Consider the following 72,089-nt stretch of genomic DNA (forward strand, 5'->3'; position numbering starts at 1 on the left):
ATGTGATACCTATTTGAAAGTAACCCGAGTAGCCATCACACATAGTGTACTTCTCATGACCAGATACCTCATTTAGTATCTCATCCTGAAATGGGAGGGGAAAGTGATCTCTTTCTGTTGCCTCATTCAGTGGTGGACGGTAATCCACACACACCCTCCACTTACCATTTTTCTTGGGAGTGACAGCAACGGGACATACCCACTTTGAATTCTCCACTTTGAAGCTTTCTTACCTCCTTGAGTAAAGCCTTCTCCTTGATGACTCCTAGCCTTCTAGCTTTTGAGCCTTAGGTGTGGCCTCTGGCTATAGCTTGATCTTATGTTGAATATCATCTACTCCACGCATGTCAGTGTAGTCTTTAGAAAAACGCCTAGGAAATTTCTTTAACACACCTTTGAACTCCTCTCTTTCATCCTTTGTAAGTGTTGTAGACAACATACCTTCTAGCATTCTTTCATTTTCCACATTTTGGTTCTCTTGGGAACCTACCTCCTCCAAACCTTGACAAGAAGTCTCTTGGTTGGTTGTCTTAAACCTACCCCCATGACTTTGATGGAAGACTCCTCTTCAGTAATGATGCCGCTACTTTCTTCTTCTGAAGTGTTATCGGTCCAATCTTCTTCCGTCTCACTTTGAGATGATTCTTCATGGAGCTCCTCTTGGCATTTCTCCTTCATGTCAAAGACAACCTTCTTATGGTTTTCATTCCTGCAAATTAATTTTCCACTCTCCCAATCCTGCAAATTTTCATTAGCTATGGTCTTCCTAGGATAAATGGATAGCCACTTTCCTTGGTCAACATAACATAAAAATCCACCGCCTTCTTAATGCCGAATTCCTCCACAAAGACATTTATACAAATACCTATGCACCTAGCCTTGCTATTTTTTTCCATTTTCACTTTGATTTCAGGTGTCTCATGGATGTGCATGCCTAGTCTTTCCATGAGTCCCTCTGTTATGATGCAAATTTGTGCACCCCCATCCACTAGACCTTTCCTAACCAATCTTCCTTTGATGTAACAATCTAGCACAGGTGTAATATCATTCATTTCAGCTTGTACAATTTTTACAACAGGCACACTCTCTTTTACCTTTCTCCTAGTGCTAGCTACCCTTGTTAAATCCCTCCTAACTTGTGGACATAATGCAAGAAATTGAGGCCATGAGATATTAGGACCCTTACCTCTCATGTCTTCCAACAAGTTGTATGGAGCCATACCATGTTGAAGAGGAAAGTCTTGGAGGTTGATATGACGTCGGGTCCTCTTGGTTTCCTTGGTCTCCTTTGCCTTCTTTTCTCGTCCATGATCACTTTGTGATGTGACTCCTTCTTTCTCCTTACCTTTTCCACGGCTACGCTTAATGCCATTTGCTTCCATGTCCACCTCATTGGAATTTTTCACCTCGGGCCACATGCACATTTGGATATGGCAAAGGTGAAACTCCTTCCACTCCTCGTGGAGGTGGTTTTGCTCTATTTTGTCTTTGCAAAAGCCGTGGTTGTTGACTAGTTCCTTCACCTGCATTCATCACGGGGTAATTCAAGTTAGGTCTACATCCCATGTCTAGACTCCCCGCAATTCCAACATTGCAAGACTCTCCTAGGTCGTGGTGGCTATGGCTCTTCTGACTTCTTTTCTTGTCCCTTTGGACCTATAGCAAGGTAAATTGACAGGTTTCTTAAAGATTCATTTAACTTCTCAATCACTTCAGATGTTACCTCAAGAATCTCTCTAGATGTTGATGCTTGCAATTTTTCCTTAGGTCTAGGACCCTCTATTGGAACCTCTCCTCTTAGACACTTGAGTTTCCTATACTTCTCAACAGCCCTAGTTTCAGGTGCATCAAAGGTAGCAGGTGCACCCACCTCAACTTTTATCTTGAGTGTGGGAAAGAGACCAACTATGAACCTTTCCTTCTTTAAAAACTCTGCACCATCACCAGGGTTAGCAACATTTCTCACCCATACAACCCAAATATGTAAAAACTCTTGTTTATACATGTAGTAGTCATCTAAGTCTTTTGGCTTGTGAGAAATGATGTCTTGCCATAGCTTTCGAAGGAAGTATCTCTTGAAATGATTCACAACTTCCATGTAATCCCCTTAACTTCCTCAGGCAAAGAGTCAAACCAAGTGCTAGCATCTTTCCTAAGGACCACCCCAAACATTTCTACATGTTCTTGATCAGTTATTATCCTCTTGATACGGCAAGACATCTTGAAATTTGCTAAAAATAATTATGCATCCTCTCCAGGCTCTCCAAAGAAGAGAGGATATCCGGACATTTGGCGTTGGGCCTCCATTGAATCAATTTTAAAGTGACAACACGTTTTTGTTTTTCTTTCTTAAAAAGATTTACAAATAATGTTTTCTAAATTGCAATCTATTCTACAACAAAAGAAAAATATGCACATCAAATGACCTATGATAGTCAACAAGAGGCAGGATGACAGGGTTTGGTGATGCAAGAATTTCTCCTACTCTTTGGACACCAAACATGAACACCATACGTTGTTGAAAATGGATCCTTCTACTAATTGTAACGTTTATTCTAATGTGTGGAGTGAAATGGAAGGGAAAAAACTCTACTCCTGGGCCATTATCCATGGTCTATGCATGACCTACTTCTTAAAACAAAACAAGAATATAGACATCCAAACTAAGGTCGTACCTAATGAGGCAAAATAAAATGATTTATTGAAGCGTTTATCTCGGCCAACCTAAGAGGTTCCAAAATTCTATGAATTACTCTTTGAAATCATAATTTTGTGCTTACAATGATATGCGCCTTTTGCCTTGGAATAGGAACAAACGGGTCATACAAATTTTTGTGATTCATGCACTATCAGGACACCGGCAAGGTCGAACAAGACAAGGGCAGGGCCAGGCTAGGCGGTGTGGAACGGGGAGTCCAACTAGGGAAAAGGGCCAGGGGCTTGCCTATAAAAAGGGTGGTTGGGTGGTGGACTCTCAGACCCTAGTTTCCCTTGTCTTACATTGGTATCAGAGCAAGGTGGAGAGGAGGAAGGAGGGTGCATCCATGGCGAGGAGAAAGCATGGTTTTCTTCTCTCTCTCCCTCTCTCTCGGATTTCCTCTCCCTCTCTCGTTCGTGGACCTTGGCATGGCGAAGCATAGCTCTCGCCAAGGAGGAGGGTAGAGGGTATGGAAGCAATAGCTCATGCATGGAGTTGGGTAGAGCATCTCTCTCTCTCTCTCTCTCTCTCTCTCTCTCTCTCTCTCTCTCTCTCTCTCTCTCTCTCTCTCTCTCTCTCTCTCTCTCTCTCTCTCTCTCTCTCTCTCTCTCTCTCTCTCTCTCTCTCTCTCTCTCTCTCTCTCTCTCTCTCTCTCTCGGAGTTCCACGGACGCAGGTCGCGGGAGCGGCCCCTTGGAGGATGGAGTAGTTGAGGTTGTTATCGACCTTGTGCAGAGGGTCTTGGAAAGCGGCCGCTGGCGCAGTCCGTCTTCACCAAAGGGAACGCGGATGCGCTCTGCATGTTTGCCCAGGGCTGGGGACAAAATCGTGTTTCATACCCGACGGCTGAGGCGCACCACAACTCCCTCACCGTCGCTTGTACTCCCTGCGCAGAGCGGCAACACGCCATTGAAGGATTGAATTTTTTTTCAAAACAGTTTATTGCCCTAAATTTACCACCCCAATTAGGGGTGTTGGCCCACAGTCTCTCTTGCAGTTTTGCAAGGACACGGATAGCAACCTTGCAGTTGCGGGTGCCACGAGCCCATCCCTACCAGGTCGAGCACGGAGGGCAAGTCTGCAGGGTTTCAAAGCAAGGAGGGCAAGCTCAAATTCATCATGAAGTCAACGGCTAATGCCACTTTGCAAAGCCATCAGCATGAGGTCAGGATCCTCATCATGACCATGGAATCAACCTCGTGTTCAGAAGCTGTCAATCACATGCAATCAAAAATTCGGATGCCAGTCATGTGGCAAGGAATCTCCAAGTTTCATGAAGCAATCTACACATAAATAACAGACGACCAGCTTGTCATAGGATTGGAAGATTCATCCAAATGCCACTGATTAAATTTGACATGCAAGGGAGGTACGCATCTCAATAAGGTTTAGGGTTTTTGTATTTGACTAAAGTTTTCAGGAAAAACATGCACAAATGGTTAACGAATGGAACGGTCTTGAGGTTGCTACCAATTGGTAATGTTATCCAATTGCATTCAGGAAAGTACATGCAATGCCTGCAATGGGTATGGTACAGATGTTGGCATGGCCGACTAATCCTTTTTATTTTTATTTTCTTCGTTTACGCTTTCTTTGTGCCCTTAAGGTAAATATTTATATGCCTTGGGTATGGCATTTTGCTCGACAAAGCCACAAAGTGGTGGGAATTACTTTTGATATACCACCGTCATAAGCTGCACGATGGTGTTTCCATTATGTTTTCACAGCGCACAAAGCTCCAACAAGGCAAAGTTACCTAGCGATTAAGGGCAAGACCGGGCATGGTTTCTAACTTGGGGGAAGCAAGGATTCCAGAATGAGGGCTCCATATCTACATATATGTCAAGGACAATATTTACGTATATCTCAAGGACAACGTAATCAAGACAAACAAGTACACATACATATTTTGCAAGTTTTTCTATTTTAGTACATGGGGCCAATTCAACAAGGTCGATTATCAGTAAATGCTCAACAAGGTCGACTTTCTTTTGCTCGGTAAATTGGCAAGCATATCTGTTCTCTATGATTATAGAAGTATTTATGTGAAGCACGGATTTCATAATTGCTCAATTTTGTATTGAGACTTTGCACATTTGGTATGTGGTATGACCATACAAAATTGGGAAGAAATAGGCAATGTGTTTGCAGGTTAATTCATATTGTAGGTTATCTCATTATGTACCAGACAGGTGTATAGGATATACGATGGCATACGTGGAGATATGGCTATACACTCTTTTGGAACGAGTTTTTCCTTCCAAATTTCATGACAACAACAACGACCAAGTTAGCCAAGTTTAAGTTTTTCTTGTTTTTTCCTGTTTAAACTTTACTTGGAAATTCCTCGCATTGTGCAAATCAAAGTGCTTTGGCAATTTCGGGAATTGCAACGTAGGGAATATCAGCCAACAGAATCCCTACCGGTCTAAATTGTGCAAGATACTTATAGTTTTGATTCTCACAATTGGTCCATCACTCTCCGCAAGGGCTTACAATTCTTCATGCAAGGCATACTAGTGAAGTGGATTCAGTTCTACCGCTTCATGCATTACGCTTCCGCTTTCTAACACACTTGCAACTCTGTCAAGGACAGACTACGGATGGATTGTTTAATACGATCGTTGGTTGCTATCAACACTCAACAACACTAAAAAGAACCTCAAATTTTGACTAGATTCACCGGCAAGGTGCCCTTTTCAAGTCATCCTCATACAGTCACGACCCATACACGGTAGATGGTCAAGATTTGACTTGTGTTTTCTGTTGCCTCTCTCGATGAGAGTGTCATATAGACAAATTGTGGTATTCTTATAGGATAAGCTACAATGCAGGCATAAGATGTCTAAGAGCATACATTCTGGGCACACACTCTACAAATTTAAGGAAAGTTCCTTAGCCCAGCATACTCTTCTTCTCTCTCTTTTTCTTGTTTCTCTCAAGAATAATGAAAACTTTCTAAGAAGCTTTTCATACATGTTTTGTTTGGGAGTTATCATGAGCCAAGGTGCTCTAACTCTCAGCTAGAAATAGGCCAAGATTCCATTCACATTAGTTTTCATCGGTTTATCGATTGAACACTAATTGTCCTAAGAGCTAGGAGGCACACACAGGCTAGCTAAGAGCCATTGTCAGATCTTGGGCCAAGATTCCATTCACATTAGTTTTCATCGGTTTATCGATTGAACACTAATTGTCCTAAGAGCTAGGAGGCACACACAGGCTAGCTAAGAGCCATTGTCAGATCTTGGGTAAGACCCAACTATTGCCATTCCTTGGGTGATTGTTCTTAGGATCTCGAATCAATTTGCCCAGTGGAGTACACATCAAACATCTTGACGTTAATGGACGAGCAAGAGTCTTGTCATTTCGGAGGATTAGGGTGTCATTTTTGCACTATATGTTTCTAGTGCGACGCTCAAGTTGAGTTTTTGATACTCTTGCACTTACATCAGCTGATCTATATCATGGAGTTTAGAGGCAGCAAACAGTTGAGACAACATGGTTGTTGATACAAGCTAGGCATCTCACTTGTATGGATTTCTTGCTCTCTCTATAGCACTATGAGTGTCTATGGCATCACAATTTTGGGGTACGACCCAGCGGGTGCTTACTAAATCACCCCATACGCATTGAGGATCACAATTTGATCTTTTATACTTTCAAGGAAAGAATTCCGCAATCTACCACGCGGTAGTGGAAAAATTCAACTTTTTAAGTTGATTCTCATCATTCTGTACAGGGTTAACGAGGTTCGTTACCATTACCTGCTAGTTGCGCAGTTCTACAAAGGGTCTTACCAAGGCGTTTGACTACGTAGCTTCTACCCCCAACGGGTTTGGATTGCGAAGGCAACACCTAGGGTTTCTAGTACAATGTTGCTTGTTTTTTCACACGTGGACGACGCGTTCCTCTGTATTTGAATACGGGTAAGTGAACATTCAGTTCAATCTCCAGGTACGCATCTATTGATTTGGTGTTATTCCAGTTTCTAGTATGCATTGCTTGGTTTTTTCAAGTTGTTTAAAATACTCTTGAATATTTCAGAGCCATGCCAAGGGCATGTCAAAACAAGTATTTTGGGCCGTATTGTCCAATGTACATTATGCTCTTATGAATCCACTTGTAGGATTTTATTTGGCACATGTGGTCACATGGGATACAACATGGTCTAGGGACTCAAGGAGTTCGGTTTAGCCAGTGTGGAGCAAGGATAATGAGGGTCCCTCTCACTCCCGTCGTAGAGTATTTGCAATTATCTCCATGCACGAGTACATCTTGTACATGAACAATGTCCTTTTCTAGACATTTTTACATGAGACATATTCCACATGTGGAGGATATGAGTCTTTGAGACTGACACTGGTACCCACTATTTCAAAAATGTGTCACGACAAAGTCCCTAGGTGCTAGTCACATCTGTTTTCTAGACCATTTTTAGCACGACATATCAGGAGCAATTTCGTGGCCAAAAATTTTCGGATACTTAGAATGACTTGTCCAGGTACAAGTACTGCTAAACAACATTACAGATGGTTGTTTATACATATAGCAAGGCTCTAAATTGTTAATGAAAAAGCTTCATTGTTTGTACCTAGAAGTGATCAATGTTTCACCTTCTATTATGGTTTAGAAGTTTAAGCAAGGCTTGCAAAAGATTGCAATTGAAAGTATTTAGTTTCTTTTTATTTACATTCTTTTTTAATGTGTGCTAGGAGCATCACGTTTGCCATAAGTATTGGCAAGAATCACCATGGATATACAGGTTCGGATCTGTTTTTTTGTTAAATGCATGCACAGTAGGTGTTATGGGCCCTAGTGTTTAGCAAAGGCTGATTTGGAACGGCATGCATATTCCTCAAGTTGTTGCTTATGAAGCATTTTACACTCTAAGTGCAGTATCTCTATGAGATTACTTTTTAGGTCTACCAATCACCAATAGAGGTCATGGCTCGGTTGGATGCTTGTAGATTTTTCAAGTTAACCACGAGGGTTGATCATTCCATTGTTGATTCTTCAACAATGTGATACAGATGTTGTTATCCCGTTTACCAGCCATCTGGAAATTCTGGCTGTAAACCGTGGGAAAAACACACTCAGTACTATCACTTATCCAAGGGGATATGCAGATTACAAAGTGTAATCTTGTGCTAAAGGATATGCAAAGTGCGTACATTAGCACCAAGAAATCTAATTAATAATCATTTATTTCTCTTCTTGGAGTTTACTTAATATCAGTTAACGCATGTTGTGACTAGGTAGTCTCTTCATGTATAAGTCACGTTCTCAACATTGACACTCGTTAGGGTGGGGTTGTTTACTGATGAAATTTGAGAACAAGTGAAGGACTTACACTTGGCTGATGATCTAGGTCAGCAAGTTACTTTCACAGACAATGAAAAGTGGTACTCTTTTAGGTATATCTTTGTCGTGATAACTCGTTTAGCATGCTCATGTGCGTTCTAAATGGAGTCTACACACTAGATGGTTGCAAATGGACAACAATGTGGAAAATCAAGATGTTACTCTTGGTTTCATTGAACCTCCTGTGAAACCGTTTTCCGATCAACCAAACATCTGGATCCATGAAGGATGCCACTTGAGAAATCATTAGTGTTCTTAAGAAGAACCTTCCACTTTTTTTTTCAAGGACGAAAACTCTTCTTAAGGGGGGATTAATGTCAGGACACCGGCAAGGTCGAACAAGACAAGGGCAGGGCCGGGCTAGGCGGTGTGGAACGGGGAGTCCAACTAGGGCAAAGGTCCATGGGCTTGCCTATAAAAAGGGTGGTTGGGTGGTGGACTCTCAGACCCTAGTTTCCCTTGTCTTACATGCATGCTACTTGATTCCTCTAAAAGCTGAGTATTCACAACAACATACACGAGCCCTCCTCAGAGGGGGCACAAAAATTGAGGCAGTCTGGGGCAGGAAACAAGAGAGGCGACCTCTAAACACCCCTCAAGGCTCTCGTGCTGCTGAATTGGGGCTGGGGAAACTACAAGCACAACACAACAACAAACCCATATCCAAACCCAAACAAGATAGGGGCACCACCTAGTGATGGTATGAGAACTAGGACGCAATAGAGATTTTGTCACAATTAAGAAGATGCACCACAAAACACACACACAACCAACCTGACACCAAGACACACACAAAATGGACCAGAGAGAGCTAGAGAAAAGGAAAGAGAGAGAGGAACGGATCTTGTGTAATACCTTATTTGTGACTTGCAAATGGAGAAGGTTCATTATGATGCTATCATAGAGCTTGTACAAAGCTAACTTAATGCTTAGTGAATGCTAAACATTGCCAACACACACACACTGTCTTTGGGTGTGGGAGACCTCTCACCAAAATACCCTCTTACAATGGATACAAAATTGGCAATGAAAACACACTAAAACACTTTCTAAAACAACATCAAATGATAGAAGCTCAAAATACACAAGTCACTTTGAATTCACCAAACTGTATTGCACAAGTGCAAGGACAAAGATTTGAACGTTGAATCACGCCTTTGATGCACCAAACCTCAATTTATTGATGATGGAGGAACATATACAATAGAGGTTTTGAGATTTTTGAACTCACGCTCTCTTACTTGCAATGTGTAGCTTGAAAACTTCTCTCACACCACCAAAAGTGAAGCTCGCAAAGTGGTTGCTACACCTAAGTCTCTCCTCATGCATAGAGTTGTGGGGTGCTATGTGAGATATTGCAGGTTGTTTTACAAGAAGGAGAGGGGCCTATGTTGGAGACCCTCATTAAGATTATTTGGAAATCCTAATTTTACAAGCTAACAAATTAAGATTATGATTTTTTCCGAATATCAAAACATTGCGGGCCTTCTTTGTCTGCTTGATTCATGGATGTGGGCTCAAAAGAGAGCATTATTGAAGGTAGATAAGGTGAAAGTAGAGTTTTAAGGAAGGAGAGAGAGAGAGAGAGAGAGAGAGAGAGAGAGAGAGAGAGAGAGAGAGAGAGAGAGACTATGCACATGTAGGCTTGAGGTAAGGTGTCTCTTATGGTTAGGTCAATGGGTATTTTGTGCTAGTATGTTAGTGGTTAGTGTTAGTAATCACTAGAAAGTTAATGATATATTTACAATGGGTAGAATGAGGTGGATCGTTAACGTAAAATGGTTGAATGAAGTGAGGAAGCCCTTGTAATGGTAAAGTTCAAAGAAGTTTTGGATTTACTTGTGTAGGTTCTCAAAATGACTATCGATTCTTTATGCCACCGCCGCCAAGGTTGATTATTGCGATGAAAATGGTAATTCAGTTGATGAGATCTCCCAATTTGCAGAGGTTAAGTATGGTTTACATGCTGAATTTTATGTATATACAAAAGAGGTAAGATGGAATTGTACTTTGGAAGTAATAGAGAGAGGCATAGAGATGGTGTATGTACATGTAGAGCTCATATGAGAGCTATGGAAGTAAGAGGGGAGGTTAATGGTGAATAAAGTGAGAGAAACCATGGAAGGTGCAGGTTTGAGTAAGAGATTGAGAGGAATGTGTGTGTGTGTGTGTGTGTGTGTAGAAGTGTGAAAAGAGGTAAGAGAAGACTTTGGGCCACTTGTGAGAAAGGTGGGCAGACTGGGGTCCAATAAAAAAATCATACTTCATCGGTGGTAGCTCCAAAATTATGAAAATTTTTGAGGTGATTATTTAGATTTTGCTACACATTTTGTATTTTAATTCGTACTTCAAATTTGGAGTGGAGATGGATATAAACAATCCCACCAAAATGCCTATTTTTCTTCACAAAAAAGTATTCAATGGCCCCCCTTTTGTTGAATTTGCATATGGCTCTAAAGGTGAGCCCCTCCTTGGATTAGAGCATGACCTAATTGATTCCTAGAGGTTTGAAAATATGCATAGTGGTGGATTATGTATAAATATAAGATATGGATATGATGGAAAAACCAGGCTAGTATATATAAATAATTCATGGAATCTAGAATAGTGAGGGCTATATATATAAAAAATAAATATATGAAAATATAAGGAATCAAATGAGGAGGGCCCTCATTTGTTTTATTGATATATATTTATTTACAAGAGATAAGAAGAAATTTAGTGAAAGGCGATGACTGATGGTGGATGGTATTTTTTGAGGTTTTTCCTTGGAGTGGAATCACAACAAAAATAATAGAAGCTTGTATGAAATGATTTTTTATAGAATACATAGATAAGAAAGATTATGGTAATGGTGAGTAAATGTACATAACATACTTAGAAAAATAACGCACACATAGATAGAAATATTTAAATAAATAACAAAATAATTATGATAATTTCCTATTTTTAGGCCCTATATACAATGAAATATTTACACACCGATGGGCCATAATATACTTTGGCTTTTGTTTTTATATATTTTTTTGGCTCAACTAGCCTAGTGACTAGTTAGCTGAGGGTTTTAAGAAGATATGGGAAAAGTCCCCTAACTCACACACGCTTATGTACAATGAAAAGGTAAGAATAGCCACAGTGTTTATGTGATTTTTGTAGGGTGAGGTAGCTTACTATGGCAATTACAGAGAGCCAAAAAATGGCTATCAATAGCACTTTACAAACCCCATTTTTCATGTTTTACATGTCATATATACGAGCGTGCTATATATTAAAGGATAGCTTTCTAAAAGTAGAATCTAAAACTATAAATTCCAACAAGTTTTGATAATTTTTTTACAAACTTTACCAATCTCCATTTTTGTGAAGGGTGCCACCAAAAAGTGCTAAATATGGTACCACCAACACATGCTCTCACCCCTATGCACATTTCAAAGGTGATTGCATCCTTCTTGTATGAAGGATTTGCCATAAAGTGATCATCAAAGTGAAGATCTACATCAATTTTAGGGAGCATAAGATGCAAAATGATGGAACAAATGTACTTAAAATTTGCTTGCAAAGAGGGTAGCCTCTATGGCAAGTCTCATGAAAGTTTCACTCATTTTTCTTTCTTCAAGTGTTTGAATTCAAGCACATATAACCAAGACTTCAAATCATTTCTAAAAAATTTATGTCCCTTTTTGGAACTATAATATCCACCTGCATTGGAATCTGAAGGACTGGCCACCCCTAAGGGGTTAGCTCTCCTTTCTTGTGGTCAATAGGGAGACTTGAACACATAGCCTTCTTTCTTCTTGGGTTCAAATCAAGTTCATGTAACCAAGACACCAATACATTTTGGAAAACCTTTTGTCCCTTTTTGGATTGAAATTTGTTTCATCCCATGATCTAATGTTCCCGTGGTGTTGATCATTTTGTAGAAAATTGTCATGGAAATCCCTCTTCAAAGAGGTAACACAATGAAGGATTGATTGCATGATCGCATAGCTGAACCAAAATATTTTACTAGATGAGCATGAAATCCTCTCTCTCTCTCTCTCTCTCTCTCTCTCTCTCTCTCTCTCTCTCTCTCTCTCTCTCACTCACACACACACACACACACACACACACACACACACACAAAATCAACAAACGCTTCTTTTCTAACCAAAACAAAAAATGGCACAAAAAAACTTTAACTTTTTTATTTTAAGTTGACAATTGTAAGGATTGATCAGTTTAATAAAATAAAATCTATAAAATTATCCATTTTTTGGCCTGCCATTAGGGGGCCCAATTGTTTTCTTGGGTTTGTCTTTCTTACTTGGCATGGTTCATTTTAGAAACACTACAGCAGGAGGGGGAAGGTGACTTGACTATGTCGATTGTGGCATGGTGTGGTGAGTGCTCTTTGGAAACTACTTTTCTTGGAGAGTGCACGAGAGAGAGAGAGAGAGAGAGAGAGAGAGAGAGAGAGAGAGAGAGAGAGAGAGAGAGAGAGAGAGATTTCACATGGTGGATCAAGCTTGTGTGCAATGTGTCCACAAAAAGAATTTCGAGCTCTATGTAAGGCCAGTGAGGAAATCTCTTTTGTAGGCGGTGTGTATCATGAAAGACTCAAATTTCAAAATGATATCCCTTAAATGCACCAAGAATGGTCAGGTTTCTCCTAATGGTTTCTTTGCAATGACTTTCACCCAAAGACTTGGAGTCTAATGTGCTCAGCCTCAAAAAACTTTGCAAGCTTGCTATTATTTATGATGGAGAAGTCTACCATAATTAGAAGGAGAAATGGCTCTTTGTGCAAGCATCACCTACTTTAATTGTAACTACCCAATTTTTAGTGTACTATTTCTTGAGTATGTAGATAAGCATACATAACTGCAGAAGGCAACTTCACAGGTAAGATTTGAGCAAGCTCGGCATAGCAAAGTGTTGAAGGAACCAATTCTTGTGGGAAAACCCAATGAAAGAAAGAGTATATATCCAAACAAATAGGGAATAAAACCCACTGACAAAGAAGTTTCCCATGTGGCTGATGGGGGTTTTTTTTTTCCATATTTGCAGCTATCATGACTTTACATCTTCCAACCTTAGACTACACACCATCCTCCTAGTTGTGACCCAATAGCATACCCCTTTCCTTTTTCCTTTTTCCTTTTTCCTTTTTCCTTTTTCCTTTTTCCTTTTTTCTTTTTTGCAAAACTCACAATGGTGAGTAAATGATATTGACAAAACCACAAAAAAATTAGATATTCTCTCGATGCTCGTGCCGATCCATGACAATCTTAGAGGTCCCTAATACATCGGCTGAAAGGGGAGCCACTCCACGAACAACACATGGTCCTTATCTACAAGAGTCAGTTAAAGTTGTGTCAATTACCTTGTTCCATTCATCAGAGTTCTCACATTTTCCAAAGGCCAGGATCACCCCCCTGCTTTCTTGTATTATATATGTGAACCTGGTTATTTCCATAATTTTGTCCAATAAATGATCGTTCCTAGCTTCCCAGACCTTTCTGAAGTAGCAAAATCTAACAATTTGTGTTGCAATAAGCAACTCCTAGCTTTAAATAGTCGTCCCTCCCAAGAATAGATTGCTCTTATAGTAGCCTATCTTCCAAGTCCTTTGCATCTATTTGCATATCTTACCCTCAAGTCCATTGATCGCAGGGCATTCCTTGAAAAGGTAAAAAGTTAGACAAGGGGAACTAGAACCTAGGAGTCCACCTCCCAACCACCCACTATATAGCATGGCTCCTAGCCCTTTGCCCTAGTTGGACTCCCTTTCCACACTACCTAGCCCGGTCTTGCCCTTGTCTAGTCCCGCCTTGCCGTTGTCCTGACATTACTCCCCCCTTAAAGAAGAGTTTTCGTCCTCGATAACAAAAGTGGGGAACTTATTCTTAAGAACACTAATGTTTTCCCAAGTGGTGCCTTCCTCAGGTCGATCTTTCCACTTGATTAAGGCTTGTTGACGTACATGATGACGCGTACGTAAATCATGATAGTCGAGAATGCGTTCAGGTTCATGCAGTAAGGAAGGAGATTCAACGAAATCAACCAAAATGTGCTGGTCAATGACATTGTCATCCCCATGTAACTGCTTACGTAAACGGCTTACATGAAACACCGGATGAATACGAGAATGTGCAGGTAGTAATAATTTATAGGCACGATCACCTACTCGCTTGAGTATTTTGAAAGGCCCACAATATCGTGGAGATAATTTAGGTGTTGGCCCAGTTTTCAGACTTTCTGAATGTTCTAGCACACGTAAAAATACTTCCTCCCCTTCCTCGAAGGTAACTTGCCGACGTTTCTCATCAGCGTACTTCTTATACTGATCCTACGCTTGTTGGACATTTTGACGAGCGAGTTTCAACAAATCCATGTGGTCTTGGAGAAAATCCTTAACGAGTTGGAGCTTTTCAGTTGCCAACCCCACCATAACAGGTGACCTAGGTTGAAACCCATACATGAGCATGAAAGGACTAAATCCAGTTGTGACATGGTTAGCACTATTGTAGGAAAACTCAAGAATAGGTAAATATTTTTCTTAGTCTGACTGTTTCTTGCTAACGTATGCTCTTAGCATATCCTCTAGCACTTAGTTGACTCGTTCAGTCTGACCATCTGTTTCTGGATGATCAGTTGTACTGAGGTTTAGTTGTGTACCCAATCCTTTGAACACAACCCTCCAAAAATGACTATTAAACTTAGGATCACGATCAGTGACAATGTTACTTGGCAAACCATACAACTTATATAGATTTTCCACAAATAACTTGGCTAGTTCTAGAGTCTTAACCATTGATTTGGTTGGAATAAACTAACATAGTTTAGTCAACCGGTCGACGACCACCCATACCGAGTCATGACCTCGTACAATGGTTGGTAAACCCACAATAAAGTCCATAGAGATACTTTCCCATTTTCCATTGGGAATCTCCAAAGGACGTAAGAGTCCTCCTGCTTTCAGGCACTCTGCTTTGTTAACTTGACATTTTTGGCAATGCAAGACATAAGCTTGAACAAAGCCATGTAAAAATGTCCAATAAAACTGTCATCGTACGAGAGCATAATGGACTATCATGACATTCATAAAGAATTTGGCGTCGAATGTCTGTGTCCGTCAGTACACAAACTCTCCCCTTATGGAGTAGGTACCCATTGTCGATGGTGAAATGCTTCCATCACTGTAGTTCATCACTCAATAGAGGAGAACTATGTGTGGAGGTTAATGTTACACTACCATCATTGGAGTGAGAAGGATCCCTCATTTGTACATGGCTCCACACTTTGGAATATGCTTCATCATGCTCATATTTGCCTTTGAAAGAATCCAAAAATTCACTACGATGTTTTGTGAACAAGAGAGAATTGATCTCTGGCATATGACTTAGAGTGTCAGTCACCACATTGTATCATCCTTTACAATACCAGAGCTTGGCGTCATATTCCTGAAGAATCTCGGCCCACCTGGCTTTCCGACCCTTCAAATCAGTTTGTTGTGTAAACCATTTGATGCTTTCATAGTCAAACACAATCTCAAATTGAGCACCATACAAATAATGCCGCCATGTTTTTAAGGTAGACACTATTGCATAGAGTTCGCGCTCATAAGTAGAGTAGTTCTGTTGAGCTGTATCAAGCTTCTTGCTTTCAAATGCAATTGGACGTCCGTCTTGTAACAGGACTTCTCCAATAGCACGGTCACTGGCATCCATTTCCAAAATGAATGGTTTTAAAGGATCTACAATAACTAATATGGGAGCTGTAGATAATGCATCCTTGAGCGTATCAAAACTATGATATTGTGCGGGTCCCCATTGAAAATCTTTGCCTTTGCCTTTCAGTTGATCCATCATGGGAACAGCAATATTAGCATAGAAACAAACCTTCTGTAAAAACCTGCAAATCCTTTAAAAAAATGTAACTCTTACAGATTTTTAGGAGAAGGCCACTGCCGGATTGTATCCACTTTGGATTGATCCATATATAGCCCAATAGCTGAAATAACATGTCCAAGATAGTGAATTTCTTCTTTTAGAAAATCACACTTAGATTCCTTGCATATAATGTATTTGTTCGTAACAATTCAAACACCTGCCTCAGATGTTGTAAGTGTTCTTCTTCAGAAGCACTGTAGACTAGAATGTCATCGAGAAAAACGATGACAAATTTACCCAAGTACGGATTCAAGACACTATCCATAAGTGTCATGAATGTTGCGGGCGCATTGGTTAACCCAAAGGGCATCACCAAAAACTCGTAGTGTCCAAACCTTGTTCGGAATGCAGTTTTGGGTATATCAGCAAGTCAAATACGGACTTGGTGATAACCTGACCGCAAGTCTATTTTTGTAAAAATGTGAGCATGAGTGAGTTTGTCGAACAACTCATCCACTCATGGAAATGGCTACTTGTTCTTAACCGTAACCGCATTTAAGCCACGGTAGTCTACACACATGCGTATATTGCCGTCTTTTTTCTTCACTAATAGGATAGGAGAAGCCCATGGTGAAGAACTGGGTTGGATAAACCCTCTGCTAAGGTAGCCAGCAAGCTGACGTTCCACCCCAGCAGCTTTAGAGTAACTCATACGATTGGGTGGTTTACTGACAGGTTTACTGCCTACAACCACATCGATGCTATGTTGCACCGATCGTGTCGGCGGTAATCCTGATGGAAAATCATTACGAAAAATATCTTGAAATTCCTTTAATAATTTTTGTAACTCACTAGCAACTTTTTCTTGTTTGTAAGTAGCCATTGGTGAAAGAGATGAGAGAGAAGCATGCGGCGTTGAGGAATGTTCAACAAATTCAATGTTAGATAGAAAATGAGACAATCAGTAACACAAGAAAACTTGATCTATTTCATTATCAGAAACGAGCTTCATAAGCTCAATTGTACATATCAATGGTGAAGAAGGTACATCCTTCTCTCCTAAAAACAACACATATGCGCCATGGGATTCAAACATCAAGTTGTTGTGCTCATAGCTACGCTTCAGTGATGGTCCTAGTCTATGCAACCATTCCCTACCAAGGACCATGTCTGCCCTCTCCATGTTCATAACCTAAAAATCCAAGGATGTGGAGTAGCCTTGTACTTCCAACGGAACAGCTTGGACTTGAATATCCCAAATTTCGGTATCATGTCCATTCATCATTGCTACCTTGTAGTGGTGGGTACTCGAAGTTTGAAGCAATTTGAGTTTTTTCACCAATCCGTAATTGATAAAATTGTGAGTAGCACCGTCATCTACCAAGATGCACACCTTGTGACCTTGCAGAGATCCATGCATACGTACTAACTTATGTGGTCCGAAGGTTTGTTGCCACATGGAAGCTGTGAGACAGCATTCATGCACCACCTCGGTGTGTGTTACTTCCACTATAGAGAATCGTGAGGAAGAATCAAGAGGCAGCAGTTGCACCGTGTGCACTCCTTTCTCCTTGCCATGAGCAACAGATTTCCCCTTGGGACAATCCTTTTTGCCATGACCACTTCCTAAACATTGAAAACATAATATCTCTTTCTTAGCTTTATCAAAGTCCTCAAGAGAAAGAGGACCTCTAGACCCCTTGGTTTTTTTTAATGCTTCTGAATTGGCTACTATAAATTTCCTTTTATTGTGCCCATATTGTGTGCGTATATTACCATGTGTATTAGCAAGCACGTGATTATGGTGTGATTTGTTTTCATCTAGGTCATTGTGAATATGTGCTTTCACTATGGCTTCCTCAAGTGTTTTAGGATCTTGGGTCTTGAAGTGCTTCTTAAGCTCTGGTGTCAGACCATGTATAAATCCCCGTACTTGCTGAAAGTTATCTAAGTCTTCCAACTTGAGGATAACATCCCAATAGTGAGATATATATTCAAGTAATGATGGGTATTGGCACATGGAACACCTGTCCCAAGTCGTCCAATTCCTATCTGCCTCATTTGTAGGCAAAATTTCTTTGCGAAACATAGCTTCAAAAGCTGCCCAACTCTATGGTATCATATTCTTCTCCTTGAGAGACATCCACCATTTGTAGGCCTTGCCTTCCAGAGTTAAGCTCGTTTGCAGTGCTTTGATTGTGTCCGGAGTACGCCGTAAGGCGTGAATTCCATCCCACTTGCTGAGAAAGATATTCACTGCATCCTTATTGCGATGCTGGTCTTCTCCCTTAAAAGTTGGTGGTTTGGTGTTTTTTAACAACTCATCCAGCTCTTTTGCAGTGAGAGTGTGCAAAGTATCAGCAGTTGGACCGCGTCCTTGATTAGAAGGGCCTTGCCCCTGTGTAGCAACGTGCTCATGCATGTGCGTGTCAGTAGGACCCTTGGACTGCTCTTTCATTAATTGGATCACTAACGTGGATAATTTAGTGATTTTTTCATTTAAAGATTTAAAATTCCCTTCCATAACTGATATGCGTGTCTGAAGTGCACAAAATTATTGAATGTCAAGCAATTCATAGGTGTCGTCAACTACTGTAGCATCACGGGCACTCTCCGTTAGAGCATCCAGTCGCGAGCCATCATGGGTAGGATCAGGCGACATAGTGCAGTGCAAGGAATAGCAAGAAAAATACATGATGTACCGCAACTGGTAAATACCGATAAATAATCCCGTTGATACCGGTAATTAGCCTTGTTAATTTGTTCGTGCTCCAATTGCCACTGAGGATGTAATCTTGCTCCGGGTTTCAAGAAAACAATTCAATAGTGTAGGTGTGTTTGCCTTGAGCACCTGTAATGCACTTGGTTTTTGTATTTTGGATAACTTGCCAACGACTTGAATGAAGGTACGAAACAATGATATGTAGGATACGCAGCAGAAATAGCACCTTGCCTTTGTATTTCCCAGCCTTGCCCTTGCTTGGCTCTGTCGGTTTGCCTAGCTTTTCCCAAAGCTTCACAAGAGGGAGGGGGGGTACCCCATTGTGGGTACCATCCCTTGGTTGGAAAAAACATTATAGCCACTAACCCCAAATGGGGTGGGCACCCACCGGGTGTGAAAAAAGAAGCTCTTCACAGTCTATGGCGGCCCGCAGACGGCCCGCAGATAGCACAAGGGGGGAGCTTTTGCTCACCCCGCCTTGTATGGTGGTCGAGGGTGCCTGCTACAGGCACGTGAAATGTTCAACGGGGTCGCGTGATGCCGTCAAGCCCGAGAGGCCGAGATTTGGTGCAGGTCGCTTGTCGGCGTCTTCCCCTTGCAAGCGGTGTTTCCCACGCCGTCATCTTCCTCGTCCTCCTCACAAGGGGTGAGCTCCACGACCTTCTTGACTCCGACATGCAAAAGCATGCAAAATTTTGTGTGGCTCTCCAACACCACGGTTGTCCCTTCCCAAAAATAGTAACCTTGCTCTGATACCAATGTTAGACAAGGGGAACTAGAACCTAATATTCCACCTCCCAACCACCCACTATATAGCATGGCTCCTATCCCTTTGCCCTAGTTCGACTCCCTTTCCACACTGCCTAGCCCGGCCTTGCCCTTGTCCTGACAAGAAAAGGTTTTTGCTAGCCATTCTACATTAAGAGCATCTACCTAGTCCAATTCCCCTAGAAAGAGTTTTTACCCTAGTTGTAAAGGCTTCCCACGACACCTTCCAAAGAAATACCTTCATATTGAGTGGGCACTGTGGGCACCAGATGTTCTTGGTGACTTCCTCCCACCTTGACTCTAGCCACTTCATGCCTCGCTCTTTTTTCAATGGAGAGAACCAATCCATCAAATCCATAAGTGTGTGGTATACTTCATTGGTTTGAGGCATGAAGAAGTGTCTTTCCTTAGGCCATCACCATGCTTTACACTCAAACTCAGACTCACAACTAGGTAGGCACCAGTTGTCCATCCGTTCTAGGGCTGATCTTCCTTCACAATGTTGTTAGTACCCTCAACATATTTTGCTTGTAGATTCTATGTTGTATGGTAACATATGAATACCGAATTCCTTAGTACATCATGTGAAGATTTTTTCCCCTTAAACTCCATCAGAAGGGACCTACTCTTGGTCGAAGGGGAAGATCAGCTTTGCATAGTTTCTTTCCTACTAAATGTTTGCTATGAGTTTCTCCATGTAATCGTTGTGATTTTTTTTTAATCACTTCTATTTTGGTGGGGTCAAACATGGGAGTTTCTAGCTGAATTATTACGTGGGCTTACTTCTATTTTGATATGTTTCATTTCAAGGTTATGGTTCAGTTTAGTGAGAGTAGTTGTTGCGTGGAAGAATATCTTATGTTGCTTGTATGTGACAATAGTTATGCTTTGTGATCTAATGTATGCTACATTTGGAACTTGATTGCCAAAGCTTGCTCCTAAAAACCTAGCCAATAGATGAAAGGCTACTTAGTTGTCATCTATAAGGAATGTTTTGCATGCAAGAAGAATCTATTATAAGTGGAAAAGTTAGCTACAGTGCTTGGCAAACAAGGCTACTACTATCACGATAAGTTATTGTACTTGAGATTAGCCTGCCAATGTACCTAGAATATGGTGTTGGGACATCTTCTTTATTCTGACGAGGACACTGTGTGGTAGCCAGCAAATGTGATGGAAGGAGTTTTGGCTAGCTCTTCACATTTTTCCAATACTATTGTTTTGATTTAGAATTTCAAGTCACATTCTCTGATGCCTCGAATACCATAAGAAACAGTGATCTGTCTTAATCATGTCTTCTTTTAGAACATATATGTGGACTCTTTTGATATTATTCTTTATTTATTGAGACGATTGTTTCCATGTTCAGCTCACAGGGGACTCACTATTACTAAGGAGGGGATGCCACCTGCGTACATCCCACTAGGTAAAACCCTCTTATATACAATCCCTTACATGGTAAACCAACCCCCTATCTACGGAGATTGAAGTGCTTAGATAACCCCCTACATAAAGATTCATAGTATTAACATGACCCACCTTCGTTATATGTACACAAAATTTTATAGCTTAAAGTAATTTTCAAGAACTGCAGGAGATTGGTATTTTAGAGTTTCCCTTGTACAAAGACCAAAGTTTCAAATTTACATGTGCCACCTACAAAGTAGGATTCCCACATGGGATTTAAGGTTTGGTAATCAAAGAGCATACTCAATTGTTTGGACTAGAATACTTTACAAAAAGAAATGTGCTTTAATTTAAAGTAAAGAAATACATGATCATATCATATAACACTTCAAATCTTAAGTTACACATGAAACATCTCCCTCTCTCTCTCTCTCTCTCTCTCTCTCTCTCTCTCTCTCTCTCTCTCTCTCTCTCTCACACACACACACACACACACACACACACACACACATTCACAACTTAAGATTTGAAGTGTTATATGATCATATCATATAACACTCTAAATCTTAAGTTACACATGAAACATCTCCCTCTCTCCCTCTCTCTCTCTCTCTCTCACACACACACACACACACATTCACAACTTAAGAACTAATACCATGGCTTCTAATTTGGATAGAAACCCTAAGTGCTTATATAGTCATTTTGTTGAACCAATTGTATCATCCTGCTCAAAGAGACATACTCTTAAAACTAACAACATCTCTAAGTGACACTTGCAAAAGACATACTAATTGAATTTTTAATTTATAGTTTTTTGAATGGGTTTTTTGCATCATTAACCTAGAGGATTCATGAACCAACACCTCAATAAAAAGGGGCACCTCGGTCAAGAATGAACCACAATCAGTGGCTCAAGGCAAGACTCCCACAAAGGAGTATGCATTGACGAAGGAAATTTGGAATGGCGGCCTCTACACCAAAACAAACTCCATTGCGCCACAAGGAAAATGAGATAAGGGCACCACCTAGTCTTGGAAGCGTGGGCTAGGACAGCTACACAAAGAGAGAGAGAGAGAGAGAGAGAGAGAGAGAGAGAGAGAGAGAGAGAGATCACTATGAATGAAGCATTAACCTTAGTGTGTGTACACGGAATGGATGACTTCAAACACTCCCAACAAAAATAGCATGTAGATTATCAAACAACCACTCAAGGATTAGCCAAGATCACATCAAGCACTCTCACACATATGTAAAAGATTTCTCTTAATTAACATAAGTAAGAGGAGGAGAGGTTACTAGCATGAAACAATTTGCACTCTAGAATGTGCAAGAATAGAGTGAATGAATGAGCTTATGGGCTCATGGTGAGTGATACAAAGACTCAATGGAACTAAGGGAGGCTTGAAATTACAAAGGGGAAGGCCTCTTTATATAGGAAAGAGAGTGATTAGGAGTGAGGTTAAGATCCAAGTGTAATTTGTACAAATGAAGCTTGATTAGGGAAATTCAACCAATGAAGAAGCTACTTCCAAGTGATTTGTTGACCAATTAGCTCCATCATCACTTGTGTTGTCTTCACTCCTTCCTCCATAGCTTGAGTCCAAGAGCTTTCTTATTTTAAAATGTAAAGAATCTACATAAAATCAATACATATCTAGTAATAATAGAAAGCGGTTGAATGAGAACTTATGAATTACAACAAGATTAAGCATGACTTGAGAGGTGATTAGAAGAGGAATTTTGATGGGTTTTTGAGCTTGAGAGAGAGGAGGAAGGAGAGGAGGGTGAGAAGACTAATGGCTGATTTTTAGAGAAAGTCTCAATGTGGAAAAGGAAGGGTGTGTGTGTGTGTAAAGGTAGAGGGGGTGGTCTCCACCACAGTTGAAAAAACTGGCGTCCGCCATTTTGGCCATATCTCCTAGACCATAGATGCAAAAATTATAAAAAAAATATGGCCACAATCTCCAGCTCATCAGCTACAACTTTGATGAGACAACTTTTCTTGGATCGGAGTGGAAGTATTTTTTAAAAATTCAGCAAAATCATGTGTCTGGTTCCTTCCTTTACCAAGTCTTCCACTTGGGTCCCATTTGTTTGAATCATCATATGGCTCCAAAGCCATGATGATATGAGCCACTCATGACCCTTGAATCATGGGTGCATGGCTCCACAACCACATCATATCTTTTCTTTTCACATTTACATATTTTCCCTTCCCTTTACCACTAGGTTCTCCCTCTACCTTTCACCTCCGGTGAACTAGTCAAGAAAAAATTCCTATCAAATCTTTTTTTTTTTTTTCCAAGAGGTTTTTCTCACTCTTTCTTTTATTGTAAACCTCTAGAAGCAAGGAAAACCAACAAAATATAATAAACAAAAATTTGTGATAGGCTCGGATCATAGCCTCCCCAAACCTGGCTAGGGGTATTTATGCCTCTAGCCTACTTTCTTTGATCTTGAGCTGACCTTATCGTGATGTGATAAGGCTTTAGACGCCATCCATTTGTCCTGGTCTTGTGCACTTTACCATCAATGTCTTGAAGTCTGTAGAGCCATTTTTGAACTTTTTGGTGACCAAGAACAGGCCTTCCCATCGGAAAAGAAACTTTCCATCCTTACGAGTGTCGAAGCAATTGTCATATCGAAGCACCAGAGATCCCTTTTTGATGTCTTTGGATGCTAGCTTTTTGTTGAACTTTTCTCTACGCTTCTCTGCTTCTTGAGAATAGTGGTTGATGGCTTCTTCACGATCCAATTGCAGCCTCTCTAGATCCATGATCCTTTGATGTACTTTCTCCTTTTGAGAGCCTACCTTGCTACCCAATATTCAAAGACTTGTTAACTTCACTTCAATGGGCAAAAGCGCCTCCTTTCCATAAACCAAATGAAAGGGTGTGTACCCTAATGTGGTTTTGAAGGAGGTTCTATAGGCCCATAGAGATCCATTCAAGTGTTTGTCCCAATCTTGGCGCCTGGCATGTACCTGTTTGGTGAGAATTTTGCAAATGATTCCATTTACCTTTTCCACCAAACCATTGCACTGAGGGTAGTAAGGAGTAGAGTGTTGATGCTGAATATTTAGCTTCTTCATGAGTTCTCCTACCAAGTCTGCTCTAAACCCTGGTCCTCTATCAGATAGTATTTCAAGAGGGGTGCCAAACCTGCAACAAATGTGGTCAAAGATGAACTGACTCACATCCTTATCAGTAATTCTATTGGTGAGCATAGCCTCAGCCCATCTAGTCATGTAGTCTACTCCCATGATGATGTACTCTTTACCTGACTGAGTGCGTGGTAGAGGCCCTATGGCATCAATTCCCCACTTCTCAAAGGGCCCATATACCTTTATTGGGTTCTGAGGTTCAGCTATGAGCCGTCGTGGTCCTGCTTTTTGACATTCATCACATGTTTGACACCAGTATTTGACATCACGATGAAGACTTGGCCAAGTAAACCCAGCTTGTAGAACCTTTCTACTAGTGACGTCGTGTGCAAAGTGTCCTCCGCACATATCATCGTGACAAGCTTTTAAAATCTCTTCAATTTCACTCTTCAAAGGCACTCTCCTAAGCACACCATCCTTACCAAGACAATACAAGTCATCATTTACTATGCGATACCTGGTAGCCGTCCTAGCTAACCATCGCCTTTCCCCTGGATTCAAGTGTTTAGGAGCCTCTCCTTGCTCCAGAATGTGCATAATATCTTCCAAGTCCTCCTTGCCTTGATGAAGTGGAAGTTTGATGGCCACTGCTCCCACTATTGACTCATTTAACTTTGATGATGCTAGGTGGTCTGCATCCTTGTTCTGGTCTCTTGGCACATGATGTACTTGTGCCTCCCTAAATCTCCTCATAAGAGCTTTGGCTTCTCTCATTTTAGTAGAGAGACGGGCATTTTTGCAAGCCCATGTACCTTGCATTTGCCTTACCAAAAGCATGGAGTCACCAAAAGCGTTTAATCTCTTAATTGAATTATCGAGGCACCAACAAAGGCCATGAATTAGAGCATGATATTCTGATTCATTGTTGGAGTGGACATCTTCTAGAGTGATCCCTTCACCATGGATCCTCTCTCCCAATGGAGATAAGACCACGATGCCTGCAGATGCCTTATCCTTGGTTCTCTTGTATGCTCCATCAAAGTAGAGGCTATAAGCATTGACCAAAGCCTCTGGAGCTGGAGGTGGTGGAAGTTCCTTTCTCTTCAAATGGAAAACTTTTTCATAGCACTTGTTTGTTAAAATGTCGGCTAAGCATGCTCGAGTTGTTCTTTCAACCTGTATTGTATAATCAAACTCTTGAAGTCGCACCACCCACTTTGCTATTTTGTCAGAGATTTCCATATGTTGTAGTGCATAGGGAAACATGTCCTCCACAGTGATAATTACAAACCTCTTCGGCAGCAAGTATGGCCGAAATTTGGTTACCGCAAACATGAGAGCTAACACTAGCTGTTCCATCAGGGTGTAGGCCTTCTCTGTGTTTTCCATGAGGCGGCTAGCAAAATACACAGGCCTCATAAAGGATGTTTTTGGATCTTTTTGTAGGAGGGCAGCACCAATGGCCTCTTCTCCCACACTAGGGTTTACAAAGAATGTTTCTTCCCAACAAGGTTGGAGGATTACAGGGAGTGACCCTAACATTTTTTTAATCTCTCTAAAATGCCCATCACTTTCTTCACTCCAAACAAGCGTCTCTTGACGAGTCAGCTATTGTAGAGGAAATATCACTTGGGAGAGTAAGTGTATGAATCTACTCAAATATCTTAGCTTTTGCAAGAAAGAGATTAATTGTTTGATGGAAGTTGGGGAAGGTAGATTTAGCAATGTTTCTATCTTTTCAGGATCTACCTCGATTCCATCACTACATGCCCTAATAGTGTATCCTTGCTTTCCCCAATGTGACATTTGTCCTTGTTTAGTTGTCCACCCAGCTTAGCTAAACGAGTAAATCCTTCATCAATCTTGCCGAGATGCATACTTTTGGAGCTGTAAATACAAAAGTCATCTATGAAAACCCTTATGGACTTACCAAAGTAAGGTTGGAAGACCATGTTCATGAATCGTTGAAAGGTGGCTGGAGCGTTGGTGAGACCAAAAGGCATGACTCGAAATGCAAAACATCCCCATGGTGTGATGAAAGTAGTCTTTTTCTAGTCCTCCTCTGCAATGCGTATTTGAAAGTAGCCAGAGTAGCCATCACACACTGTGTATCTCTCATGGCCTGCTACTTCATTTAGAATCTCATCTTGAAATGGGAGAGGGAAGTGGTCCCTCTTTGTTGCAGCATTTAGTGGCTTGTAATCCACGCACACTCGCCATTTACCATTCTTCTTTGGCCTCACCACTAATGGGGAGACCCATTCTGAATCTTCTACTGGGTATATGAATCCTGCTTCTAAGAGTCTCTTCACCTCAGACAACAGTGCATTTTGTTGCACAACTCCTAATCTTCTTAGTTTTTGTACTATTGGCTTGCTCCCTTCTTTTAGATGGATATGATGCTTCACTGCAATGACACCTGTAATGTGAGTGTAATCAGAAATAAAAAATGATGCATACTTATTGAGAACATTTACATAACCCTCCTTTTCTTCTTCCTTTATATCCTTGGATAACATCTCGTCTAGGCTGGCATCCCACACATTCTCCATTTGGATCCTTGGGTTGTCTTCTGATGAGGTAGTTTCCTTTATGGTGACGCCCATGACTTCGAGAGTGCTATCACTCTCTTCACTTGAACTCTCTTCCTCGTCCATGGATGAGGAGCATCCACTTGAGCTCCACTCATCAGCTGACGTCTCTAGTTCAAGGTTCTCTTCTCGCCCATTCTTTAGGTTATAAACCACCTTCCGACTATGGCCACCCATGCGAGGCCTCAACTCCAAGTCTCCTGTTGCCCAATCTTGCCTAGCTCCTATACCCATGAGCCAAGGTCGTCCTAAAATAAGGGGGTATCCTTCTCCCTTTACTAGCATCACATAAGCATCAACCTCTGTAGTGATTCCAAAAAAATAAACTCTCAAAGCTTTCACTACACCCACACAAGTGACAGAGACATTATTGGCCATTTTTGCCCTAAAGTTTGATGATTCCATTACCTCTAAACCCAATTGATGCATTAGCTTTTCTGTCATGACACAAACCTCTGCTCCACTGCCAATGTAAGTTTTTGGAATCCGTTGTCCCTTGATTTGAGCCTCCACCAAAGGCACTATATCCTTGAGACCATATGCTTTGATTACACTTACTAGCTTACTTCGCTTTGCCCTCGTGCTCACCATTTTTGACCATTGTCGTCGAAGCTTTGGGGAGATATGAAGTAGTTGTGGCCAAGTAATCTTTGGTCCTTGAGAACTCACATCAGCTGTCAAGTCATAAGGTTGTGTCCGAGATCCCATAGGGAAATCAGAGATGTCAATTTGAGACCTAGTACGGGTCTTTCTCTTCTTGGCTTCATCTTTAGTTGCCCGAGATGTACTTTCTTCATTGCTTGCATCCTTGCTTGTTTCTTTACCTACTTCATCTTGGACACGCACACGTTTGATAGGCATTGTAGCCACTTCATCTATCTTCATCTTCCCTTTAGCTATTTCTTCCTGGTTGCTTCTGCCCTTGAGGACCTCCTCCATCCTTATGATGCTCACATTTGGTTGAGTAGCAGGGGCTTGAGCTTGAGCACGAGGTGGCTGCAAAATTTGAGGTTGCGGTTGCTCTTGTGCTTGAGCTCTAGCACGGGGAGGACTTACTTGTTGTCGAGGACCTCTGACAGGGTAGTCATTTCTTCTGGGATGAGGGCAATTATACATGCCGTGGCCATTTTCCCCACAATTGTAACACAACATTTCCCTTGCTTGACGTCGCATTGGTGGCCGATTCCCACCATTTCCCTCAATAGGCCTTCTTGCACCCTGCACAAGATTTACTCTCAACCCCTCTAGCTGGTTTGTGAGATTGTTTATTTGTTGGAGCATATCTTCTTGTTGACCTCTATTAAGGTCTGGTGCATTAGGCACATTTGGAGGTATGTGAAAAGCTTCCATAGTTGTGATATTGCCTCCCAAAGCTAGCTGGCGAGCTTGGGCTTGATAGAGAATCTTTCTATTATTTTCCCTAGCAATTCTTAAGGCATCTTCAAAAGCATTTGGAAATTTGCTCTTTACCTTCTCCCTTAGCAAGGGATACAAACCTGAGATAAATCGATCCTTTTGGAGGCAATTGGGAGCTCGCTCACCAGGGTTTAGTGAGTCTGACCATTGCCCCCAAAGTTTCAGAAAACCTTCCTCATAGGTTGCATAACCATGAGGGTCAACTTGATGAAGGGCCAGAAGCCGTTGCCATAGTTCTTCTGCCGAATTTGCTCGTTGAAATCTTCATAGGAAAGCCGCCTTCAATCCCTCCCAATCAATTCTTTGGGTTGGATCTAGAGCCTGGAACCATACCCTAGCTTCTTCTTTGAGCACCAAAGGAAAAGCTCTCAATTTCAATGCTTCGTCATCCCTCCCAGAGACAAGGAAAGCCATCTCCAAGTTATCCAAAAAATCCCCAGCATTTTCCCCACTATGCCCAAAAAAATTTGGGAAAGCCATCATAAAAATGGGTTGCCTTCCTCTCAATACAGCACAAAGATGAAAACGTCTAGGCCCAAATCATATCTTATTAAGGGTAGAATAAATGGATTGATAGATGCATTAATCTCAGCTAGACGACGAGGGCCTAGTAAGTTCCTTATGATGTTTTGGAACCTAAGCTTTGTGCTAGCTATTATATGCAGAGTTTGTCTAGCAAGAGGTTGGAAAGGTCCATATAAATCCCTATGATTCATGGAGTATGCTTAAAGCAAGATGAAGATGTGAACATCAAAAGATACATTATACTCCAAAATAGGAAATATTATAGGGTTAGGGGACAACAATATCTCTCTCAACCTCTCAACTCCAAAATAGAAGACCAATCTTTGTTGGAAAAAAATCTTTCTATCAATGTGCACATTCACCCTAATATTCTGAACTGATTGAAAGTTGTAGAAAATGGGATTATTCATTGGTGCATTAAATACAAACTTCCATGAAGCACTTCATTGAAGTTGAACTCTCTTGGATCCCACCATTTGAGAGATGCGAAGAATTTGCTCACCAGTGATTAGCCTAGCTTTGGTGTGACCATCTTTAGCTTTGTAGAGTTCATAGGGTTCGATGGCTACCCTCTCAACCACCTTGAGCCTTCTTGCTAGTAGTAGTTGGAGTGCATTACCATATGTAGCCACTTGCCAATACCGCACCCCATTGATGTGTAGCTCCCCCTCCAAAAACTTGTTAATACACGAGTTTGAGAGTGCTTTCACCACCTGAGTCGAGGCTTCAAAGGAAGTGTCTTCACACTAGCCACAAAGCACTCAACACAATTTTTTGACCTAGGGACTTGATGACTACAAGATTTTCCTTGAAGCAAAGAAGGGTGTGTGTAGTTAACTCTCTTTACCCGCATACGTGCCGTTTGTCGATAAAGACGCTTCTTTTCTCGAGCTTCTTGGGGAGACCATAGTGTAAGTCTCGGAGAATTTGATGGATCTTCATTCATAGGATTGACAGAGCGCTGCTTGAGAACTCCTCAGTGGGGGCACCAATTTATGACGAAGGAAATTTGGAATGGCGGCCTCTACACCAAAACAAACTCCATTGCGCCACAAGGGAAATGAGATAAGGGCACCACCTAGTCTTGGAAGCGTGGGCTAGGACCGCTACACAAAGAGAGAGAGAGAGAGAGAGAGAGAGAGAGAGAGAGAGAGAGAGAGAGAGAGAGAGAGAGAGAGAGAGATCACTATGAATGAAGCAATAACCTTAGTGTGTGTACAAGGAATGGATGACTTCAAACACTCCCAACACAAATAGCATGTAGATTACCAAACAACCACTCAAGGATTAGCCAAGATCACATCAAGCACTCTCACACATATATAAAAGATTTCTCTTAATTAACATAAGTAAGAGGAGGAGAGGTTAGTAGCATGAAACAATTTGCACTCTAGAATGTGCAAGAATAGAGTGAATGAATGAGCTTATGGGCTCATGGTGAGTGATACAAAGACTCAATGGGGCTGAGGGAGGCTTGAAATTACAAAGGGGAAGGCCTCTTTATATAGGAAAGAGAGTGATTAGGAGTGAGGTTAAGATCCAAGTGTAATTTGTACAAATGAAGCTTGATTAGGGACATTCAACCAATGAAGAAGCTCCTTCCAAGTGATTTGTTGACCAATTAGCTCCATCATCACTTGTGTTGTCTTCACTCCTTCCTCCATAGCTTGAGTCCAAGAGCTTCCTTATTTTAAAATGTAAAGAATCTACATAAAATCAATACATATTTAGTAATAATAGAAAGGGGTTGAATGAGAACTTATGAATTACAACAAGATTAAGCATGACTTGAGAGGTGATTAGAAGAGGATTTTTGATGGGTTTTTGAGCTTGAGAGAGAGGAGGAAGGAGAGGAGGGTGAGAAGACTAATGGCTGATTTTTAGAGAAGGTCTCAATGTGGAAAAGGAAGGGTGTGTGTGTGTAAAGGTAGAGGGGGTGGTCTCCACCACAGTTGAAAAAACTGGCATCCGCCATTTTGGCCATATCTCCTAGACCGTAGATGCAAAAATTATAAAAAAACTATGGCCAAAATCTCCAGCTCATCAGCTACAACTTTGATGAAGACAACTTTTCTTGGATCGAAGTGGAAGTATTTTTAAAAAATTTAGCAAAATCATGTGTCCGGTTCCTTCCTTTACCAAGTCTTCCACTTGGGTCCCATTTGTTTGAATCATCATATGGCTCCAAAGCCATGATGATATGAGCCACTCATGACCCTTGAATCATGGGTGCATGGCTCCACAACCACATCATATCTTTTCTTTTCACATTTACATATTTTCCCTTCCCTTTACCACTAGGTTCTCCCTCTACCTTTCACCTCCGGTGAACTAGTCAAGAAAAAATTCCTATCAAATCATTTTTTTTTAATTTTTACAAGAGGTTGTTCTCACTCTTTCTTTTATTGTAAACCTCTAGAAGCAAGGAAAACCAACAAAATATAATAAACAAAAATTTGTGATAGGCTCGGATCAGCATCATAGATAAGTTTATATGGAGAGAGGATTTAACTTTATGTTTGCTAAACATAGCCCCACACTTCTTGGCCCTAGCCCTTGCCCTATCCATGTCCATACTTAGAATCTTCTCTAATCAATTAACTTTCAGCAACTACATCTTATATGTGAAGTGTCACAAATTTATCATTTTGTAAATCCTAAACTACTTTGTTAAAGACCATATTATTAATTTATACATCACCCCCTCCCCCTAAATGTATGATATGTGTATGCAAGTTTTGGGGGATACCCCTATTGTATATGCTTATGCACACTTACCAAAATCCCCCCTATCGTACACTCACGTGGTACCGTATGAAACACGCTAGGGAATCCCCTGTGGTCCAGCTTTCCTTGTATGTTTCTTCCCTTTATACATTTTTCTTCTCTTGCACAACTCTTTGCTATCACTTCCCAATCAACCTCCCATATATGTGCTTGTTCCTTTTCAAAGGCTATGGGGGTCTTGTGGAGGAGTTCTTGATTCTTATATTGCAATGATAAAAACTTTCAAATTCCTTTATATCCACCAAGATAGGACTTTGGAGTCGCAATATGAGGTATGTCTTTACATGAAGAAGTTATGCTGCTTGTTGGAGCCCCATTTGTCCAACTGTTGTAATGAGCCCATCTTGTAAAGCATATCAAATTCCCATTTTTATGTCAAAGACGTCTTATCATTTTGATCCACTTGTCTGGGTTATGTAAAGATTAATCAGTCAGTCAGGACCCATATTTGTTCACACTTTGTAATTATGAGGAAGAGAACCCATGTACATTTTTGAGCTAAGGTGACTCAAGTATAAAGGTCACCCTAGAACCATTTGGAGAACAACATTTTTTTTTTATTAATCCTGTGTCGTACGAGTCTGAGAGAGAGAGAGAGAGAGAGAGAGTATGTCTTATCCTCTTCGCTACGCGTTTCTCCCTCACCGGATTCACGACGTGACCACATCATCGCGGTAGTCTCTCCGAGAGCTACACGCCCATGCCACGCATTCATATTTTCGAGCTGTTCGCGATTGATCCTTCATCGAACTTGTTTTGCTTGTAAGTAACACAAACAGTGTCTGTTTTCAACAATCAAGTGCTCTATGGAAAGAGAAAGAGATTAGCTACACATAGATATTCATAGACTTAGGTTTCACCCATTTTTGGATTATGACCTGTGAGTCTATTGCGACTGTAATGGAGATAACTCGGGTTCAAATCTGGTAAGATTAGACTTATAGGTAAGTATATCCTATGGAGAGGATGGTGCCTAGTAAGTTTGATGTGATTCCGAGTTCATTGGAAGTGTAAACGGTGTTGTGAGTGTTTAGGGATAGAGTGGGTTGCATTCTACCAGGGTTAGTGATTGATGCATCATGAAAGTGCGTATGTGTAGATTGGTCTCAGCCTGACAAGCTAATGAGATTGCCTACGTGCACCTACGGGTTAGTCATGTCATCGGATGATAAGTATGTTGTCTGTGTTGTGCTTGCGAGCATGAACAGGGGAGTAGTATAACATTGGCGCCGTTGACGGGGACACAAGACCTTAAGTAGGGAGATCTACGTCACTCATGTGACGGTTAGCTTCTTTAGTTTCAACTAGAGAGAGCTTAAACTTTTAGAGCAAGATCTAGGATAGAGTATTCCGAGGTCTAGTGGATAGCCAGGAAGCCTGTGTCTTGCCGAGGGTCTATGACTAGTTAGATTTAGTTAAGTAGGATAATGTGGAGTAATGGTTTTTGGTTTTGAGTGCTTGTTATACTTGTGTAGAAATAGAGTAGAAAAACGCCCTAAAAACGCAAAAACAAACAAAAAGAAGAAACAATAAGGTTGTTTGCTTGCCTTGAAAGCAAAACCCACACCATATATCCTTGAAGGGGGTGAAAAGAGTAGACATTGAAATTTATGATCCAACACTCGAGAAAACATAAAAATTGCTACCAAAACCAACAAAAAGAAACAGATGATTCTCATAAGAAAACACTAAGTGACCCTAACAAGGCCAAGAAGAGATATAACCATTAGCCTAGGGTAAACTGACTGTGTCATGAGGTATGACTGATGTTCACAAGTTTAAGATGAAGTGTCATCAAATTTGCATCACTTCAAGTGCAATTGAGTTGTGAATTGCCAGAGAAAAGTGAAATTTGTGAAGTGCTTGAGTCTAAGGTCAAAATAAGTCCAAACTTCATAAAACTTGGGGGATAGACTTATATGGGCACAGGGAACACAACTATCCAAAAACATACAAAAATGAAATCCCCATTTCTCTCTGCCTAGTCTATCGCGATAGACTGATGAAGTTGGTGATTGACTAACAACAGGAAAAAAAAAACCCTTTATACCACAGGTTTAACACATCAACACAAGGGTACTCAAAAAAAAAAAAGTGAAATTGAACACCATCTTGATCACAAAACTTCAAAACTAGTGTTTTAGAGTTTGAATTCAGAGACAAGGGCAAGAAGGCTTTGACCAAATGTCCAAACAGTGCCAAAATTTGTCAATGCACTACACAAGGGGAGGCTGAACCAGCTGTCGAGAAAACTTGAGAAAAATTCTAACAATGGAGAAAATGCCAAGTCTATCGCGATAGACCAGGGAAACTGTTGTTGGGGACCTTTTCTTTCAAATTTTCCAGAGGGAGAGCTTTACCAGAGCCTATATAGCATACACACCAAAATTCAAGGCATTTAGATCACTGAAGGTCAATCTGAGGTTCAGATAGAGAATCAAGCTCTGACTAAAATACTAAAATGGGACCAAAACCCAACCCAAGTGTCGAAACTTCATAAAACTTGAGGGATAGACTATAGAGGATAACTGAAACTCAAGGGTGAAGTCACAATTTTGAATTGACTTGTGCTGAGCAAATTGTCACTCTATCGCGATAGACTAAGAAAGTAGTGATTCAGACATATTTTGCAATTTGTGACTATACTGCTAGGACATACTCTCCATATAGATCCCAGCCATCATTTCATATTTGAAATTGGACCACCAGAAGGCTGACTAAGTGGTTGCTATACATACTTGAAAGATTTTTTGGTGATTCAAGGAAAACCCTTGTGAACAGACTAACCATACTTGTGTAGATCCCAGAAGGAGATCATCACAAAGCCGCACAAGGAGTCCAGGTAAGATTTAAGTTTGCAACCCAACTTTCATTCTTATGTATTTAAGGTCAGGATCCTTTGTTAAGTCGGGAGCTAAAAGTGTCAAAAGTCAAGTAAGCACCACATCCACCAAAGAGAGTGTAACTCAGACGAGACTAGACCCATTAGCACCGATTATTGAAGATGGGTAGTGATACTGACACTTCATCGGAAAAGTCCTTCTTCATGATAGGGAGTCAACAACTAGGAGGGTTCAACGGTGAAGGACCAATGCCAGGGGGGAGCACCTCCCTACATCCTTTAAACGAAACCAAGTTCACTATAATCTTCTTGGAAGGAACTAACTCGAGGGGAGCCTTAGTTTATTCTGACTATCGAGGACGCAAGTGTATTTGTATTGAAGAGAGACCGGCTCAGAGACTAGAGATAATTCGAGTCTATGATGATGGAGACAGATTCTGAGACAAAAAGGGAAACCACTATCTGATAGTTAGTAACCCTGAGGATTACAACAGATATAGAGATAACGTGGCAAAAGGGAAAATGGTTTCAAAAACCCAAGAACCACCTCCTAACATTGATCGACCTGGAGCGCTCTTTATGTATGATAAGAAAACAACCAGGGTCCCAACCTATAATGAGAATGCGGGGATTTATAAGCATGAAAGCGAGGGAATAATCTCTTACTTTCAATGCAAGGAACCCTACCCAAATGACTTAAGCAAGGACAAGGTTCTTTACTTATTCTCTTATGAAATTGCTATGGGGAAGGATATTCTTTTTGTTGACAGGTACGGGCGAGAATACAAACGTATTCTCCCAGAGGAGGTTGAAATGGCAACAGTTCCGGGAGCATCAACCTATGGCCCCGATGAAGTACCAAGAGCCAACTACACCCCTAGCAAGTCGACAAATCCCTTTTTAGAAGAGTATGATGCTACCTCACATTCTACCCAACAACCGACGTCCAACTACCAGGACCAACCAGCTACTCAGTCATCATTGCAGGCATGGCTTAGACAGAGTGCTACATTAGAACAAGACCGAACTCGAGAGGGTTATCAAACCGCACGAGGGCTAAGGGATTTACAAGAACCACCACTCTATGCACAATATCAAGGAGAGAGTAAGCCAAAGACTCAGGGGTCAATTGAGCCTGGAAGACCACCCCTAGAACGAGTTCGGAGAGATGAACCATCTCTCGCGAGAACTGTTAGAAATTATGGCTTAGGAGCACCATTGGGAGAGGAACCTGGCCACTACAGAAGACCAGAGGAGGTATATCGACTAGGACGGGGAGATCCCATGATGAGATTTGTAGACCATCGTAGAATTAGACCTTCTCAAGTGCAGAAATGGGTAAACAAGAAATATACGGGAAGCAGGGATCCGAGAGATCATGTAGCAGCCTTTGTGCGTGTAATTAGAGCTGAAGAGGTGTTAGACTTTCCTACCCAATTTGCAGGATTTGATTTAACCTTAGAGGATGATGCTGCTACATGGTTTGACTCAGTGGAGCGAAGAGACTTTGAGTCTATGGAGGAAGTGTTTGACGAGTTTATCGAAGAATTCTCACAAAGGGGAATAGCTCATAATACACTCTCACAAATCCATAAATTCAAACAGAAAGATGGAGAGTCTGTGCGAAAGACAGCCCTCCGATTAAAAAGATATGTTAAGTTATGCCCCGTGGAAGAACTGCCAACTCAGTCCAGACTTATGCTTATATTTATCCAAGGACTAAGGAATGCAGATCTCCAGAAGGACTAAATATGAAAAGGAGCACGACGTTGAATGATTTAACCAAGGAGGCTCTATACCTTGTGGAAAATTGTGCGGTCTACAAAGAGGGAGTTCAAGGATCTTGACGATGATTCTTCCTCGCAACAAAGCGGAAGCAAGTCTGCTAAGACAACACCGAAAGGAGAAGTAGCGGTAAGCCAAGAGCATCTTGTAGAGGAAGTGCTTAAAAAGATTAACTTGTATTCCAAACCACGAGCTAAACAACCAAAATGGTGTGCGATTGAACAAAAATGGACAAACCATGGGACGGAGGAGTGTTATTATAACAAGGGATATGTGAGAGAACGACCATATGCTCCGCAAGCTCAGGCAACATCCCCTCAAGTCCCACCGAGCCTAGATATCAGACAGGCAACCTACCAAGACTTGTAGGTGTAGAAAGACCACAACCAGTGTTGGGACAACAACCACCCCTACCAGGATTACGACCAGTCGGCATAAGATACACACCCACAGTAACTCAGTCGGATGAGAAGGCTTTGGTACCTATGCATGCATACTACGACGAGCCCAATGGATATGTCACGAACTCTGTCTATTATCCACCAGAAGAACCCTCTACACCAGAACCATGGAGCATGATAGGAAATACAGGACCACCAACTGCTGCACAGGCAGCAGGGGAAGGAAGATATAGCTTGGATGAAAGAACACTGTTGTTCATAGCCAATGGAGGCATGAGCGGGCAAAGAATTGCACACCAACAAAGAGGAGCTCCAAGAGCACCTCAACAGCCTAAAGGACCATGCTACAAGTGTGGTGGAGACCATTGGCTGAGGGACTGCCCTCATGACGAAATCATTAGGGTCAACGCATATTGCACCGAGTGTGGAATTACTCACTTGATCCCTGATTTCCCTAAAAACCCGAGCAAGGAGCAAAAACTACCTTGAATATGCTGGGAGCGTTGCCTTCCAGTGGAGGGTCAGAAAACGAAACTCCGATTCCTGTTAAGGTCTTGACGAGAGCCCAAGCAAGGAAAAATGACAATCAGGCCAAGAGTAACGATGAAAATCAAGAAGAAATCAAGACTGACAAGTCTAGCGTCAGTCGTGATAATCCTTGGAAAGAACAAAGAGAGAAAATGAAAGCTAGACATGAGCGAAAACAAAAAGATGTAGAAGCTGAGCTAATGATAGCTCGAGAGCAACTTAAACAGCAAAGAGAGTCTGACTCTCTAAAATCAACGGAGGGACCAAGAAGTGCAAGCTCACGAGCATCGGCATTGGTAGATAAGATCAATGAACCCTTATATGCAATCTTGCAAGCATATGAAGCAAGATTGAAGAACAGACAGACTCTAGAGAAAAGGTGGATGACATATCCATATCCAGAGATAGAAAAATAGAGACTAGAGATGTGCAAACAGCTGATTGAAACTGCACAAGCTTTACTGGAGCCTCCACCTATGGAAGTGGGAGATAGAGTAATCAAAGCACCAAACAATGAAACACCTCACAAAACCGAACAAAGGATACCTGACAAGATAGAAAACGTTAAATCCTTACTGGATGTAGAGGATGCAAGAAACGTGCCTAATAGCACTGATGAATCACTGAAAGATTTTCCACCATATACCCCTATTGTGGAAGAAAATTGGCCTGAAGAGCTATGGGAAACAGTGAGAAAAGCTCAAGAAAAATATGAGACAAAAACAGTCGAGTCAGCGCCTTTCTCGGAGTTGAACTTGAATAAGCCTCCATGGGATTTAGACGTTAAATCATTTCAAGGGGATAATGGTTCAGTTGCATCCGAAGATAGCAGACCAGCATCACTCAGAACTTTGCCATCATATATGGGGGACTATGAGGCAAGGTCATAAATTCGAAGAGTACCTTCTCAAAGAAAAGGCGGGTCAAATTGATTGGACACTAAAATCCTGACAGACTTGTTGACCACTCCGGTCAAGTGTACAATCACATTGGCAGAATTGTTAAAAATTAGGCCAAGCATGTGGACGGAAGTGGGAAAATGTCTTGAAAAATTTGGTATAAGGATGCCTCTTAAGTTCTTCGAAACCGAGCTTAATGACACAGAACCGAAGAAAGTCAACACTAGACCAATGCCACTCAACAAGGTAGGAGAGTATTGTGAGGGTGGAGACGGCAACACAACCCTACCAGTTGAGTATAATGGCATAGAGACTAAGGCAATACTTGATAGCGGAGCTGGCATTGCCATTGTGACCAAAATGCTATGGGAAAAATGGGGAAAACCAGCAATACAAACAACTAGAATGAAATTGCAACTGGCGGATGGGCACATAGAAAGGCCTATAGGATTGCTTGAGGCAATTGTGGTATCTTCCTGTGGCATAGAGTACGAACATACCTTTGCCATAGTAGATTTCGGCAAGAAGAACAACTATGAAATTATCCTTGGTAGGCCGTTCATGAGGCAACTAAAAATGGTGCAGGACTGGGGGTATGATTATTTGTATCTAAGACATGCTGAAACTACTACACGAGTAAACATGAAAAATCATAACTATCATGATGTCACGAGAACCCCTGTGGAAGAATTTGACTCAGCCACCATTAGTGGATCAGAAGTCCCAACATGGCTCTGTAAGAAAAAGGAGATATGGATGTGCGGGGCATCTCAATGTAGTGAATTTGACCACAATGAAAGGACACTAGAGAGGGTCTTGGAAGACAATGCATATATACGAGAACCTTTTCCTGAAGAGAAGCTCGAACCCCTAGCATGGTCTCAAATTTTGGCTACATTGGATGTATGCGTCAATGAAGTCACTCCCACCAAATTTTGTGATGAGAATGGCTACGATATCATACCATACTACATGTTGAGCAAAATTGTGGAGGAGGACGAGAACGATGGAGATACTGAGAATATGAGGATCAATAAAACAGAAACGAAACTTGAGATTAAGATAGTGGGCTATGTGGACATCCCCACTAAAGAAATCAAGCTGGAGGGAGAAGAATTTTATGATTCTTCTTATCAAAGTGAAACAAGGATAATGCGGATGACAAGAAGTCGGAAAATACGGAGGGAGTTGACAATCAAGATCAAGACAATGATGTCTTCTACAATTTTCCAAACCAAAGTGAGAGACGCCAAAAAAGATACAAGAGTAAACGACACCATATCAGTCTACCAACCAGGCTGAGACCCATGTCGGAGTTTAGGGGTAAGACATATTTCCTTATGAACATTCATGCTGTTGATTGTGCTAAGGATAAAGTGTCAGGAAGATTTCTTAAGGTTGTTGAAGACTTAGGATTTAAGTCCAGACTGTTGAAACCTAAGAAAACCAGTAAAGCAAAAAAAAGAGTTGCAACAGAAAAACTGAATGTCTCTGGTGGTCCAATTATGACGAGAAATTGAACGGAAAACGAGATACAATGAGTTGAAACAAAAAATTAAAAATGGATGGACAACTGAAATGGAAAGTAGCGATGGAACGAATGCTAGTGATGGGAGTAAAAAGATAGATGTACCTCCTCACTATTGTAAGTACACCATTCAGGAAAGAAGATTGGTGGTTCAGCAACCAATGAGGGAGCCTAAATCAAACGAGTCCTACGATGGGCCAGAGAACGCCAAGAAAATAGACTTAGCAGAGCCAGGAGAAAGTCCTCGACCTGCTTACATTGCCACAGATCTAGGTCGGGAAGAAGACGACTTACTGATCAAAACACTTAAGGAATTTCGAGATGTATTTGCATGGTCGTACAAAGATTTGAAGGGGGTGGATCCTAACATTTGTGAACATTCAATCCCTCTGAAGTCTGATGCAAAGCCAAGCAAACAACGTCCATACACGTATAATGAGACATTCGCCAAAAGGATAAAAGAAGAGATAGACAAACTTATGGAGGTTGAATTTAATTATGAGATAGAGCACACGGACTGGGTGTCCCCGATAGTGGTGGTACCCAAGAAAAACGGGAAATTACGAGTGTGTGTGAATCTCAAGAAGGTAAACGCAGCAACAATAAGGGACAACTACCCTCTTCCTATCACTGAACACGTCCTGGAACGAGTAGCAGGCAAGCAAGCCTATAGCTTTATGGACGGATTCTCTGGTTATAACCAATTGGGGGTCAAACTAGAAGATCAATACAAAACAGCATTTGCAACAGAATGGGGCATATATGCGTTTAGGGTAATGCCATTTGGCTTGACCAATGCTCCAGCCACATTTCAGAGATTAATGACACATGCTTTTAAAGAATACTTGCGAATATTCTTGGATATTTACATGGATTACTTGTGTTTCTATTCTCTATTGAGACAAGACCATATAGATCATCTTAGAAAGGTATTCGAAAAATGCAGAACGTATAGGATTTGCCTCAACCCAGAATAGTGTGTATTCGTGGTACGACAAGGTAAAATCTTAGGCCACATAGTATCGGCTAATGGAATTACCACTGATGAAGACAAGGTAAAGGTGATCATAGAATTGCCAAGACCAAACACTGTACGAGAGGTACAATCATTTATGGGACATTGTGGATACTACCGACGTTTTATCTACATGTACGCTGTAATAGAAAAACCCTTGTATAGTCTAATCACGCTCTTCATTTGGACCAATGAATGTGAGGAGTCATTCCAGAAACTAAAAGATGCACTGGTATCTGCACCAATTCTAAAAGCACCAGATTGTTCAAAGATCTTCCATGTACATGTAGATGCTTCGGCATTTTCAATAGGCTGTATATTAGCACAACCAGGGGAGGGTAATACGGACTTTCCAGTTAGTTATGCTAGTAGACAACTCAACAGTGCAGAAAAGAATTATACTACCACTGAAAGAGAAGGATTGGGTATGATATATGCGGTAAAGAAATTTCGGCACTACTTACTCGCGAACAAATTCACATTCTTTGTGGATCATCAGGCACTCTTGTACTTAGTAAAAAAAACCTTGTAACACGGGATGAATTTTAAGATGGTTCATCGTGTTGCTCGAGTTTGATTTTACGGTAGTAGTTAAGAAAGGAAAAACTCATCAAAGTGCAGACCACCTTTCTCAATTACTACACGGCGAAAAAGCTACTGGGGTAGATGATGATCTCCCAGATGCATACCTGTTTAATATAGAGATGGTACCGAAATGGTCAGAGCAAATTATTCCATTGCTGACATATGGAATGAATCTTGACGACAAAAACACGGTGGAAGACATTAGACAAGCACTAAATTACACAATGCTTGCGGGAAGAATATACCATCATGGAAACGATGGGATTCTAAGGTTGTGTATAGGCCCATAGGAGTACGAAGCGTATCTAGAGGAGGCCCATACACAAACAGGGAGATTCCATAGAGGAAATCAAATGATGTATGAACAATTAAGAAGACTTGGAGTGTATTGGCCAGGAATGGCAGGCGATGTAGCTGATTACATCAAGAAATGCAACTTTTGCACATCCAATACTACTGTGGATTATGCCACATTATACCAAGTGACAGTAAAACCCGCATGGAGTCATGCTATTGTGGAATATTTGACTAATAAGGAGCTTCCAGGAGACTGGTCTAAAGCCAGACAAAAGGCTTTACAAATCGAAGCGAATAGGTATACCCTCATTAGTGACCGATTGTATAAAAGAGGAACTGATGACCAGCTGAGGTTAGTTCCTCATGAAAATGACTACTTTCCATTATTGGAACAAGCTCATGCAGGCATAGCAGGAGGTCATTTTTCAGCAGAGAGAGCCGTAAAAATCATTATAGTTGCAGGTATATGGTGGCCGACCATGATTCAAGATGCAACAGAGTTCGTAAAAACGTGTGATGAATGTCAACGCACTAAGGTACCAGTTAAAAGAGACGAAATGCCTTTAAGACCAATGATGAGTGCTCGAGCATTCGCTAAATGGGGATTGGACTTTGTTGGTCCTATCACTCCACCAGCGTATCGTTCAAAATCACAATATATCATAGTGGCCACAGATTACATGACCAAATGGGTGGAAGCAAAAGCCACAACGAAAGCAGACGCTAGAACCATGGCACAATTCTTATATGAATATGTGTTTACACGTTATGGCCTTCCAATCGAGCTAGTGAGTGATAGAGGGACACACTTTGTAAATGAAGTTATCCAACATCTCTTAAATGAGTTTATGGTAATTCATTGCAAATCTGCACCCTATCATCCACAAGCCAATGGCCATGCGGAAGCGACCAACAAAATATTGTGCACAGTTCTTACAAAACTGGTTAGTGAAACAAGAACAGATTGGGATCAGATGCTCTATTTGGCATTGTGGGCTTATCGAGTTGCATATAAAACAACACTCAATGCTACACCATTTAATATGGTATATCGGTTAAATGCAATATTGCCTATTCACTTTTTGATTCCCACACTAAGGGTAGCCACACAATTGGACTGGACGGGGCATGAACTGTCAGAACGGTTAGAGGACCTTGAAAAATTAGATGAGTACGACTCAATGCTGTAGCAACCATATATACAAAAAAAAAGACAACAGAAAGAGTTTTTTGACAAACATGTCAAGAACAAGGACTTTAAAATGGGCGACTATGTCTTAGTATACACACTTAAACAGCATGCCAAAAAGCTTAAAAAACAGGGAATGGGGCCTTATTTAGTCCAGGAAATATCGTCCAGTGGAGCAATAAAACTGTCGACTCTAGATGGAAAAGAAATGCCGAACTGGATTAGTGGATGTCGTTTAAAAAAATATCATCTACCTTTAACACCGGAAATGTTGTTTCAATTGTATTATGGAAAGGCCTATAGACAGGAACAGCAAAGAATTCAGGACCAGGCACAACAAGAAGCCAAGCAACGCATTGCTAAACGAAAGAAGTTTCTGAGGACAATAAACATGGTCACCCCAATGATGATTGACGAATATCCTCTTCCGACATTCCGAACAATAGAAACGGATATACAAAATGACGAATTAGAAAATACCATGACAGACTTTAGGGCTTAGGACGATAGCATCATTGACGACTTGGAAGATACGTGGTGTAGTCCTTACATAAAAGCTTATGCAGGCACAAAACAAGTTGAAATCTATGCATTGCTTGACACTGGAGCAAAAATGAGCGTCATCAGCTTTGAGCTCTTTCAAAAACTTGGACCAATGAGGACGATCCCAGAGACACACCGGTTGAAAGTAGCATCGGGTGAGGAGGTGACCACGTTGTGGTCTATTATATTACCAATCACAGTGCAGGCACACCCTTACACTACAAAATTCCATGTACTGCCACCAAGTAGATCAGCAACGTCGTGTATCTTAGCAGTGTCATGGATGAAAGCTAACAGGATATTCATTGATTTGGATACTAATGAAGCATTGTTCCGAAATGAAAACTTTTCAGAACCCTTCTTATCATATAACCAATACATGTCAAGGAGGAAACAAAAGTCAGTACAACCGCAAGGATATGACCAACAACAACAAACAGAGTTTACAAGTCCATCAACGTCTTATCAAAAATCAACAACCATGCAGGGAACCAGGCAAGTTTGGGTACGGCGTACAGATCTGACCGAGGCACAATTACATCAAAAGAGGAAATACAAAGTTTGGATAAGGCAAGACATCCTAATTCCTATAAAAAAGGGGGCAGAAGAACAAAAAAAACACCAAAAGCCAGCAAAACTTCAAAGAACCATAGTCAATCAGTCGAATACGCAACGGACTATATTGGTATGGCGGCCAAAATTCCCAATTCAGAACGGGCCAACAACACAAGTAGGGAGGCCAAAGATGACCATCAAGCAGTTATCTACAACTGTCAATGTCAAGCCACATCATGCAAACAGCACGATGAAACAAGCAAAATCAACAACAAAAACTACAAGGATCTATAAGACCCAAGTCATCAAAGGGGAAAGAAAGAATGTTCCACTAGAAAATGCAACAAAATATACGACAATATCGACTTCAAAGGATCCACATACGCCAATTCAAAACCAGTGGAAAACAATCAAACAAAGAGCGGCAAATTTACAACTTCTCCTTGCAAAGAAAATCTGCCAGCCAACTCAAGCTACCACAGGAAACCTCAACGACAAATGCCAATAAGCGAATCGCTTATACCTTCCTCTTACACCGCATAAATTCTTTCTACATGCATTGCCTGCACATGCATATAGGGCTATATTACAAGTCCTGCATTAGCACGAGTTCACACCCATGCACAGCACATACCCTTGACGATACCCTGTCGACCGGGAGGACTCCAACTAGGAGGGGGGGAGGCATTCCAAATGCGGACTCATGTCATATATTAGAGGGCAATGTTTGTGAGCAATTTTTCAACCATTTTTGTGTTTTATTGTGTGATTTTGGGAAAAAGAATATGCCCTCGTAATTAATCAGAATTGGGGACCAAATCATCATACATGAGCCCCTAGGGATGTGTATAGACTATAAAGAGAGTCAAATCTAGCCAAAAAAATGTCTAAAAACAGCAAAAAATAGGCCAAGGTTGACGATTATGAGCGAGAATGTACATAGACGAGAGAAAAGTGAGCTACAAAGTGTTTTGCTTTTCATTGGTATTTTTATAGTTTAGAATTGCTATTTTTGGGTTATTTTGGAATTTATTTGCTTTATTTTAGCCATTTTCTAGCAAAAGTTATAGAAAAAAATCCGTAATCCAGATGGAAACACAAAAGAAGAGACGCCTAATCAGAGCAAGGTAAAGAAGACACAGAAAAAATAGGGACTGCAAAGGTGACAGGGCAAAATGACCACCATCATGAACGGACCTCCAACAGGAGAAATCTACAAAAATTGTAGAACTGGAGCAATCGAGGTCCAAATCAGTGAGTGGCATAAAATGGTAACCATCTTTTTGCAACATTTCTCAGCCTACTCAACGTCCTCTTCCTCATATGTGTATATATTTTTCTACGCTATTAAATTATCTAGAGTAAATTCCCCCTCTTCGTTTAACCTTTGTGGCAACACATACATTGTACTTTTCCCAAAACTGTCACCTTAGTCATATATTTATATTACCACCCTTTTCTTTTTGCTTTGTAAATAAAAGTAAGCATACAATAACCAACTATCTACCCCAAACTTTCTTACCTCTTGTGAATTAGTAGTAGAAAAATAATATATCCATCTTCCATCCCATATAGATAAATTCCCATGGAAATCAACTCTCCACTTGTCTTTACCAAAGATTATGGTCCCTCTCTACAAGTCTTCTAAGCCCCCTACATTGGTGACCCAATATCTCTTAAGAATATACATATAGTTTCTCTCCTTTCAAAAAGACTCCAATTGTATATTCTTTTCACAAGCAAATAATATTGGGCCCTCCTCTATTTGTTTAAGCATCATAGCCTTTTGAAAAAGCATGATTCCCCTTGGATGCATACAAGCAAAGGGCCCATACAAGAAGACTTGGAAGCAAAAGGTTCCCTAGCCTAGTGTAGACCTCCCAAACCGAATTCCTTGGTGCATGGGCGTGAAGAATAATCCAAATTCATATCAAACATGTTGAGAAGGTCAATTTTTCCCTTTGAAGCATGTCATTCCGAGCTACAGGTAAAAAGTTATGGTCAAAATAGTGTAAATCTGTCAGATTCGCAGCAAAAGGGAACTGTAAATCAAGTAAATCAAGAGGGTGAGATTTTATTTTTCCCCTACTCATCTTCTAGAAGAGCAATGAGTGTTCAAGGTCACTTGCATGTGATGGGACCAACCTAAAGATGCTTTCTAAATGCCAAGACAGACAAGTTGAGATACCTCGCAGGAGCCACCCGTAGGGCCTCATGGTGGGGCCCACCTACATTATGCACCCCTATGGAGCCTTCACGGTCTAAAATGATATTTTTGGTGAATAAATAGTCCCTTTTATGTCCAATATTCAATGAGTGGTCAAAGGACACTTACTTAGGTCTAATCCCTTACTCTAATTAAGTGTAGCATAATCCCACTCCTACACAACTATAAATAGCCCCTTTGGAGAGACTCAAGGACACACACCTATATTTTCAACTTCATGTTGTTTCTTGATCAATAGTAGAGAAAACCCCAACTCTCCCTCTTTCACATCCTCCCTCCTAACCCTCCTCTTTGGAAGAAGTGCAACTCTATTCTCCACTCTTTCCATTCTACTATCTCTTACTCCATCAACCCAAAAAATCATTTATAGCACCTCAATAACTTGTAAATACATCATGATCTCTCTCATGGTTATGTTAATGATCATGAAATCATCTTCAAAACTTTCAAGTGTCGCAATTCGTGATGGTTAGCCAGCGTTTGTCCTCCCCTAAAAAGGTGTGTGAGAAATCAAGTAAGTGTTCTATTCTCAATTTACCATTGGTTTGTTTCTCCACACTTATTCAATTGGTCTAAAGAAATTTCTCACTCCAAATCTCTTTTGCTTCATTACATATGCATGTGGCTACCTCTCGTGGTGATTTTATTTGTGTCACGGCATTGCATAGATGGAGATAAGCTCTCTATGCAAAGTGTGTTAGTTTGATGTAAGTGATTCTCTTGTGTGTTTGAGAGGCAAGTCTTGTGCGCATGATTTTTTTTTTAATGAGTGCTTGAGAGAGGAAGAGTTTGGATGTATTATGGGTATTCTTATGGGGAGAAGGTGAATGCTATTCCACAAATTGCATATTTCATTTTTGATGCACGGCATGGGGTTGCATAATCGTTGATGGTGTTCAAGTGTCCAAAGTCTATATAGAGTAAGGGGGTTTTCAAAGTGTGTTGCTTGAGTGGGTGAGTGCAAGTGTTATTTTGATTGGTTTCCTTCTCCACTCCCAAAAGAAGGTGGTGCCCCAAGTAGTGTGCGATCCTCTTTACGAACATTTTGTGAGGGTAGGCCCATGGGTTTGGGTTTAGAGGCCCCATTTCAAAAAGCTGGTCCTCATAAAGTGGTGCCCCCACTGAGGAACATATTTCCAAGTTACCTTCAAATTTTTTAGTGATGAACAATGGAGTTCCCATCTATCCATTTCATTTTGCACAACACATTAGAGTAAATGTTCACATAGATAAAAGAGTCTTTTTCTAGCAACGCATTGTTTTTATGTTTGGTGCAGAAAGACTTAGAGAAATACTGGCATCACCCAATCCAATTATACTTCCAATCATCAATTATGAAACTTCTTTTGATGTTCACGTTTTCATTTTGTTTTAAAGGCAGGAACAAGGAGTGGTGAAGGGGTGCTCAAGGGCCATATGAAGGAACGAGGTCTTTAAACCAACAACGAGGAGTGGCACATGAATCACGATCAAAACAATGAACCTTTTAGGCCTATTGCTCGGCAATCCATTCATATAATCATTGCAACTAAGTTTAGGTTTCAGTCTATCATAAGGAGGATATTTGGATCCACTCGCCTCAATGAAATCAATGCTTCAATTAATCCATTTATTCTACCTATGATAAAGTACGAATTAACAATGGATGTGTACATCTTCATTTTAATGTAATCAAATTTATAGTGTCAATAATCTTGTGCGGCCCGTAAGAGAAAAGTTTCTTTTAAAAAAAAGATATTTCAAAAAGTCTAAACAAAATGTCAAGTTCTTTTCCCACGTTCTATGCAAGAAGTGGGGAAGATGCGCAAGAGTTTCTTGACAACTTGGAGATGGCACATCTCATATCCGGGAGAGATGAAGAGGAAGTAAAGCTACGAGCCTTCCCGTTGGTTCTAAAAGGAGAAGCTAAAGCATGGTATGAGACCTTGCAACCCCAAATCAAGTCCAATTGGGAGAGACTGCGAGCAAGCTTCCTCTCCAAGTTCGGGCAAGGTGATACTTCTGAAGGACTATGGAAATGTCTTATTGGACATAAGCAGGTATCACTTGAAGACTATCCCTCTTATGAAGCAACCTTTGTCAATCTATGGGGTAGGTGGGAGGCTACATTAGAAAATCATAGTGGTGCACCTAACTTTCTAAAAAAAGAGAGATTCATGGTTGGCTTGTATCCACTTTTAAAGGCTAAAGTAGAGCTAAAATTCCCATCCACCTTCGAAGAAGCACGTGAGGTAGCCATCATCAAGTTTAGAAAACTACACTTCCAAGCACATAGAGCAAGGGGTTTGAATGAAGTGAGTGAGAGGGAGTCTTCACAAACCATGGAAGGACCAATTAGGGCCCCTCTTGCACAATCTTCACAAATAGGAGATAACTCTCAACAAGAGTTTTTACAAAGGCTAACTCAACAGCTTGAGAACCTCACTCTGAATCTAGTACAAGGCCTACCTCAACAACGACAACCAAGAGAAGGAAATCGCAATCAACAAAGACAAGCTCAAGAGTTGCGATGTTGGAATTGCAATGAAATGGGCCATGGCATTGATAGCCGTTTTTCGGCTCTCTGTAATTGCCATAGTGAGTTATCTCACCCTATCAAATCACTCAAACACTGTGGTTACCCTCACCCTTTCACTGTATATAGGTGCGTGTGAGTTAGGGGACTTTTCCCATATCTCCTTACTGAAATAAAAAACCCTCAATTAGCTAGTCATTGGGCTAGTTGAGCCAAAAAAATAAAAAATATAAAAAATATAAGTATATTATGGCCCATGCGTATGTAAATATTTTTTGGTATATAGGGCCTAAATAAAAGATTTTTTCATAATTCTTTTGGTATTTATTTAAATATTTCTACCTAGGTGTGTGTTATTTATGCTCTGTACATTGCCTCACCATTACCACAATTTTTCTTACCATTTTTCATACTCTTTATTCCATATAGAAATATTTTCATGTAAGCTTCTCTTATATTTAGTGTAACTCCACCCCAACAAAAATCCAAAAAATCTAGTTTTATTTATGTGTATATTTTTTCACTATTGTGATTTTTCCCTTCCTACATCTATTTTTTTTTTCTAAAAAATTAGAACACCAAAAATATTTATCCTTTATGGTAGCCTCATAATGAGAGAGATTTCTTTTGACTCCTTTATATTTTTTCCACTTATATTATTTATATTTGACATGTACATATTTTTTAGACCCCTCAATATTTGATTTTTTTAGTTGTACTATTCACTTATATCATGATCTCAACAATATCTTCAATTATAGACCTACCAAATAATGTCAAGGGTAGGTGGCATGCATACATGCACTATGGAGGGCTCACTCTTGGAGGTATTCAAAAGAATCATCCAAAGAAGGACCCCACAAGGACTTTGTGCAAGGGAAAAAAATAGTCGGTTTTGCTGAATTTTTAAAGTTCACTTGCTCTCCAAATTTGAAAAGGTGATACAATCAAAAGTTGTAGCTCGTGGGCTGAACTTTTGCCTCAAATTTTTTCATATTTTTTTGAGCTACGAGCTGTGAGCTATGATTTTATTAGTGGACCCCAGTTTTCCCATGCTATGTAGCCACACTCTCTCTTCCACTTTATCATTTTCCTCTTTCACACACACTTCTCCACTCATCATCCCCACCTCTCTCACCACTCCTCTCTGCACCCTACTCACCTTCTCCTCAACCTTGAAGAATAAGAGAAACCATGGTGAACTCATACCTCCCACACACAATTCCATTCCAAAATTGACCACCTAGTCTCATTTTTCCTCCTCCAAATTACCCATATCTATCAAAAAAACCACAAAATTCAGCCTCTTCTCTTAAAAGACAGCATCATGGTGGTTGATTACTCAGCTTCAATTACTTGTCTCTCAAGGAAGGTCAAGAGTGGAGAAAAAATGTACCGTCAAAGCTAGTGGACAGTCAACAAGCGTCAAAATTGGCCCTACTCAAGACACTTGGAGCATCAACCTTGTAAGAAATCCACCTTTTCTTACCTCTTAAGAGTTTTTCTTCCTTATTTGTATCCTACATGGATACTCCCATTGTAAATATCCAATTCCATTTGTAAATTAATAAAAATACTAACTCTACTAACACTAACCCACTATGAAAAGTCCTATCACCTCCATTTCTCTCCTCTCTCTTTCCCCACCAACTTCTTGATAATTCCAAGCAAAAGAAATTAGGTAAATTGCTAAAAATCTAACCCAACCATGGTTAGAGGAGTAACCCTAGCCTTCAAAATTGCTATAAAAGGAGGGTGTAGCTAGCACAAAAAAGGGAAAGAAAGAGCACTATGCTATAGCTTGAGAAGCCAAGCTCAACCTCTTGAGAAGGAGCTCTTGAGTGGAATCTCATTGGCATTAGGCATATGTATGTGTTGTATTAGGGGTGATTAGAAAGGGAACTCTATGCCATTGTAAGAGAGAGTGATCATTCAATTGAGAGTAGGAAATCTATCATTTCTCCTACTAGTGTAAGCCCAACATTTGCTGAATCAAGGAGGGTGAATTTGGACTGAGCATGGATACCTTGTCTCCCTTCCAACGTGAAGTCATGGACAATAATGATGTGTAAGTGTCTTGGTGTTTTATTTAAGTTCTTGATAGCTTGTCTCCGGGTATTGTTATCAATTTAGCCATAAATCCCACATGCTGTAAGAGGACGACAGGGTGGAGAGGACTCCCCTGGCTTTAAGACAGTGATTGGGGTGGCTTTTTTCTTGTGATGTGTTGTGGTGTAATTTACTCAAGCTATGTTGAACAAATACTAATCTCACTTTGATTGGTCATGACAGATTTGTAAGAAGGCATTAGTGCAACAAGCACCCCCTTCCCCCTTCTCTCTCTTTCTTACATATATATATTTATGTTTGCTTGATCATTAACGATACACTTCAAAGCAGCCCGAGCACCATCTCTCTCTCTCTCTCTCTCTCTCTCTCTCTCTCTCTCTCTCTCTCTCTCTCTCTCTCTCTCTCTCTCTCGTGTTTTAGTGTGTGAGAGTGTTCCATTGGTGTTAGGGTTAGTGTAAATTCCTTGCTTGTTTGTGGGTTGCTCTAACGATTCTCCTCTTTTGCGTCCTAGTTCGCTCTTAAACTAGGTGGTGCCCCTTGTGTAGTTGGGATTTGGTTGTGGGTTTGTTGTTTTGGTTTGTGTTGTGTTGTGCCCCAGCCCCATTGAGCAGCACGGGAGCCTTGAAGGGTGTTTAGAGGTTGCTCTTCTTGTTGCCGCCCTGGACCGCCTCAATCTTGGTGCCCCCACGGAGGAAAACAACTCGTGTATGTTTTTGTGTAGGATCAACTTTTAGCATAGTCAAGTAGTTTGCATGAATCACGAGAGTTTGTATGATCCTTTCATTCCCATTGCAAAGCAAAAGATACACATAATTGTTAGTACTAAGTTGCAATTTCAACGAGTAATTCGTAGGATTTTAGGTCCTCTTAGGTTAGCCGAGATAAACACTTCGGTAAATCTTTTTATTTTGCCTCTCATTAGGTACGATATTAGCTTGGACGTCTATATTTTTGTGTTATTTTAAGCATTAGGACATGCATAGGCCATGGATAATGGCCCAGGAATAGAGGTTTTTCTCTTTCATTTTACTCCACACATTAGAATTAACGTTGCAATTAGTAGAAAGATCCATTTTCAACAACGAATGGTGTTCATGTTTGGTGCCCAAAGAGTAGAAGAAATTCTTGCATCACCAAACCCTGTCATTCTACTTCTCATCAACTACCACACTTCTTTTGATGTACATGTGTTCATTTTATTTTAAGATGAAGTGCAGCCCGGAAAAATAGTGTGTATGTTTGTTTTTTCTTTGTCCAAGTTGTTACAAGAAACAAAAAACGATCATTTGTTCTAACAGGGAATGTGTGTGCAATGAAAGTTCAATCCTTAGAGATCTAGCTCTATTACCAATTGAGTTGCAGCAGCAAGTAGTAAGGCGTCTCCCTCATAACAAGAGGGTGGTGAAGTTAAGACGAAAGGTCCTACGCGTGGATTCCATTTTCCTCTTGTTGTTGGGCACTAAGGAAGACCGCGCATTCATCCAACTAGTGTGTGCCCTAAGATTGGTAAATAGAGTGAAATTTGGCGTTTGGCGAGTGCATTTCACCATTGAGGAAGACTCTTCAGGAAACTTGCGGCCAGAGTTCATGCTTCATAGACTCACATTTGGTGAATTTTTCCCTCATTTGCGTCTTATTAATAGTCTTCCTTTTGCTTTCAACAAAGGAGATAGGGAGCTATTCAGAGCTTGTCTTAATAAAGAGAGCATAGAGAAGATTGCAAATTTGTATAAATTCTCATCCTTCTCTACTTTCTATGACACTTTGTTCATAGAGACATTATAAATCTCTTTATGCTTTTGAATGATTTAACCATAATCTTAAGGAGTTTTTGTCCAGGAATTTTGTAGCACAAGTGGAGTCTTTAAATCTTGCAAACTTGATTGGACTTGATGAGGATGTTCTTTATGAAATTGTGAGAAGGTTGCCTCACTCCGACTGTGTGGAACTCGAAGGAAAGGAGCTCCTAGTCAATTGCTACTTTCTCACGGCCTTCGACGAGCATGAAGATCTAGTTTTTATACAAACCGCTTGTGCGTTGGGAATTGTAGAGCAAGTGCAATTTATCACTTGGGACGTGGTTGCTCTTTTGGATCCAAAAAATGAAGTTCTAGAGATTTCTGTTTATCCCCTTAGCTTTGAAGAATTTCAACCCTTCTTAGAGCTCATCAATAGTCTACCTTTTTGTTTTGATCAAACAAATCGAGACCTCATTGAAGCTTGGATAGCTGAAGAAGAAAACCTAGAGTGGTATTTTCTTACTTCTTCATTTGCAGGCGAGTGGTTCTAAATCTCTATTGTATTCCTTATTGTAACTCGTGTTGTAATCTTTCATAATAATGGAGAGCCAACGCCAAATGTCTGGGTATCCTCTTTTCTTTGGAGAGCCTCGAGAGGATGCAGAATTATTTTTAGCAAATTTCAAGATGTCTTGCCGTATCAAGAGGATAGTAACCGATCAAGAACATGTAGAAATGTTTGAGGTGGTCCTTAGGAAAGATGCTAGTACTTGGTTTGACTCTTTGCCTGAAGAAGTTAAGGGGAATTACACAGAAGTTTTGAATCGTTTTAAGAGATACTTCTTTGGTCCCCAAAACACTCAAAAACTATGGCAAGACATTGTTTCTCATAAGCAAAAAGACTTAGATGACTACTACTTGTACAAGCAAGAGTTTCTACGTCTTTGGGCTCTATGGATACGAAATGTTGCTAACCCTGGTGATGGTGCAGAATTTTTAAAGAAGGAGAGGTTCATAGCCGGACTCTTTCCTGACCTTAAGGTAAAAGTTGAGGTGGGTGCACCTGCTACTTTTGATGCAGCGGAAACTAGGGCTGCTAAGAAGTATAGGAAACTCAAGTGCTTAAGGGGAGAGGTTCCAATAGAAGTTCTTAGACCCAAAGGTAAGTCACAAGCATCAACATCTAGGGAGCTTCCTGAGGTAACTGCTGAACTGATTGAGAAGTTAAATGAATCTTTAAGCAGCCTATCAATTCACCTTGCACAAGCTGTAGGTCCATAGGGACAAGCAAAGAAGTTAGAAGAGAGAGAGCCACGAACTAGGAGAGTCTTGCAATGTTGGAATTGCGGTGAGTCTGGACATGGGATGTATAATTGTCCTTGGCCCCGTGGGGAGCCAGGGAGACCTAACTTGAATTACCCAGTGATGAATGCAGGAGAAGGAGTTGGTCAACAACCAAGGCTTCTACAAAGGCCAAATGGACCAAGACCACCTCCACAAGGAGTGGAAGGAGTTCCACCTTTGCCAGACCCAAACGTGCATGTGGTAGAGGTGACAAATTCAAGAGAGGTTGATATGGAAGCAAATGGCATTAAGCGTGGCCAAGGAAAAGGTAAGGAGAAAGAAAGAGTTACATCACAAAGTGACCATGGACGAGAAAAGAAGGCAAAGGAGACCAAGGAGGCTAAGAGGACTCGACGTCGTATCAACCTCCAAGACTTCCCTCTTGGACATGGAATGGCTCCATACAACCTGTTGGAAGACATGAGAGGTAAGGGTCCTGATATCTCATGGCCTCAATTTCTTGCATTATGTCCACAAGTTAGGAGGGATTTAACAAGGGCAATTAGCACTAGGAGAAAGGTGAAAGAGAGTGTGCCTGTTGTAAAAATTGCACAAGCTGAAATGAATGAGGACATTACACCTGTGCTAGATTGTTACATAAAAGGGAGATTGGTTAGGAAAGGTCTAGTGGATGGGGGTGCACAAATTTGCATCATGACAGAGGAACTCATGCAAAAACTAGGCATGCACATCCATGAGACACCTGAAATTAAGGTCAAGATGGCAAACAATAGCAAGGCTAGGTGTGTAGGCATTTGTAAAAATGTTTTTGTGGAGGCCTTTGGCATTAAGAAGGCAGTGGATTTCTATGTCATGTCTACCAAAGGAAATGGTTACCCATTTATCCTAGGGAGACCATGGCTAATGAAAATGCGAGCTTTGCAGGATTGGGAGAGTGGAAAGCTAATTTGCAGGAACGACAATCATAAGAAGGTTGTCTTTGACATGAAGGAGCAACGCCAAGAGGAGCTCCATGAAGAATCATCTCAAGGTGAGACGGAAGAAGGTTGGACCGATAGCACTTCAGAAGAAGAAAGTAGCGGCAGCATTACTGAAGAGGAGTCTTCCATCGAAGTCATGGGGGTAAGGTTTAAGCCAAGCAACCAAGAGACCTCTTGTCAAGGCTTGGAGGAGGTAGGTCCTCAAGAGAACGAAGGTGTTCAAGATGAAGGGATGTTGGAAGGTATGCTATCAACAACACTTACAAAGGATGAAAGAGAGGAGTTCAAATGTGTGCTAAGGAAGTTTCCTAGGCTTTTTGCTAAAGACTACACCGACGTGCGTGGGGTAGATGTTGTTCAACACAAGATTGAGTTAAAGCCTAAGGCCACACCTAAAGCTCAGAAGCTACGAAGGCTAGGAGTTATAAAGGAGCAGGCTCTACTCAAGGAGGTAAGAAAGCTTCTAGCAGCAGGTTTCATTTATCCAGTGGAGAATTCAGAGTTGGTCTCTCCTGTTGTTGTCACTCCTAAGAAAAATGGCAAGTGGAGGGTGTGTGTGGATTACCGTCCCCTCAATGAGGCAACAAAAAGAGATCACTTTCCCCTCCCATTCCAGGATGAGATACTAAATGAGGTAGCTGGTCATGAGAAGTACACTATGTGCGATGGTTACTCAGGTTACTTTCAAATAGGAATTGCATTGGAGGATCAATTGAAAACAACCTTTATCACCCCTTGGGGTTGTTATTCTTTTAGAGTCATTCCATTTGGTCTGACAAATGCTCCTGCAACATTCCAATGTTTCATGAATATGGTGTTTCAAGCATTCTTTGGAAAGTCAATTAGGGTGTTCATTGATGATTTCTGTATTTATAGCTCAAAATCATTGCATCTACAAAGGGTAGAAGAAGGTTTAAAGAAGCTCTACGACATGGGAGGTCAACTCAACCCCGACAAGTGCCATATAGGTGAGGATGAAGTAATCTTGCTTGGTCATAAAGTTTCTTACAAAGGCATTGAAGTGGATCCTTCAAAGGCAAAGGCTCTTATTGAGCTACCATCACCCAAGAGTCTTAAGGAGGTCATCTCATTCATTCAAAAGGTGAAGTATATGTCACGCTTCATTCACTTAGCCTCGGAGTTACTTCACCCTTTGCAAAAGTTGACACAACAAGTAGAATTTGCATGGTCTGATGAGCTTGAAGAGTACTTTTGTAACATTGAAGCCATTTTGTCAGAGCTACCAACACTCATGCCTCCTTGTTGGGAGTACACATTATTTGTTAGCTCTAGTGCTGGGAGAGAAACAATTGGTGCAGTTATGTTACAACAAGATCCCTATAGTACCAGGATGCGGCCCATCTACTTTGCTAGTAGGGTCATGAATGCTTTAGAGAGAGGCTACACAGAGTCAGAACTCATGATGCTTTCTCTCATGTTTGCGATAAGGAAGTTTAGATCCTACTTGCTCCCAAAACCTTTTGTAATCCTCACCGTAGAGAATTTGTTCCCTTGGGTGTCATCTCAAATGAATCTTAGTACTAGGATCTCAAAGTGGATTATGGAGTTGCAAGAGTTTCAATACTCTTTCAAGGTAGAAGATAGTGTGCGTGCACAATTGGTAGGGATTCTCACTTATAGGGTGCATGAAAAGGAGATTAAGGTGCCTGAAGTAAAGACCCTACCATTGCCACCACCAAAAAGTATTCCTAATGCTTTTACCTTGTTCTTTGATGGAGCTTTTCGTCGAGCCATAGGAAAAGCAGGGGGGGGGGCTAGTGTTGCTCAACCCAAGTGGAGAGGTGGTCATGAAAGAGAAGTTCAATCTACCAAGTTCAGCTAGCAACATTGAAGCAGAATATGACACACTACTTCATGGTTTAAAAATATGCATTAGCCATGGTATACAACGTCTCATGGTAAAAAGGGATGCACTTCTCATTGTGAAGCAGATTTTATAGGCATTTGGGCATGCAAAAATGAAAGACTAAGGGCCAAAGTTCATACCATCCGTAGGCTATTTAATCAATTTGAGGAGGTGCAATTATATCATATTCCTAGGAAACAAAATGAAGATGCCGATTTACTTGCACAACAAGCCATTGCATGTGTAAAGAAAGAAGGGCAGGTCATCATGGTTGCGGCTGCTGTGAAGCAACCGAGGTACCAGGGATTGGAGTCATTGGCTCCCATCATTGGCTACATTTTGGAGGGTGAGTTTCCACCAGACTTCACAAAATCTCAGAAGAGGAGACTCATGAAGAAGGCAAGCATGTATCTCTTCCTAGAAGGCTCCCTCTATCAAAGAGGGAAGGATAAAGTGTGCAGAAGAGTACCAACTATCGCAGAAATTCCAGCCATTCTAAAAGGTTTGCATGAAGAGGCATGTGGTGGTCATTTTTCCCAAGAATTAACTGCATAGAAGATTTTTCTTGCGGGGTATGTTTGGCCAAGTCTGCATGTGGATGTCCAACATTGGTGTAAAAGTTATCACAATTGTCAGGTAAATGGGAATAGAAGATTGATTTATGGTCCAAGGCAAATCGTGCTTGCAAATGGACCCTTTGAAAAGTGGGGCATTGATGCTATGGGTCCTCTGCCTAGGACAAAAAATGGTAAACTCTACATTCTAGTGGCTGTAGACTATATGACTAGGTGGGTGGAAGCACAAAGTGTGGCAAAGTTAAATGAGAGGACAGTGAGCAAATTCGTCTACACTCACATTTGTTGTAGATTTGGCACACCTTTGGAGATTGTTTCTGATAATGGTCCAGGGTTTAGAAAGGGATTGCTCACAGAAATATGTGAAGAACTTCACATTCTACATCGTCACAGTACACCCTACTATCCCCAATCAAATGGTTTGGTAGAAAAAGCTAATGGTGTCATTGCAGGCATCATTAGAAACATGGTGAAAAACAAGACAAAGTTGTGGGATGACTTCTTGGATGGTGCCTTGTGGGCGTATCGAACCACATATAGGGAAGCCACGGAGTTCACACCATTTCACTTGGTCTATGGTCAAGAGGCTTTACAGCCAATTGAGCTAAACATTCCAACAATGCGACTTCATGGAAAATCAGCACAAGATGATCAAGAAGCATGGATGGATCGACTTCTTACCTTAGCTGAGCTTGAGTGGAAAAGAGAAGCAGCATACGAGTGCTGTAAGAGCAAATCCACACAGACAAAGGAGAAGCTTGACAAGAAACTGAAGGACAAAGGCATCAATGAAGGAGATCTTGTGCTAAGGTATGACAATCGACTCGATAATCGTTTTGATGCCAAATTTGAAACAAGATGGCAGGGGCCATACATAGTCAGGAAGGCTTTCAATTCAAGTTACTATCAACTTATGGACTTGAATGGGAAAGAGCACTCCAGGAAGGTAAACGGCTATCGCTTGAAGCCTTACTTGAGTCGCCTTCTACCAAAGGATCTACCAGAGCAAAAGGCAACTATCTCATGTAAGTATTGTTCCATGAAGCATGAGTGTAACACAAACCAAAATTCCAAGGGGCCAAACAATGAAGATCTTGTCAAGGACTCTGAAGCACTCTCTTTGGAAAAGATTCTTTATGATGGTACATGAATATACCATCATCCTGGGGGAGGGCTAATGATAGCCGTTTTTCGGCTCTCTGTAATTTCCATAGTGAGTTATCTCACCCTATCAAATCACTCAAACACTGTGGTTACCCTCACCCTTTCACTGTATATAGGTGCGTGTGAGTTAGGAGACTTTTCCCATATCTCCTTACTGAAATAAAAAACCCTCAATTAGCTAGTCATTGGGCTAGTTGAGCCAAAAAAAATAAAAAATATAAAAAAATATAAGTATATTATGGCCCATGCGTATGTAAATATTTTTTTGTATATAGAGCCTAAATAAAAGATTTTTTCATAATTATTTTGGTATTTATTTAAATATTTCTACCTAGGTGTGTGTTATTTATGCTCTGTACATTGCCTCACCATTACCACAATTTTTCTTACCATTTTTCATACTCTTTATTCCATATAGAAATATTTTCATGTAAGCTTCTCTTATATTTGGTGTAACTCCACCCCAACAAAAATCCAAAAAAACTAGTTTTATTTATGTGTATATTTTTTCACTATTGTGATTTTTCCCTTCCTACATCTATTTTGTTTTTTTTCTAAAAAATTAGAACACCAAAAATATTTATCTTTTTATAGTAGCCTCATAATGAGAGAGATTTCTTTTGACCCCTTTATATTTTTTCCACTTATATTATTTATATTTGACATGTACATATTTTTTAGACCCCTCAATATTTGATTTTCTTAGTTGTACTATTCACTTATATCATGATCTCAACAATATCTTCAATTATAGACCTACCAAATAAGGTCAACGGTAGGTGGCATGCATACATACACTATGGAGGGCTCACTCTTGGAGGTATTCAACAGAATCATCCAAAGAAGGACCCCACAAGGACTTTGTGCAGGGGAAAAAAACAGTCGGTTTTGCTGAATTTTTAAAGTTAAATTGCTCTCCGAATTTGAAAAGGTGATACAATCAAAAGTTGTAGCTCGTGGGCTGAACTTTTGCCTCAAATTTTTTCATATTTTTTTGAGCTACGAGCTGTGAGCTATGATTTTATTAGTGGACCCCACTTTTCCCATGCTATGTAGCCACACTCTCTCTTCCACTTTATCATTTTCCTCTTTCACACACACTTCTCCACTCATCATCCCCACCTCTCTCACCACTCCTCTCTGCACCCTACTCACCTTCTCCTCAATCTTGAAGAATAAGAGAAACCATGGTGAACTCATACCTCCCACACACAATTCCATTCCAAAATTGACCACCTAGTCTCATTTTTCCTCCTCCAAATTACCCATATCTATCAAAAAAACCACAAAATTCAGCCTCTTCTCTTAAAAGACAGCATCATGGTGGTTGATTACTCAGCTTCAATTACTTGTCTCTCAAGGAAGGTCAAGAGTGGAGAAAAAATGTACCGTCAAAGCTAGTGGACCGTCAACAAGCGTCAAAATTGGCCCTACTCAAGACACTTGGAGCATCAACCTTGTAAGAAATCCACCTTTTCTTACCTCTTAAGAGTTTTTCTTCCTTATTTGTATCCTACATGGATACTCCCATTGTAAATATCCAATTCCATTTGTAAATTAATAAAAATACTAACTCTACTAACACTAACCCACTATGAAAAGTCCTATCACCTCCATTTTTCTCCTCTCTCTTTCCCCACCAACTTCTTGATAATTCCAAGCAAAAGAAATTAGGTAAATTGCTAAAAATCTAACCCAACCATGGTTAGAGGAGTAACCCTAGCCTTCAAAATTTCTATAAAAGGAGGGTGTAGCTAGCACAAAAAAGGGGAAGAAAGAGCACTATGCTATAGCTTGAGAAGCCAAGCTCAACCTCTTGAGAAGGAGCTCTTGAGTGGAATCTCATTGGCATTAGGCATATGTATGTGTTGTATTATGGGTGATTAGAAAGGGAACTCTATGCCATTGTAAGAGAGAGTGATCATTCAATTGAGAGTAGGAAATCTATCATTTCTCCTACTAGTGTAAGCCCAACATTTGCTGAATCAAGGAGGGTGAATTTGGACTGAGCATGGATACCTTGTCTCCCTTCCAACGTGAAGTCATGGACAATAATGATGTGTAAGTGTCTTGGTGTTTTATTTAAGTTCTTGATAGCTTGTCTCCGGGTATTGTTATCAATTTAGCCATAAATCCCACATGCTGTAAGAGGACGACAGGGTGGAGAGGACTCCCCTGGCTTTAAGACAGTGATTGGGGTGGCTTTTTTCTTGTGATGTGTTGTGGTGTAATTTACTCAGGCTATGTTGAACAAATACTAATCTCACTTTGATATGTCATGACAGATTTGTAAGAAGGCATTAGTGCAACAAGCACCCCCTTCCCCCTTCTCTCTCTTTCTTACATATATATATTTATGTTTGCTTGATCATTAACGATACACTTCAAAGCAGCCCGAGCACCATCTCTCTCTCTCTCTCTCTCTCTCTCTCTCTCTCTCTCTCTCTCTCTCTCTCTCTCTCTCTCTCTCTCTCTCTCTCTCTCTCTCGTGTTTTAGTGTGTGAGAGTGTTCCATTGGTGTTAATGTTAGTGTAAATTCCTTGCTTGTTTGTGGGTTGCTCTAACGATTCTCCTCTTTTGCGTCCTAGTTCGCTCTTAAACTAGGTGGTGCCCCTTGTGTAGTTGGGATTTGGTTGTGGGTTTGTTGTTTTGGTTTGTGTTGTGTTGTGCCCCAGCCCCATTGAGCAGCACGGGAGCCTTGAAGGGTGTCTAGAGGTTGCTCTTCTTGTTGCCCGCCCCGGACCGCTTCAGCATGTACAATTGTCCACATCCAAGGTGACTTCCGGGAGACATATATCCCCCCAGACCACCTCCTCTCACTATGCAGCAAGAACAAGCTCAAGGCCCACAAATCCTTCGTGGACCACCACCACCAGCAAATATACCTCCCGTCCCACATGAGGAGGAAGAAAGAGGAGTCAACATCATCAAGCTAGAAGAGGTAATAGATGAACATACTCTAAAATTTGATGTTATGCCGGCAGAAAAACGCACAAGAGCACATGATAAGGATGAACACATGAGAAGTGAAGGAACAAATTCAGTCAGAAGGGACAAGAAGAAGAAGTCAAAGATGGAAGAAGCTGAAAGTAGCAGGAAGAAAAGATCAAGGCGAAGGGAAATTGGTATCAACGACTTCCCATTGGGAAAGGAGCTAGAGCCCTACAACATCTTGGAGGATTTACAAACCCAAAAGCCAAATATTTCATGGCCGCAACTTCTACACCTATCAGCCAAAGTAAGAAGGCAATGGCCAAAGTTGGTAAGTACAAGAATTCCAAAAAAGAAAGCAAATCTTTCCATTAAGGTTGTGGCCTCAAAGCTACAAAAAGATGTGGAACCCATTGTGGATGCTTACATAAGGGGTAAAAAGGTGTCTAATGTATATGTTGATGGTGGAGCTCAAATGTGTGTGATCACGAAAAAATCAATGAACAGGTTAGGGCTTGAAATTACAAAGTCCTCTAATTGTCAAGCTAGGCTAGCCAACAACTCAAGTGTGAAGTGGTTGGGGATCATTGAAAATGTAAAAGTCTCTGTATGTAACATAGATGCACGAGTGGATATGTATGTCATGCCAGTTAAGGGGGAGGGCTATCCCATCATCGTAGGGAGGCCTTGGCTCATTGCTGTGAATGCAGATCAAAAATGGGGAAGTGGTCGTTTGATTCTTAAGAAGGGTCAACCGGTGGTGTATGATTGGCGAGAAGGAAAGCAACTAGATATCAACTATGAAACCACGGCAGATGAAGAGAGCGAGGAGGAGAGTCCTTACTCAAGTGATGAGGAAGCATCAACCAGTGAAGAGGAGTCTTCTTTGGAGGTAATGGGAATTGTATTCAACGCCAACACTCAAGATGTTCCAGTAGAAGAAAAGCCAACAGACAATCACACACGAGGGGATGAAAGATGCCACCACCTTGAAGAAGGATTTGAGAAGATGCTTGCAAAAGATCTTACTTGTGAGGAGAAGAGGTCCTACATCAATATGTTAAGGAGGTATCCCAATTTTTTTATCACTGACTACTCACAAATAAGAGGTGTAGATGTAATAGAGCATCGAATTGAATTGAAACCAGGGACCAAACCCGTGGCTCAAAAGTTAAGGCGACTACGATCTGTGCAACAAAAGGCTCTCCTACAGGAAGTGAATCGACTCTTGAAGGTTGGCTTCATCTATCCAGTATCCAACTCCGAATGGGTATCACCTATTGTAGTCACTCCCAAGAAGAATGGTAAGTGGAGGGTCTGCGTGGATTACAAACCCCTCAACACTGCGACAAAGAGGGACCACTTCCCTCTCCCTTTCCAAGATGAAATTTTGAATGAAGTAGCAGGTCACGAATGCTACACGGTGTGTGATGGGTATTCAGGATATTTTCAAATTAGAATAGCAGAAGAAGACCAACCAAAAACCACCTTCATCACACCTTGGGGATGTTTTGCATTCAGAGTAATGCTTTTTGGGCTCACCAATTCTCCTAGCACCTTCATGAGATTTACAATATTTGTATTTCAGCCATTCTTTGGGAAATCTATAAGAGTCTTTATGGATGATTTCTGTATTTATAGTTGTAGATCACTTCATTGCCAAAAGCTTGAAGAGGGGCTTAAGAGGCTCCATCAATTTGGGAGACAACTCAACCCAGAGAAGTGTCATATTGGTGAATCTCAGGTGGTTTTGCTAGGCCATGTGTTTCTTCACAAGGAATTCAAGTGGATCCCTCTAAAGTAGAGGCCCTTTTGTCATTATCTCCACCAACAACAACTAAGGAGCTAATGACCTTCAACCACAAAGTGAGGTACATGTCTCGCTTCATCCATCTCCTAGCAGAAGCCATCTCCCCTTTGCATAGGTTGGCAATCCAATCTACATTTGAATGGGGGAGGGAACATGCAAAATGTTTTGAGGAAGTGAAGGGCATTCTTAGCTCTCTCCCAATCCTAATGCCACCAGATCCAAAGGAGACCTACTATGTCACTCTAAGTGTAGGTTTCGAAGCAATTGGTGTTGTTTTGATGCAAAAAGATCCTAAAACATCATACATGAGACCGATCTATTTTGCAAGCAAGGTGATGACTCCGGCCGAGAAGGGATACACTGAAATGGAGAAAGTGGTCTTTGCAATCTTGTTTGTGGTAAGGAAGTTTCGATCGTATCTTCTCCTTGTGCCATTTGTTTTTCTCACCTTAGAGCACAATCTACCATATGTAGTACAACACATGAGCCTCTCATCTAGAATAGCAAAGTGGGTGCTTGAACTCCAAGAATTTGAATACACTTTCCTTGTAGAAGACAACACAAGAGCACGACTTGCAGACATTCTCACCTACAAAGTGAGAGAAAGGGAAGGATCACGACTACAAAGAGAGGAAGGCTCAAAACAGTTCAAAGTGAAGGAGATTGATAATGCCCATACTTTATGCTTTGACGGAGCTTATCAATGCCAACAAGACAAAGCAGCAAGGGGGATCATCATTTTAAACCCACAAAAGGAGGTAATGGTTAGAAAAGGTATCACTCTACCCAATGTTCACTCTAACAATGAGGCTGAGTATGCTTCTCTAACCCTTGGGTTAAAAGAATGCAAAGAATTAGGCATACAAAGACTTATTATAAAAGGTGATTCTTTGCTAGTGGTCAGGCAAATCCAAGGGACTTGGAGGTGCAAGAATCGTACATTGTTTGAGTGGCTTAGTAGTGTAAGAGATTTGATGAAGGGTTTTAAAGAAACACAGGTACAACACATTGTGAGAACTCATAACAAGGAAGCAGACTTACTCGCAAATGAAAAGCTTCAAATGGTGGTAGGAGGTGTGAAACTATATGAACCCAAATATCAAGGTCAAGAGGAGCTAAAAGACATTATCTTCTTTCTACAAGCAGGTGAGTGTCCCAAACACTTAGACAAAGTGCAAAGACATAGACTAGTTAAGAAGGCCACACCTTACCAGCTGATCGGGGATGATTTATATCACAAAGGAAAAGATTTGGTCTTGAGGAGAGTACCAGGTGTGCAAGAGATAGAGAAAATTCTTCTTTCATGTCATGATGATGTCTGTGGTGGTCACTTTTCTCAAGATATTACAAGTAGGAAGATTTTACAAGTAGGAAGATTTTACAAGCAGGGTTTATTTGGCCGAGCTTACATCGTGATGTCCAATATTGATGTAAGGCATGTAAGCCATGCCAAATTGTTGGGGATAGATGACTAACATATGAGCCTCGAGTCCCAATAATATCTTATGGCCCTTTTGAAAAGTGGGGTGTGAATGCAATAGGTCCCTTACCTCGTACTTCTACAGGGAAGGTTTTCATCATCATGGGTGTTGACTACATGACACGATGGGCAGAAGCAACAAGCACAACCTGAATCACAGCTGAAGAGGTATCAAAGTTTATTTTTGATCATATTTGTAGTAGGTTTGGAACACCCCTAGAAATCGTATCAGATCGAGGCCCCGGTTTTAGGGCTGACCTTCTGAATGATCTCTTGAGGAGGTTAAAAGTGAAACACCTGCATTCCACACCCTACTATCCTCAATGCAATGGATTGGTGGAAAAAGTGAATGGAATGATATGTAAGATCATTTCTAAGCAGGTTGTGGACCGGCCTAATGATTGGGATTGCCATTTGACGGCTGCTCTTTGGGCGTATAGGACATCTTTCAAGGTATCTACCCAATTCACCCCTTTTCATCTAGTTTATGGACAGGAGGCACTTCTCCCCATTGAGGTAGAGCTCTCAAGCTTGCGCGTTCTTGCAAGAGTGGCAAAAAAACCAAAAGAGGTTCTACATGAAAGGATCTTAGATCTCCAACGACTTGAGCTAGATAGAGAAGAGTCCATTGATCACGACATCACCAAAGCGACAAGCCAAAGGGATAAATCAACAAGAAGCTCAAGGGGAAAGGATTGAAGGAAGGTATGTTGGCTCTTAGCTATGATAACCGACTTGATATTCGACTTGACAAAAAGTTTTTGCAAAGATGGGAGGGACCTTTCATGATAAAAACAAAGTTTGGGAATGGTAGTTACAAATTAGCAGATTTATCAGGAAAACTCCACAAGACCAGAGTCAATGGATGGAGATTAAAGCCCTACTTTCAACATATCAATCCGTTGATAGGCAGTCATCTGCCTACATCGTCTAACCTCCAAATTGGCATCGCTCCCTTCGGCTTGGAAAATGCTCCACCTATTTTTAAAGCTTTGATGTGCAAAGAAGAACCAGCCTTGGAATCTGAACATACCCAAGGCAACCCTCCCATCTGCGATTTATGGGATTGAGGTAATGAAAAGCAGGTCTAATGGAGTAAAAGAGTGCATGACACTACTCCTATTGAAAAAAAAAATTAGAAAAGAAAAAATGACAAAAAAAAAGAGAAAGAAAAGAAAGAAAAAAAGCAACACCGTCCTCCTAAAGATATGAATATCTTTAGGCTTGGGGTAGGGCTAATATGAGTGGCATAAAATGGTAACCATCTTTTTGCAACATTTCTCAGCCTACTCAACGTCCTCTTCCTCATATGTGTATATATTTTTCTACGCTATTAAGTTATCTAGAGTAAATTCCCCCTCTTCGTTTAATCTTTGTGGCGACACATACATTGTACTCTTCCCAAAAATGTCACCTTAGTCATATATTTATATTACCACCCTTTTCTTTTTGCTTTGTAAATAAAAGTAAGCATACAATAACTATCTACCCCAAACTTTCTTACCTCTTGTGAATTAGTAGTAGAAAAATAATATATCCATCTTCCATCCCATATAGATAAATTCCCATGGAAATCAACTCTCCACTTGTCTTTACCAAGGATTATGGTCCCTCTCTACAAGTCTTCTATGCCCCCTACATAGGTGGCCCAATATCTCTTAAGAATATACATATAGTTTCTCTCCTTTCAAAAAGACTCCAATTGTATATTCTTTTCACAAGCAAATAATATTGGGCCCTCCTCTATTTGTTTAAGCATCATAGCCTTTTGAAAAAGCATGATTCCCCTTGGATGCATACAAGCAAAGGGCCCATACAAGAAGACTTGGAAGCAAAAGGTTCCCTAGCCTAGTGTGGACCTCCCAAACCGAATTCCTTGGTGCATGGGCGTGAAGAATAGTCCAAATTCATATCAAACATGTTGAGAAGGTCAATTTTGCCTTTTGAAGTATGTCATTCCTAGCTACAGGTAAAAAGTTATTGTCAAAATAGTGTAAATCTGTCAGATCCGCAGCAAAAGGGAACTGTAAATCAAGTAAATCAAGAGGGTGAGATCTTATTTTGCCCCTACTCATCTTCTAGAAGAGCAATGAGTGTTCAAGGTCACTTGCATGTGATGGGACCAACCTAAAGATGCTTTCTAAATGCCAAGACAGACAAGTTGAGATACCCCGCAGGAGCCACCCGTAGGGCCTCATGGTGGGGCCCACCTACATTATGCACCCCTATGGAGCCTTCACGGTCTAAAATGATATTTTTGGTGAATAAATAGTCCCTTTTATGTCCAATATTCAATGAGTGGTCAAAGGACACTTAATTAGGTCTAATCACTTACTCTAATTAAGTGTAGCATAATCCCACTCCTACACAACTATAAATAGCCCCTTTGGAGAGACTCAAGGACACACACCTATATTTTCAACTTCATGTTGTTTCTTGATCAATAGTAGAGAAAACCCCAACTCTCCCTCTTTCACATCCTCCCTCCTAACCCTCCTCTTTGCAGGAAGTGCAACTCTATTCTCCACTCTTTCCATTCTACTATCTCTTACTCCATCAACCCAATAAATCATTTGTAGCACCTCAATAACTTGTAAATACATCATGATCTCTCTCATGGTTATGTTAATGATCATGAAATCATCTTCAAAACTTTCAAGTGTCGCAATTCGTGATGGTTAGCCAGCGTTTGTCCTCCCTTAAAAAGGTGTGCGAGAAATCAAATAAGTGTTCTATTCTCAATTTACCATTGGTTTGTTTCTCCACACTTATTCAATTGGTCTAAAGAAATTTCTCACTCCAAATCTCTTTTGCTTCATTACATATGCATGTGGCTACCTCTCGTGGTGATTTTATTTGTGTCACGGCATTGCATAGATGGAGATGAGCTCTCTATGCAAAGTGTGTTAGTTATATGTAAGTGATTCTCTTGTCTGTTTGAGAGGCAAGTCTTGTGCGCATGATTTTTTTTTATGAGTGCTTGAGAGAGGAAGAGTTTGGATGTATTATGGGTATTCTTATGGGGAGAAGGTGAATGCTATTCCACAAATTGCATATTTCATTTTTGATGCACGGCATTGGGTTGCATAATCGTTGATGGTGTTCAAGTGTCCAAAGTGTATATAGAGTAAGGGGGTTTTCAAAGTGTGTTGCTTGAGTGGGTGAGTGCAAGTGTTATTTTGATTGGTTTCCTTCTCCACTCCCAAAAGAAGGTGGTGCCCCAAGTAGTGTGCGATCCTCTTTACGAACATTTTGTGAGGGTAGGAACATTGGTTTGGGTTTAGAAGCCCCATTTCAAAAAGCTTGCCCTCATCAGGAAATTTGCGAGCCTAAACCACATCTCGCAAAAATTTATGGCCACAGGTAAAAGATGGGAAAATGATGTGTCGGAGTCTCGATTACATATAGAGAGGCTAGGCTAGAAATCTCTCATTTGAGTCATTTTCCATTGTGAGAGAGAGAGAGAGCTCCGTACAGCAGTTGAGACTTCTAGAAGCTCATCCATCGTGCACGGTCACCAGATCGACATCAGATATGAGAGGTACGCTCGTCAACACTGACTCTAAGTGTTGTTTACTTCAGTTAGTCGCAAAACCTCGCCAACATCACAATCACAACCTGTGCACACATACGGTAGACCGGTTGTTAGGGAGACCTAGAGGCCACCAAATGGAACCAAAATTGAAAGTCACAATGCCTATAGCTTAGGGATCAAGCCTATGACCTCGAAAAGCGCGAAGGAAGCCGCCCAAAAAACCCTAATTTCACAGGACCTGCAAAAGGGCAACTGAACCAAGGTGATCGGAAATGAGCCAAAACTCATAGACAGCATGCCAATAACCTCGACAAACCGACTGAAGGGTTAGACCATGAAAAAGTTCGTCAAAGCAGAGGCTAAAGTCCCTATCTGAGGAAAATTGCACAAAGCGTCACGATATTCTAACGGGCCGACCAAGTGACAAAATGGCACCAAATTTAACAAGGTACATCCAAAAGAGGTCAACTACGAGGTGGAATGTGTCCACTCAAGAAAAAGCTCTTCCACTAGGGCAAATGCCAGCAACAGGCCAGAAAGATGTCCAAATAGTCGTTCTTGGTGATGTAAACACCAAAACAACAACTGACTGCTTTGATGGAAGGTCAAAAGGAAATAAAAGACAGCCGGAGTCATACAATGACCAAAAGGAACGGCAACCATCACCTAAGTGGTCTACTTCGACTCCAGGACCAGTTAAGTGCTGCAAACAGGGAGTACACTCTTCTAAATTGATTAAAACTTGATGTGTGTGTCTAGGAGAGCCTATTAACACCATTGTGGTCAACTAACATGAAAAAAACTTGTAAAAATGACTAAGTACTCAGTCTATCGCGATAGACTTGCTATTATAATTAGACAAGTACAATTTTGATTTTGGCTTCATAAGGGGTGCTAACAAGGAATATTGACCACCATTATCAAATCAAAGTGCAAAAGGGATCTCTTTTGGCAAAATAACCTAGTCTATCGCGATAGACTTGCTACTACAATATTTGGGGAAAGACTTTTCAAAATTTTCACAAGATAGACTTAGGGAAGCACATGAAGGCAGTACACCAAATTTGGTGACAGGATGGACTCATATGGCAAGCCGAGAAAGACATGACGACAACTCAGAGTCAGAACAGGACATCTCAAGGGCAGCAGACAGTTAAAATTCACATGTGAGAGGTCAGGAAACCTTACATCAACTAGGAGAAGGCAGACAGAGGATCACAGATCCAAAAGATGACAAAATGACACTAAGTTACAGTCTATCTCGATAGACTAAGCAGAGTGATACTAGGCCATCTAACCAAAAATTTGAATTAACAGTTGGCTTCAGCATGATGCAAGAAGACTACCCACTAAGTTTGAGCCCAAAACAAGACAAAATGAAGGAGATAGACCAACATCTCTTGGAAGGAATCGGGAAAAATGAGAGTTGATCCAAAAAGGGGTCACTTGACATTCATTTGAGGTGGATTTGGGATCAGATCATGTGCAAGGTATGAGAAACCAATTAGTGGAGGCACAACTACAAAATAGGACCCTTGTCAAAAGATGGCCAGTCTATCGCGATAGACTGGGCAAAAGTTGCAAATGAACTGATTTTCAGTTTGGTATTATAGAGTGACCTTACATACCCTATGAATATACACCACACAAAATTTCAAGGCATTTGGACTTGTTCTCCTTCACCAACAACATTAATTTGAAGCCGTCAGAGTCGCACAATGGAAGAGCTTGTCCATCTGCTAACATGTTACCTTAATTCATCTTGGGATAAAAAAGGCTCATCTAGATGCATGATTAAGTAGTAATCAATTTAGAAGAGAAGTACTATGTTTGTACATTAACTGTTAATTGTGAATACAGGATCCATGGATGCTTCTCCGGGAAAAAGAAAAGGCAAGAACCTGGCAACGGAAGGTGCAATACCCTATGCACTTCTACCCAATTCACTAAAGCCAGCGGCCACCTGGATACCTGCAGACGTGCAACAGGCAGCAGCCTTTCAGATCTATCAAGGTTCATATGTGGATGACAAAAGAAATTTAGTGGATACAGTGATGATCCCCAAGGAGGCAGAAAATTACTTGAAAAGATCACCGCAGAGATCATGGCTCAAAAAAGTTGGCTTGTGGAACTTTGTATCACTACCACCAGTAGGGATAGATTTCAAGAGGGTACAACACCTAATTGAGACTATCCAAGAAGATGGAACTTGCAGAGTGGCAGGCATGGATAATGAAGTGATGGAGATCCAGATCACCAAAGAGATCATCAAGGAGGCATTGAAATTGTCTGATCAAGGAGCCAACATGAGAGAAAGAAGGAAAAACCTCACGGTCTACTTGCAAAAGTCCAAACTACCTTATTTCGAACTCATAGCAAACCCGGAAGTAAGAGAACTGACAAAGATCTACAGTCAGTGTTTGTTGAGCTACAGCAAAAGACCGTCAAGATACACTACACCACACGGGAGCATCTGAACCACACTGACATGGGCTATGGGAATGACACATGAGTTCTATATAGATCACGCATCATATCTGTTTGAAGAAGTGACAAAGCTATGGCAGGACAAACCAAATTACATTACAGGAGGAGAAGTCCTAACCAGAGTAATATACCAGGCCATAGGCACGGCAGATCAGTTGCCACCTGCTCCTCATCAGAACGACTGGCTGGTATTAAGAGAGAATATCAAAGACAAATCACAAAGGAAAGTACCGGCCTCTACTAACACCATTTGAGGACGCAGGCTGGAAAGAGTAACAAGAAGTACACAAGAAAAGATGGAAGAAGAAAGAAGAACTGAAGAGGAAGATGTCTAACTAAAGAAGCGGAAAGCGGAAATGGAAAACAACACCAGGTTGCAGAAGGTAGCAGAAATGGAAAGAATGCTAGAAGGATTTGTTCTCAAGAGATCTCTATGAGGCGATGTAGGCGCCACTTGGAAACCTTCTAATAGCACTTACACACTGAGAACGAAGAATAAAAACAACCCAGCTTTTGAGTTGGACTGGTTCGAGAGGTACATCCAAGAAAGAAATGCTAGGGACGAACCAGAATTGCTACTAGAAGAGGATGATCTCCAAACTTTGAGAGATCAGTTGAGGCCAACTTCACGAGATCAAGAAACACCACCGCCATCTCCAAGGCCAGAGACAAGTGAGAGGCAATCAACCCCACCTGCTGACTCTCCTTCGCATTCAGAAAGCTCACATCATGATGAGAGAGTTCATACACCACCCAGTGAAGAAGAAGAAGAAGAAAGAACAGATGGTCACCCAAACACTGGAACCATATCACAAATTGATAAAGGCAAGAAAAAGGAGGTGGATCAGACAAAAGATAAAGCTTCCTCCTCTCAAGAAATTGAGTTGGAAGCTACTATAGATGAAGATTTGCAGTCAATGGAGACACTACTAAACCGAACAAGACTGCATAGTCAATGGTTAGCTGATCAGAACAGGTCCAACAAAACGAAGTTAGAAAAAACCCATCAAGAAGTTATGAGACCGCAGGAGCAAAGAGATGACACTCTAAAACTGATCAGCATCAGAGATGCTGAGATCTTGGGGCTCAAAAGCACGATAAATCTCCTCAAAGACAATTTACAGGAGTCTGAAGATTTCAATGCCATTTGTGAAGATACAATCAACGTATTCCTTGAAGATGTCAGTGACATAGAATGAACACATCCATAAGTTGGAAAAAGAAAAGCAAGATGCGCTGGAGACAGTCAAAAGTTTGCAAGTCGTCATTGATGACTTACAAATTGAAGTCAAACATTTGAGAGCAGTAACAGATATACAAGCAAGGGAAATAGAACGAGCTAAGAAACAAAAAACGTCGCTACCAACAACACCGGTAGTCCACCCGCAAGAAGAAGTGGCTGCACTGAAGAGGGAGCTGGAGTTCGAAAGAAAACAGTGTTTAATGATAGCCAAAAGTGCGCTTAGAGTAGAGGATCAACTACAAAGGCAAATTTCGGACTTACAAAGTGAACAGCAACAAGGACCAGCTCCTGACAATGAAATAGAAAGCATTGTTTCCAAATCACTCAGGGAAGAAAATGAAAATTTTCACATCAGGGTAAAAGAGTTAGAGGAGTCTACAGCTCAAAAAGAAATGGAATTTCAAGCTCTCCAAATCAATAGTAGAACAATGGCTGCGCAAATCGCAAGTCTACAAACTGCAAGGCAACACCAAGGACAGGTACGAGTGCACCTGGAGCAAGCAGCCACGAATTTGGCTGGACTCGCCGAAGTATATGGGGGTCAAGATGACTACGAGGAAGAATCAGATGATCAGAACGCCCCAGATACACAGACTAATCAAACTGCTCCAAAGACCAAGAAATATACGAAGATTCAGTCACGAGATTGGAAGAGCAGAGGCTGGCCGAGAAAATGGAAAAACAATCAGAGATGATATGGTACAAGGCAATGCAACTAGAAAAGGAGATGCTACAAGGGC

This window comes from Adiantum capillus-veneris, chromosome 23 (genome assembly GCF_014529385.1).
Source record: "Adiantum capillus-veneris isolate H3 chromosome 23, ASM1452938v2, whole genome shotgun sequence".
Lineage (NCBI taxonomy): Eukaryota > Viridiplantae > Streptophyta > Polypodiopsida > Polypodiales > Pteridaceae > Adiantum > Adiantum capillus-veneris.